Source organism: Cygnus atratus, chromosome Z (genome assembly GCF_013377495.2).
Source record: "Cygnus atratus isolate AKBS03 ecotype Queensland, Australia chromosome Z, CAtr_DNAZoo_HiC_assembly, whole genome shotgun sequence".
NCBI classification, from domain to species: domain Eukaryota; kingdom Metazoa; phylum Chordata; class Aves; order Anseriformes; family Anatidae; genus Cygnus; species Cygnus atratus.
The window spans coordinates 63,328,147-63,400,235 of record NC_066396.1 but is presented as its reverse complement, the minus strand read 5'-3'; the positions used below and the strand labels follow the sequence as shown (position 1 = coordinate 63,400,235).

The 72,089-nt window shown below is 37.1% G+C and overlaps 1 long non-coding RNA gene across 1 annotated transcript; it reads right to left on the bottom strand.

The window, feature by feature from the left end:
- Positions 1-38,823: 38,823 nt before the first annotated feature.
- On the bottom strand, positions 38,824-42,826 carry LOC126913648 (uncharacterized). The gene is made up of 3 exons (XR_007709299.1): positions 42,780-42,826; positions 42,548-42,652; positions 38,824-40,058 (listed from the first exon to the last, which is right to left on the bottom strand). It is a non-coding gene; the product is annotated as an uncharacterized LOC126913648 (long non-coding RNA).
- Between the last annotated feature and the right edge of the window lie 29,263 nt (positions 42,827-72,089).

Genomic DNA, 72,089 nt, shown 5'->3' with positions numbered 1-72,089 from the left:
ATTACAGTCTGATTGTAAACCCGCTCTACCAAGTAACTCGTAAGAAGAATGCTTTTGAATGGGGCCCTGAGCAACGACAAGCCTTTGAACAAATTAAGCAGGAAATAGTTCATGCAGTAGCCCTTGGGCCAGTCCGAACAGGACCAGATGTAAAGAATGTGCTCTACACCGCAGCCGGGGAGAATGGTCCCACCTGGAGCCTCTGGCAGAAAGAACCTGGGGAAACTCGAGGTCGACCCCTGGGGTTTTGGAGTCAGGGATACAGAGGATCTGAGGCCCGCTATACTCCAACCGAAAAGGAGATATTGGCAGCATATGAAGGAGTTCGATCTGCTTCGGAAGTGGTCAGTACTGAAGCGCAGCTCCTCCTGGCACCCCGACTGCCGGTACTGGGCTGGATGTTCAAAGGAAGGGTCCCCTCTACACATCATGCAACTGATGCTACATGGAGCAAGTGGGTTGCACTGATTACTCAGCGGGCTCGAATAGGAAACCCCAGTCGCCCAGGAATCTTGGAAGTGATTATGGACTGGCCAGAAGGCAAATACTTTGGGATATCATCAGAGGAGGAGGTGGTCCGTGCTGAAGAAGCCCCACTGTACAACAAGCTACCAGAAAATGAGAAGAAATATGCCCTGTTCACTGATGGGTCCTGTCGTATTGTGGGAAAGCATCGGAGATGGAAAGCTGCTGTATGGAGTCCTACACGACGAGTTGCAGAAGCTGCTGAGGGAGAAGGTGAATCGAGTCAGTTTGCAGAAGTGAAAGCCATTCAGCTGGCCTTAGATTTTGCTGAACGAGAAAAGTGGCCAGTTCTCTATCTCCATACTGATTCATGGATGGTAGCAAATGCCCTGTGGGGGTGGCTACAGCAATGGAAGCAGAACAACTGGGAGCGCAGGGGCAAACCCATCTGGGCTGCTGCATTGTGGCAAGATATTGCTGCCCGGGTAGAGAACCTGGTTGTAAAAGTTAGGCCATGTAGATGCTCATGTGCCCAAGAATCGGGCTACTGAAGAACATCAAAACAACCAGCAGGTGGATCAGGCTGATAAGATTGAAGTGGCTCAGGTGGACCTGGACTGGCAACAAAAAGGTGAATTATTTATAGCCTGATGGGCCCATGACACCTCAGGCCATCAAGGTAGAGATGCAACATACAGATGGGCTCGTGACCGAGGGGTGGACCTGACCATGGACACTATAGCACAGGTTATTCATGATTGTGAAACATGTGCTGCAATTAAGCAAGCCAAACGGTCAAAGCCTCTTTGGTATGGAGGACGATGGCTAAAATACAAATATGGAGAGGCCTGGCAGATTGATTACATCACACTCCCTCAAACCCGCAACAGCAAGCGCCACGTACTTACAATGGTGGAAGCAACCACCGGATGGCTGGAAACATATCCTGTGCCCCATGCCACCACTTGGAACACTATCCTGGGCCTTGAAAAGCAAGTCCTATGGCGACATGGCACCCCAGAAAGAATTGAGTCAGACACCGGGACTCATTTCCGAAACAACCTTATAGACACTTGGGCCAAGGAACATGGTATTGAGTGGGTGTGTCACATCCCCTATCATGCACCAGCCTCCGGGAAAGTTGAACGATACAATGGACTGTTAAAGACTACACTGAAAGCAATGGGTGCTGGGACATTCAAAAATTGGGAAACACATTTGGCAAAGGCCACCTGGTTAGTCAATACTAGAGGATCTGACAACCGAGCTGGACCTGCCCAATCAAACCTGTTACGCACTGTAGAAGGGGATAAAGTTCCTGTAGTGCATGTAAGAAACATGCTGGGTAAGACAGTCTGGGCTACTCCTGCCTCAGGAAAAGGCAAGCCCATTCGTGGGATTGCTTTTGCTCAGGGACCTGGATGCACTTGGTGGGTAATGCAAAAGAATGGGGAGGTCCGGTGTGTACCTCAAGGGGACCTAATACTGGGTGAGAATAGCCCATGAGTTGAATTGTAGTATGTTAATTATCATATAATACTGTATGTCATCACTACCATGATTGCTATATATCATAGATGAAAATGGTGATTAATTAGAAGGTATTGGAAAGAGTGTAACCTGAGCATGACATAAATGGTATGGAATAAGGGGTGGATATCTGTCCTGGTTTCAGGTAGGACAGAGTTAATTTTCCTCCTAGTAGCTGGCAGGGTGCTATGTTTTGGATTAGGACGAGAAGAGCGCTGATAACATGCTGATGTTTTAATTGTTGTAGAGCAGTGCTTACACCAAGCCAAGGACTTTTCAGCTTCTCGCTCTGTCCTGCTAGCGAGCAGGCTGGGGGTGCAGCAGGAGCTGGGAGGGGACAGACCCAGGACAGCTGACCCAAACTGGCCAAAGGGGTATTCCATACCATCTGACGTCATGCTGAACAATATATAGGGGTGGCTAGCCGGGGTGGAGGGGGGGCCGGCTGCTCGGGGATAGGCTGGGCATCGGTCAACGGGTGGTGAGCAATTGCATTGTGCATCACTTGCTTCGTATACATTATTATTATTAATACTATTATTATTATTATTATTATTGTTGTTGTTGTTGTTGTTGTTGTTATTATTTTCCTGTCTTAGTAAACTGTCTTTATCTCAACTCACAGGCTTCACTTTCCCGTTTCTCTCCCCCACCCCAGAGAGGGAGGGGGGAGGGTGAGCGAACGGCTGTGTGGTGTTTAGCTGCCAGCCGGGCTAAACCACAACAATACAGAAACTGCAATAGCTTTAAATTAATATTTCAGCACAATAACTTTTCTTTTTTCCATATAACTTTTACCTTATGTAAAAAAAAACAGCTGTTATTATATATATAAAATGTTGTTATTAACTTGTTTCACTGTAATTGTTTAGAATATATCTAAACATTTTCACACACAATTGAATCAGATTAGGCAATGTGAGCTAAACAAGAAAAAAAAAAAAACACTAAAAAAAATGGGAAGTGGATCTGTGATATTTAAGTGTAGAACAACGTTATTTCTCCTAAAACATAGAGGAGAAATGATTTTGTTTTATGTACAAGACATGAGAAGGAGAGGTGGAGGCTTTTGTTGCTGCATCTGTTACTTCTGCTACGTACCAAAGCAATAATTAGGGTCTGTGCATTTTAAAAGCCTTTTTAATTCACTTTGCATTATACATACAGGGTACTACACTTCCACTTGGCTAATGGTCATAGCAATACAGTTAGGTGTGAACTTGCAAACAGAACTGTTGACCTCAAACTCCCAATGAAATCAACAAAACTGCATGGACAGGATCGTGCATTGAAACGAAACCTTTTTTCAAAGCTAACGCCAGAATTAACATGCAGATGTTAGAAAATAAATATACATGAATGTGTATTTATTGAGTGTGGCTGTTGTTAATGGAGCTCTAAGTGTAACAAGCTATTATAGATTATTTTGCTTGAATTGCAAAAGGAGAATGAAAAGGTTATCTCCAGGCAACACAAAATATTGTTTTTTCCAGCTCTACTTCAATGAAATGAAATGTTCTGTACTCAAAAAATGCCTTGTTTGATCTGAAAAGCAATTCATTTTGTTGGTAGTACTTTGAAATGAAACATCTCTTCAAAAATATTCACCTGAATTGGACACAATTTGCATACAGTTTTGTCTGCCCCTTTCAACTCATGAAGTCTCATATGAAGGGTTTTACTCAATTTTTCCAATCACAATTTTAGTAACACAGTTAAAATAGAATCTTATTTCTATAGTACTGGGGATACATGTGAGGTTTCCTTAGTCTTCCCCTGCCCCCCTTCCCCATTCGCCCCCAATTATCTATATGCAACAGCAGAAAGATTCTCTGAAAACTGCCCAGTTTTTGACCTGTCTTGAATCTGTCTCATTTGGCTACAGTTGGTCTATCAAATCCATCAAGTCCTGATTGGAATAGATTACTAAATTGATGGAGCACTGAGATTAGTCCCATCTGTCTGCAGGAAGCTCTGTAATCATGATGGGACGTTATTGTTGCCTTGGAGCTGAAAAGCAGAAAACCACGCTGTGCTAAAGGATCAGCTTTCCATAAAGTAAAGGAGATGGCAAACCAATACTGTTCTAGTGAATCTAGTGAACATCAGCAAGGTTTTGTAAGTGCAGTGGGACTATTATTTCATTAAACATACATCTTTTCAGTATGATTTTCTGAGAGAAGATGTTTGAAAATAAAGACCAATCCAAATTTTTCCCTTCTTGCCAAGTCAAATGTAACTATATCACATAGAAATTCAGTAAGGGATTTTAGTTTTGATTAACTATATAACTGATTAACTATTTTTCCTACTTTGAAATCTTCTCGCTTCTTACTAAGGCCTCTGAATATACGCAAGACATCATTACAGGTAATGCTGAGAAGAAACTGAATTTATTCCATGACATTTAAAATATTTTCATCACTTGTTTCATTTGTGCTTTGAAACAAACGTGAGACCTTTGAAATGTTTTCACTGAAAAATGGGACTGAAATGAACTGTCCTGAGGCTTTCAAGCCAAGGAGGTATTGGAATGACTTTAACAATTTGTCTGCATGGAGTACGGGAAACTCTAATTCATGTTTCTGCTGTGCCTCCTCCACCAGAGAGATCTGTACAGAAAAGCCATGCCCATACACTCATTAGGCATTCAGACCTAGGAGACATTCTAGGTCTAAATTCACAGGAATGGGAAACAATTCAGAATGTGATGCCAACACCACTCATTTGCTGCCTTGCTTTCTGTTTCTACTTCAACCCCCACACCAGCAAGAGTTCCAACAATATTTCCAAGTCAGCTTTGCCAAAACAACCTGATTAGTTGCACAGGAATCAAAAATATTTGTAGAAACCATGGACAAAAATCTTATATAATTAAGTCTACGACAATTTACCTCTCAGATACAAACAGTTGACTTAGCTGCTCAACATAAAAATTGGTGCTTTTTTCATTTTATAAATTTTATTTTATTTTATTAGTGTAGTTAGCTTAGTTTCATTTCATAATTTAGCAACAGTTAATGGGTATCTTTTCCACAGGAAGAGGACTTTGTTTCTAGGAGATCAGATAGTGTGTTATTCTATTTATGCATTAAGTTTAAAATTTCTTTACATTTATATATAATGATATGATTTGTATAGATAGCAGTATAAACATGTATCCATTTTGGACTGAATGATACAACACAGGGGAAAAAGAACCTATGATCAATCACTGATGTTTTAGGTATAAGATTGAGCAAAAACAACCCGTACAATCATATAAATAAAAAGAACATGTGGACAAAAATATTGTGTTTAAATACTAATGGAGTGTCTGGAAGTGGTGTCGTAAATTGCATAAAGAAATACTTAATTTTTCTCTCTTTTATAATTGGCTGTCTTCTCATATATCATTTGTACAAGCTTTTTTTACTGGACAGAGAAAGAAGGTTGTCAAGTTGTACAGTCTTTCAAGAGAAACACTACAAACTTTGGTAAACACAGCAGTCTTATTCTTTCCTCTGAATTTTCCTGTAGTATTCTGGATCTCTTTACTGTTTCATTGTACAGATAGGCTAGGGAGAAGTCTCCTGAAAATCAAAACAAGTCAAACCAACAAACAAAAGCAGTGCAATTGTGAAATTTAGAGAACTAGGCTCTAGGCAATACTCTACACTTTGGCACAGAGAGGCTGGAGCAAGAAGAAGGCAGGGGATAATTACAGAATTAAATGAAAAGCTTGAAGTTTAAAAAATAAAAAAAAAAAGAGTTCCAGTGATTAGCCATTCAAACATCACATTCTGTCAAGTTTTTTAGCCCAATGTTTCACAAATATTTATTGGAAGATAAAACGTGCAATACTTTTTTTCTTCATCTGAAAATAGGAGTAATAAAAATTTTCTCCATCAAAGATGATCAAAAGATGATCAAAATTTTGACATGTTTAAATGTAATGTTGTCATTACAGAACTTAAACTGGCAACTTTTTAAGGATGTTTTCCTTAGAGCAAAAAACCTTTCCATTTTGCTATGTGAGAAAGTGGGCAGGGAAGGCAGAAAACCAGGATGGCTGAGCAAGAGCCTGTTTGTCAAAATGGGGCTCAAGAAGGTAATGCACAGGCAGTGGAAGCAGACACATGTGGCCTGAGAAGAGCACAGGGATGCTATCTAGAAGTGCAGTGATGAGGTCAGGAAAGCCAAAGCATGGATGCAACTGAGCTTGCAAGAGATGCAAAGAATAATAAGAAGGGATTCTATAAGTACATTGGACAGAAAAGAAAGGTCAAGGACTGTTCGTCCTCTGATGGATGAGAAAGGTGAACTGGTAACAAGTGACATGGAGAAGACTGAGGTACTCAACAACTTCTTTGACTCAGTCTTCATGGTCTGTCAGGCTTCCCAAGTCTTTCGTTTCCCTGAACCCGTAGATGAGGGCTGGGGGAGCAAAGTCCCTCCCACTGTAAGTAAAGAGCAGGTTCAAGATCAGCTGATGAAAACAAACAGGTACAAGTCTATGGGGCCTGGAGATGTGCATCCCTGAGTCCTAAAGAAATTGTCTGATGTACTTGCTAAGCCTCTCTCCATCATATGTGAAAAAAAAAATTGGCAGTCAGGGGAAGTCCCTGGTGAGTGGAAAAAGGCAAACATCACTCTCATTTTTAAAAAGGTTCAAAAGGAGGACCTGAGGAACTACAGACTGGTGAGCCTCAGTTCTGTGCCTGGGAAGATCATGAAACAGATCCTCCGGGAAGCAATGACAAGCAAGGCACATGCAAGACAAAGAGGTGATCTGAGACAGCTAGCAAGGCTTCACCAAAGGTAAATCATGCCTGACCAATCTGATCAGTTGACAAAGGAAGACCGATCAGTGTCATCTATGTGGACTTGTGTAAGGCATTTGACTCGGTCCCACATGGCATCCTGATCTCCAAAATGGATAGAGATGGATTTGATGGACGGACCATTCAGTGGATAAGCAATTGGCTTGAAGGTCTCACCCACAGAAAGGTAATCAAAGGCTATATGTCCAGGTGGAGGCCGGTGAAAAGTAAAGTGTTAATATCTTTATCTATGACATAGACAGTGGGATCGAGCGCACCCTCAGCAAGTTTGCAGATGACACCAAGCTGAGTGGTGCAGTCAATACAACAGAAGAAAGGGATGCCATCCCAAGAGACCTGGACAAGCTTGAGAAGTAGGCCTATGTGAATATAATGAGGTTCAACATATCCAAGTGCAAGGTGCCGCACCTGGGTTGGGGCAATCTCAGACATGAGTACAGACTGGGAGAAGAACTCATTGAGAGGAGCCCTGCAGAGAAGGACCTAGGGGTTCTGGTGGATGTAAAGCCCAACATGAGCCATCAGTGTGCTCTTGCAGCCCAGAAAGCCAACTGCATCCAGGGCTGCATCAACAGTGGAGGGAGGGGCTGTCTCCCTCTGCTCTGCCCTTGTGAGGTCTTGGAGTTCTGTGTCCAGGTCTGGGTCCTCCAGCACAAGAAGGATGCTGATCTGTTAGAACAGGTCCAGAGGAGGGCCATGAAGGTGGTCAGAGGGATGGAACACCTCTGCTATGAAGAAAGGCTGAGAGAGCTGGGGCTGTTCAGCCTAAAGAGAAAGCTCCAGGGTAACTTCATTGCTGTTTTTCAATACTTAAAGGGGGCTTATAAAATAGACGGAGAGCAGCCTTTTGCTCAATCAGATAATGATAGTACAAGTGCGAATGGTTTTAAACTAAAAGAGGGGAGAATTAAATTAGATGTTAAGAGGAAGTTCTCCACTCAGAGGGTGCTGAGGCACTGGAACAGATTGCCCAGAGAAGCTGTGGATGCCCCATCCCTGAAGGTGCTCAAGACCAGGTTGGATGAGGCCCTGGGTAACCTGTTCTAGTGGGTGACATCTCTGCCCATGGCAAGGAGTTTGGGACTAGCTGATTTTTAAGGTCCCTTCCAACCTGAGCCGTTCTATGATTCTATGATTCTGTGAATGCAAATTGGTTCATACAAAATATCAGTGTTTGCTGTACAATGACAGTAACATTAGGTCACGGTACTGAAGCCACAGTCTTCATCCAATCCCCAAATCATAGAATCATAGAATTATCTACTGCTGAAATTGAAATTATGGTGGGATATAGAAAAATATGTGATATAGAAATTGTAGATATAGAAATTTCTGCGTAGAAATCCCACTGCTGCACTCTGCAGATCTATCCCTAGTGTCCTTTTCAGCTGTAAGGCAATGTCTGTGGACTTCTCCTCATTTACTTCAAATATTGGTTTCCAGCAATGATGGTGGTGATGATAAAAGACAAATGAGAATTTTGGCAGCTTTCTGCAGCACCAAAATCCCAGTGAGAAATCTAGAGAGAGAACACCAACAGCCCAACCAGTGCACTGTACTCCAGTAAATTTTGCTCCTTGTTAACTGAGGCTGTTGAACAATGATCAAGTAAACTCAGCAACTTTTAGTTCCTGTGGGGCTGACAACAGTCAAGCAAGGAGATGTTAAACAATGCCAATTTTTGCAGTTCATAAATATCTCTGTAATTACATCAGGGCTTTATTGATTAAAAAAAAAATGTCTACAAGAAGTGAAAAAGGAAAAAGGTGTAAGGTTGTAGTCTAATCTCGGTTAGCCCTGGATGAGTTACTTAAAATGACAGATTAATCAAGCCCCTCCTCTCCACTGTTACTTTTAACCATGCAGGACATGATGCAGAAGTGATACCAATCACACCATGTCCTGTCCTTCCTAGTTCTATGAAAGCTGCCCAAGTATTTAAAGAAATCCACCTACCAGTTTTCCAGATGAAATTGTACAAATATGTTCTCATTGTCTAATTTACATGAATTTTGTCTCACTGTTGTGTTTGGTCTGGCTCTAGACTATTCTGGGAAACTGAGAGCTGAGTTAGCTAATGAACAGAACTCATAGCTCAATTTCTTGCTGGGGATATGATAATTAATGGCATGGTTTAACTTCCAGATTTCAAACTCTACTGATACTGCTGGTAAAAAACATGGACTACATTCCTTCTACATTATGAGAGCTTTCTACCATGTAAGAAATCATATATATATACACACACCATATATATATATACCACATATATCTTAAGAAGGCATTATTTTCCCTTTTTGTTTTTAATTTTTTTATTCAGACATAATTTCCCAATATTATGTACTGTATACATTATATGACCCTTTTATAAATGGGATCCTGCAAGTGTTTGTTAAAAGAAGAAAAATGAAAGCAAAATGTCACATGCTAAATGTTTTGCAGATATCCTTAAATAATTCTTTAATGCTTGTGGAAAAAAAATAAATAAAATCAAATATTGGTATAACCCTACCTCCTACATCTAGTTCTCTAGAAATCTAATAATGTGTATTATACTTTGCCTGCTGTGTGTACCTTTCATTTCAGTCAAAGCCTTTAATCCTTCACTTTTTAGATAAAAGGCCATAACCATACTGTAGTAGGTTAAGATTGATTGGCAAGTGCATATAATTTTGGCTTCAATAGTGGAGTATGTTTTACAGTTGGAAAAAATGCACAACCTTGAAAATAAAGAAGTTGTGCCCTTTCTTTGTGATAAAAAGATCATATCAAATTGGTTCGTTTCCCTGGTAGAGTGAAATAAAAGACTTCCTTTAACAAAGAACGCTTCCCAAAAGGCTGCTGGAGGAAGTCTTTTTGACTAGATAATACCACACCGATGGGAAAATCAAATGAGGTAGAAGTAGAATTTTAGGAAATGTTCCCCATTTTAACCTCATTTTTTATTCAACAATGTAAGGAAATTATAAAATAGGGGAAAGAAACAGCTACATATTAATGTTAACATTAAATATATATATATATAATGAAAAAAGCAAGTTGGTAAACAGGAAATACATGTTGAATCTTCCTAACCAAATATTCTCTACATCAGCTTTTGCTATTTTAATTCCAATAATTTTTATTGGCAATATAATTTAAATTTAGTCTTGACTTCCTTAATCCGGATCAGTGGCAGATTCAGCCTTATTCAAATGCATTACAGTAGGTGAGGAGTCATGAAGAGAAGAGTATTTGAAAGACACAGTGTTAATTCAAGTTTCCATTGCAGAGAATACACTCTGGTTTAAAAATCTGATTTAACATTGCCACAGCCATTTGCCATAGCAGCCTTTATGCTTTTTGTTGTATAATGGGTATTTCTGGCAGGCAGAGATGTTCTGGTTCAGAATATAACTGTGTGAGGAAAACCGTGTGCTGGGTATAGTGTTTGGCATAGCCACACACACTGGCTCCTTGGGAGTCCCAGAAACCACATTCCCTATCCCCAAACATGCAAACATGGACTTTATGAAGAAACCTACCTGGGAATGGAAGCCAAGCATATGTCAATCTCCAGACAGGAGAGGGAACAGCAATAAGGAGGTAACAACTCGTATTCTCCCACAACTACTGATACTTCTTACTGCTTCATCTCCTCTGATATTGATCCTCAGGTTTCCTTCTCTTCTTCAGGAACTTTTGTTACTGAGAAGGATTACTTCTGTATAGAGAATTGCTGCAGTCTTTTACCTAATCATAGAATCATAGAATCATAGAATATCCCGAGTTGGAAGGGACCCGTAAGGATCATCAAGTCCAACTCCTGGCACCGCACAGGTCCGCTCAAAAGTTTAGACCATGTGACTAGGTGCACAGTCCAATCTCTTCTAAAATTCAGACAGGCTTGGTGCAGTGACTGCTTCACTGGGGAGCCTGTTCCAGTGTGCGACCACCCTCTCGGTGAAGAACCTCTTCCTGATGTCCAGCCTAAACTTCCCCTGCCTCAGCTTCACACCGTTCCCATGGGTCATGTCACTGGTGATAACAGAGAATAAGTCATCTGCCTCTCTACTCCCTCTCGCGAGGAAGTTGTAGACTGCAATGAGGTCCCCCCTCAGCCTCCTCTTCTCCAGGCTGAACAGGCCCAGTGACCTCAGCCGCTCCTCATGCGTCTTACCCTCTAGGCCCTTCACCATCTTTGTCGCCCTCCTCTGGACACTCTCCAACAGTTTGTCCTTTTTGTACTGTGGTGCCAGAACTGCACACAGTACTCGAGGTGAGGCCGCACCAGCACAGAGTAAAGCGGGACAATCACTTCCCTCGACCGATTAGCAATGCCGTGCTTGATGCATCCCAGGATACAGTTGGCCTTCCTGGCTGCCAGGGCACACTGCTGGCTCATATTCAACTAATAATAAATGTCAACTTATTTGTAAATCACTTAATTGCAGAAGTCATGTTTGGAATAATATAATTGTGGTTACTCTAAATTAAAAACAAGTTTTGGTCTAGAGTTGGCATTTAACCTGAAGGACTGCAAAATTCATTAAATATGAATATTTTCAGAAGTCTGAGACAATTACAATGCTATTGATTGCCGGTGGGCCTGCTCTACTCTGAAGCAGAACTTCTGGGGTTGAGCCAACACATTGGTCAAGAGATATTCACATGTCCTACAGTCTTTCTCCCCAGTTATCCAAATCTGAGCACTTTCTGGCGTACATCACCGCTCCTTCATAGCATCTTCAACATAACAAGAAGTTGGATTGATGAAAAGGGTCCTTTGCAGTGTATCAGCCCTTTGGGCTAGTCATTACCAATCACCTCAAAGGAATATATCTATAAAGACAAACTGAACCAACTGCTGGACCAGCAACTGTAAGAGAATACATTTTCCTTGCTATCAAGTCCTATCACATGCATTTTAATACCATTTTTTCAGTAGCAGTTTTAGTATTATCTTTAAGTAAGATAATATTTTCAAAATAGCTTTAATGAAGTATACATGTGTAGTTAAATGTGTGTGCTTTTTTATTTTCTTTATTTTATTTTTTTCTAAAAGAGTTGAATAAATGTTTACCTTCACGTTTTTCTATAGAGCCAACAACATATCAGGCAGGAGAAACAAGACATATTAACTTTGTAGTGTTCTCTCAGCCCCAGTGGCTGGAATGAAAAGAACATTTTGTCAGACCAGGACATAAATTTGGAGCATAAAATTTGTTAAGAGAGTCAATATATAGTAAGTGCTGTTCAATTGATTATTAAAAGTATATTCATTAATATTTAATAATACTTTGGCTTGTTTCTCTTCTACAGCTTTACTGAAGCTGAACAGGTATGTTTTTGTATAATCCACACATGTAATTAACACAAATAATTGTCTTAATAGATTTAATTTAAATGTCAATTTAAGACTTAATTTAAAATGCTGTTCTCCAAACAATGTTACCTGAAAATTCCAAACATTCTTGTGAAGATGATTTGTTCTTCCAAATGTTCATTGGGAAAACAGATAAAAAGGAAAATAGATCAGCCCATCTTGGGAAGCTAAATCTGTATTTAGTTTTCAGGCGCTTTACTGTATGTAGGCGATATTATAATCATGTTAGCATTTTTCATACACAACAAATCAAATATACATAATTCCATCAAAATAACACTTAAAAAAATATAACTCTTGCACTTAATCCTATGATTTTAATCCCATGATTAAAAGGCAGAAAAAATAAATACTCTTAGTGATGTCACAGAAGAAAAAAAAAAAAAAAAAAAAAAAGATGGGAAGGGCAGAACCTTTGTTCTGTAAACTCGGGTTTTTACAAACTTGTCTTTTGCAGTTCTTCCAGTTTCTATGAGAAACCATTTAAGTTTACATTCTGATGTCTAATCATTGTGATTAAAAGTTGGAATAAGTTATGAGTAATAAAAGGAGTAAATTATATCCAGTCTGAAAGTAGAACTAATTATAAAGCTGTTGCTTGATTAAGGTGTTTATATTGAAGAGTATTAAAGGGATTAGTCTAAAGCTTTACATCCTGCAGCACAGAATTAATATGCAGGATTTAAACTATCAAATTAATTCAGGTGCACCAAACAATTATATGGAATAGGAACACTCGACCCAGCTAATGACCACACTAGTCCAAGTCCACCAAGCTAATTTATATTCATGTACTTATCAACCTCTCTGTTCACAAAAGGACTGTTCTAATGGTAATGCATGCTTCCAAGTCAGTCTCCATCATACTGCATCTAATCACAGCAGACCCTAGTGAGAAGACTGCAGTGTACCTTGCTGTTAATATTTTGCACCAATGAAATATTTCCTGAAGGACAGATACAGCTGTCGTAGGCCTTTCTGAACACAGTGGTCTAAAGTATGATCTCAGATATACCAATGAATCACTGCTGGTGTGAGAATCCTCAGAATAAGCAATTGAGATAAGGATTTATTACAGAGAATTCAAGCATAATACAAAGGAGAGAGAGAGAGAGGGAGGGAGAGCAAGGAACTAGAATACACAGGGTAGAGTATATGGGAAGGTACAGACAGAAGACAAGAAAGAGGAGGAGTGTGTGTAAGAGACATCTCTCTAGTGAGTAACTGCACTACCTGTACAACTGAAGCAAACTGAAACATTCAACTTAAAAATATAGTCTCTTTAAAAGTCATATTAAACGATGGGATCAGGTTACTTTAATTACATTCTTCAGATGGATGTATGACCTTGTGGGAAGTTGTGTTCTGCAATGAACTCATAAGTAAATTTCAGGAAGAACAAAGGTAGATTGCAGCATTTAGCTCCCCAGCACCCTCAGGTAAGCTTTACCAAAACAAGCAAAGAAACAAACAACAAAAAAAAAACTTCCTGAGATTGTTTTTATACAACTATCAAATTGCAAATATAGCAATTGGAAGAGACAAATACAAATCACATCCACTTTACAAGTAATGCCTAAGTGAAGGAACAAAAGTTTAAAGCTACAGAACTAATAAATTATAGGCAATACTGTTGATGCTACTTAGAGAGGTCACTTGGAGATGAACCTAGAGCTCTTTCAGAGCAAAGCTGACATACTCCAGTGACAAAACACCAGAGGAGACCCCTTCCCAGAATCTGACCATGCCTGGAGAAGCCAGGCAAAGCAAGAATACCACGCTCAAACTCTGAAGATGTGGTGAGAACATCTCAGACAATAAGACCCTCAGCATGATTTGGCTAGCATAGACCATGTGTCATCTTAACCTCTTGACAGTCTGACAGTAGAGAGAGAGAAATATCCAAAGAATTCAAAATCTTTTACCTTGTATGCAAAAAATATTTTAATTCTGATGTTGAGCCTAACCATCTTGCGTCTCTGCAATGAAATTTTGTGCTTTTCAACAGCACAACCTAAAGCAACCTAAAGAATCAAATTTCAGCATTCCTCAGTCTGTTCTATGATGAAAAATACCTTGACTATCACCTCTTTGCCCAACAGTTTTAGGTCATCTTCATGTCTAATGTTTCTAATGACAACTTACGGGACAGCTGAGTCTCTGTCACTCTAGTCTGTGTTCTTCTGAAAGTTTCCTTATTCTGGAAAGCGTCTTCAAGTTTCTCCCTAGATACTTTCCTCTATCTGACATTCTCCCTTCCTTACAAAGAAAGACAAGATCCATTATGATAACACCAGGGGGGCTGACATTTGTTTTAAGCTTGATAGTAACAAACTCACATTCTAGCTCACTTGCAGAGTAGTGAACATTTTTGCTCCTTTCAAAAATGTTTTCCTTTGTGTTTGGGCTGTTTGAATTCTCAGTTACCTCCAGAAGACAGTCTGAGCACTGTCTAACAAGCATTTGGTCTTTAGGCTTTCCCTGCAGAAAATATCTTGGTTGTTTTGCAAAAGGTTGTCAAAAATTTTCCTGCTTCACTCTAAGGTAGTAAATTTTTTTTTTAATTTTTTATTTTTTTTAATCAGATACTCAACCACTTGCCCTCTGAAAAATCTGGCTTCTTTAACTCTCAACAGCAATGCTTTTCAGTCCCTAAATCCATATGATACTGTTATACAGCATTTAATAACCCTCCCTGTCAGCTGAATAACTGTGTTGTATTCAACCTTCTCTGTTTAACTGAAAACTGTTGAATACATCCAGTGATGCACAGAACCAAATAAGGCAAGGAGCCAAAGGTGGTAACCTTTGGATTATCTCCATTTTACTAGCTCTTGTTGCTTGCAGATATAGGACAAGCAGTGTAGGAAATTCCCTCCAGGAGTCTTCTTTCAATTGTCTTTGCATTCCCAGAGAGTACCATCTCTGACAGAGTTTGTAATTGCTCTATTCTTCTGCCTGCGGTACTTTTTAAAATTACTTTTCATTCCTAGTACCATGCAACCAGAAACTGTTCCTTTTCCTTGTTTAAGTATGCAAGGAAAGGTGTTAAAACACAAGGTCACAGAGCATAATTATCAAAAGTACCCAGTTACCTCTTGCCCAGACAAATCTGAAGAGATTTTTTTTATGTCTACAGTGTTTTAAGGAGCAAGCACACTTATCATCACTCCACCAAGTTTCACACAAGGAGTAGAGAGAGATGAATTTGCTTATCCTGAAGAAGAATGATGACAGTGGTGACAATCTGCAACAACAGGACTAAATCGTTAACCAAATACAAATATATATATATATATATATTATTTTTTTTTCCTTGAGAGACATGAAGAACTAAAGATGTGGACTCTGTCTTTTAAGATGTTCAAATTCAGGTAGACAAGGCCCTAGGCAACCTGATCGAACTTTAAAGCAGGTGTTTGGGCCAGACAACTTCCAGTAGTACTTTCCAACTTAAATTATCCTATAAGTCTAATTAGTCTAATAATTATACCTCTTCTGGATTAAATATCAATAACCCTGCTAAATCTTCTGTAATGTGATCATTATACAAGTACAGTGCTGTCAGAAAGAACCTCAAAAGGCCATCTTGTCTATTTTCCTACCATAGTTCAGGACCTGTTATATCTTTTTATTTTCAGATACTTACCAGATTTGTCCTTAAATACTAAAGGGAAGAAACTTTTCCCTATTTTCATATTCTTCTCTAACCATACAACTTTCCACACTCATTTCGGATAAAGTTCTCCTCAGTTTCTATTGTTAAAAATATTTTCCTGAAATTTAAACCACATCTCTTTTCTGTAATTAATCTGTGTCCTTATTGGCTAGAAATTTTTAGAATTTTAGACTTAGAATTTTAAGCAAGGAAACTGCATTCAGGATGCTCTTTCTGCATTTCTGCATGCACTGACACAGGACTTTGAAGATCTAGAAATTAAAAATAGATATTAATATATAAAAATAGAAATAAAAAATTTAAAAATAGAGATATTAAAAAGAATTAAAATCCCAAATCCACTACTTCAAAAAAAAAAATAAAAGGCACCTCAATACTGATATATATATTAAAAAATAATAAAATAAATAAATAAAAAACAAGCAAACAACAAAAAAATCTCTTACTGAAATTCCATCCTTTTTTTTTTTTTTCCCCTTTTCATGGACCCACCTGCTTAACACAGCTATGGTAATTGTTGCCACAATCATAGCATGGGATTCATATTTTTCTCACGTAGATGACTAACTTTTAGACACTTAATTCAGAACTAAATATTACAAGATAAACAAGTAATATATGTTAGATGATTCCTCTCATCCTCTGAAGCTACATTTAGCATTAAATGAGTATATCATAACTTGCTGTTTTACTCTGAAGAGACTTCTTTCTTTCCTAGTAGGACAGAGAGGAAATAGGAACTTTACCCACTAAGTATGTTACACGTGGGTATGCTGCAATAGTAAGGAATTTCTGGGTGTCTTCCTCTGCTAAAAAGGATGTGCTTCAGCAAACAAAAACATCTGCTAAATCTATGATGTAGTTTTGAGCAAAGAAAATAGCTTCCTCCCCAATTTCAATTATCTAACCTGTATGAAATACTCTCAGATGGTAAATTGCTAAAAAAATCCAAACAGTACTGCCACAGTCACAGACCTCAGTACTTCTCACTTAACGGAATTTTCATTGTGTGCCTCAAACACCAGCTACACCTTACAGATTCAGTAAAGATCTGGTAAAAATGAGATTATCTTTTTCTGATGGTAGACCTCTTGCAAAAGACACATATAATTGAGTCCCCCCATCAGTGAAGAGCCCAGCTCTTTGTTTGGGAAGACAGGGTTTAGATTTGCAGGCAGGAATTTAATATCAATATTTTTCCTTGTGTGGCTGTCATCCAATGCATCCAAGCAATTCTTAAGATGACTTTGTAACATCTGCAAATGAAGACACTTTATTCGGATGACAAATGTTGGAGTTCAGTTTATTGCAACAACTTCTGATAGGCAGCTATAGACTAAAGACCTGTCACTAATGTCACAGCCCTGATTCTATCACTGGAACAAAAGGATTCAGCCAACACCCAAATTTCCCAGCACAAACAGGTAGGAGCATGGATGAGCCATATTCTCCAGGAAATATGCAAAATTCATCCACTTAAATTGACAGTTGGAAGTTACATGGTACCTGACAGCTGAGAGTGTTTGGAATCTGAGACTGTTTTTAGAAAGCTCCAACAGGGTCAACCTGAGTAGCGAACCTCCCCTGTGACTCACCCAACTCTTTCTGTCTAGCCAGAAACTACATACCCCATCTCTTAATTATTTGGGGTACATTTACAAGAGAACTCCTGAATCTGGCTTTTCAAGCAAAGAGCATCGGCCTACATATGTTTGGAAAATGCAGAGAAAATACTGTTACTTAACTGCTTTTAAAAAATGAAATGTCATCTGAAAACAGTGTCTTATGTATTTTATGCTAAATGTTTTTTTTTTCTTTTATAGTCTCTATTTTTTCAAGTATTTAAAAAATAAAAATAAAATAAAATCTGTATAATGTACACACATAAAATCTGTATAATGTATACACATGTGTATATACAACTAGAATCCTCTTACTCATTAACACACTATTGTCAGTGAGCGGAATTAGTAAAACATTTACAAGACCAAATTTATTCCTGCTAAATTGAATTCTTAGGGGGATTAATTTATTGATACTATTGAATTTTCTTTTTACATATTGTTTTGTTCAAAATTGGAGGGGAGGGCACTTTCTAAGAGATATTCCATGTTCATTTCACACTTGCTCTAAAAAAACTTGGGTCATAAAAAACAGAAAGGGTCATCATTCTGGTTTCCCTTTCTCCCTCCAAAAGCCAAAAATATTAATTGTTTAAGCTTCTCTGTGTTTATTTCTATATGCATGTTCAATCTTACTGGACACATAGAGCTTTGTCTGACTTCACAGGCTTTATGCATCTCTTGTGCTAGTGCAACTTTTTGTACTGAACTTTCAGTTTTAATTTCAAATCACTGATAGATCCACTGAGGTAAGGAGAAAGCCTTGCTATATTTTTAAATAGTGAAATGATGATATACCTATAAATGATGGACATTTCAACGCCTGTGTCTACTGTGCTCCAGACAATTGTTGACACATTGTTTAAAAATTCTTATAAAAATATTTTTATTAACTATTCTACAAAGCAATAACATAGCACTGTATTAAAGGATTTATTTTTTCAAAATATTTTTATTCCTATTACTGTTATTTTTAGTAGTATATTTAGTAGTATGTTTTAGTAGTATAATTAGTAGTGCTGTTATTTTTTTAGTATATTTTTAGAAGTTTCTTTGAAGACAATAAGACCTGAAAAAACCTGTGGAGTGCAGTCTAATGTTCACTGCTAGGAAGACAGAAGAATATAGAACATGCTGCAAGCAGAAGGGTTTTGAATATTTAAAATTTTAGATATCCAGACTAGAGATTGTTCACAAATAACATACGATTTTTACTCATTTATACATTTATTTCTTAAGAGAAAAATTCCAATGCAGAAAGATATTTTTAACATGCAGTATACAAAGCCTTCCAAGCCTGGGAAAATTAAATAAGTGGAAGAAAGGAAAATAATTAATTAATTAATTAATTAAAGAATATATACTGCAGATATATTATTTTTTTCTTAAACAAAAGACTGCAAAAAATGAGGGTTGTTTTCCCTACAGATTTATTTAACATTTCTGGTAAAACGTAGTTGGATCTTACTTGGAAAATTGGCATTCTCAACGTACACTTGAACCAGACTCATCATTATCTGTGGTAATATAAGCCTCTCCCGTGTGCACCTACACCTTTACACTGACCTATAACAACACTGCAACAAGGTAGACTACCTACAATAATTTTTGAGCTGTGAATTTAATGGAAAATTGACTTAAGATCATTAAGTCTAACTGCCTTCTGTTGGCACTGCCATTTAACCCTAAGCTTTTACAAACACATTCAAGTATTCTTGATTGAAAAGAAACCAAATCCTACAAGTACAATTTTTTCTTTTTTTTTGAGTGTACTAATCATCACAATTTCAATCACATTTTTCTCAAGCCAGAGCGAGTGACTAATGTAAGGGGAAGCCAATTCAGACTCAGTCCTAAGTCCTAAGATGAGGTCTTCTGACCTCATCTATATAAACATGCTGTGCTCCTAGGAGTTTTCACCCACACCAGCTTATAAGACCTGTCATATGAAACGTTCACAGATTTGCCATGCATGAGCTGCTAGAAAATGCCCAGTTCATTCCAAACTTCCAAACTGAAAGTAGGCTATAACATTAACTTCTCTTTTGTAGGAAAAGAAACAGATGTAAATCATGTTATGATTAGGTTTTGCACAAGTTTTGTTTTGTAGATGTTGCAGACAGGACACAGGAAATTGCATCCAATATTTCTATGTCTATAAGTGAAGAAACTCTAAGTTTTCCATTAAACTTCCCAGTATTTTTATAGAAGATTCCATTCTGGACTTTATAGATGTAGAGATCAAAACCACCAGTACAAACTCTTGGAGAAATGCACATACAGATGTTCATTCAGTTGATAAGTTAGGTGCTTCCAAGAGATGCATACTTCTTTTTAAAAAAACTTCAAAATATTTTTCTTCGTTTTTCTTCTGTTCTTCAGGTTTTGTTATGAAAAAAAAAAAAAATCTTACAAGGCTACATCTATCTATCATGTCTATCTATCTATCTGTCATATCTATCATGTCTTGTAACCCTTCTATGAGAGTGGCCAGTGGGGAACACCTATTGAGCCTGAGTATAAGAAACAGAAATATTACAAAATGAAAATTCTCCAAAATGTCTTCCAGCCTCCATCATTTTTAAACACCAGGACCTCCTGTCACCAAAGGTCACATCTTCGTGTTTAACCACAGGAACTAGATTTTTCAGATTTATTGCTCAACTGCTTTTTGAACCATTATAAACTTCAAGCATTCATGTAGTCTGTGGAAAGGACTTTACTCACTTACTGAAAAACTGGCTCTTTATTTATGTACTGTCAGCTATTTTTCATTCACTTTCTCCATGTCACTCCTGACATTTTGTTGTAATCACCACTGCCTTTCCCCCACCCTCAGAGCAAGGATTTTTTTAAGCCCAAGAATCATAACTCTCAAGTGGAAGCCATTTCATATATTTAATGATGCAACAAAAAATTACCACATAGTGTTCAAAATCCATGTCAGACACTTTGTCTGATTGTGGCATATTTAACTACAATCAATACTGCATGTCATGACTTCACAAATAATATAAATAAATTAGAAACAGATTTTCAAATGTTTTTCTTTCCAATTTATATATACAAAAATAATGCAGATGGTGAGATTAAGAAGGAAGCAGTACAACCACATCAGCTTGCAATCCAAATGATCTTTCTCTTAGAAAAAGTGAACACCATCACTTGAGGCTGCAGAGCTCTCTAAAGGCTTAGTTTTCATCATAGTCAAGTCTTTCTCTAAAATTAATAAAGTGATAAAGGGAGACAATTTATTTTAAAGGACGTTTTGCACCCACCTGTCCCATAGGTAAATGAAAAGCACTTGTGTCTATTATTGATTAAGAAATAGTTTATCATTATATTAATGAATCTTTTTCTTGTCACTGTTGAATCAGAATTACTTAAAATAGGCACATAAGGGACATCTGTTGAAAAAGTCTGAGAGCATAACATATTAACTCACACAGGAAAAAATGTGGGTATACTGAGAAGCTTTCCAATTCATTCTGAAAGCAGACAGTCCAAGAGAAGAGAAAAAAGAAAAAACCTACCCTATTGTTTTAATTTTAGTAAATTATTCTAAGCAGCGTGAATCAAAAACTTGATATTTACGTTTGATTTTCCTTTCAAAGGGCATGAATAGCACAGTCTGGACTTATTACACTTTGATTATATAGTTGCCATGGCAACATATGTAAATTATTAATCTTTGTATGTGAAATATTTCCAAAGGACAGATTACCTTTGTGTTAAAAATGCACATAGTTTTAAATATTTCCCTGTGATGAAAAACAGTGCTTATAAATCAGCAAATGTAGTGAGGAAAATCAGGTCTCCTGAAATGTCTAGAAAATACCTTAGAACTGAAAATTAATCTAAAGCTAAAAATGAAATTAATTCTAAAAACCTAACAAATTCTATATGATATTTTCAATGTTTAATTATTTTAACTTTATGTTGCCTAAAATGGAGCCACGGTTTCAAGTCTGGAAATGTCTCTGTTTTACTCTCGTAAGTAACACAAATGCATATAAAGTAATGGACTGCAGGACTCAAGAGGGACACACAGTTGTGTATCAAGAATGGAGAAGACCATGCTCACCCACACCACAGAACAATAAACTCCCTGAAAATACTTTGTCTTCAGAGGAAGAAACAATTTCTTAAATCATGATGGTAGCCCATTGTAATTTATGTCATTTCAGCATTTTGCTAGGAGATCACTTGTAAGAGCTTCTCGCTTATTTAAGTGCTGGGTATCCTTTTTCCGTTAGAAGACATTAAATTTTCTACAGAGAACACAATGTTGAAGTGCTTTAATAACACACCAAGTTCACTGGGAGACCTTCAAGGGCATTAGTTCAGTTTGAGCCATTTGAAAAATTTCCAACACATATTGTTGTAAAATCACCCAAAGGAGAGATTAGCATCAGGAAAGAAAGAAAAAAATAATAATAATAAGGAGGAGACTGATTCCATCTTTGGATACATTCTATTCTTTTGAATTCTGCTGAGTGACAAAGGTGAAAGAAGCTGTATTGAGGCATTTCCAAGACTGATACATCGAAAAAATAAAATAAAATCAGGCCACCTGTGCACATAGTTTTGGGTACATTGTAAATTAACTGTTGTTAACAACATTGGTAGATTTGTTTTAATAGTAAAGGTATTGTCTGCGAAAAACAAAGAAACTTGACAGACTACTCCAATTATGTTCGGCTATAGCTATAAAGTTTGTTCCTACTCAGTAACTTAGGAAATTAAAAATACTAAATCTAGGATTTTCTCCACTGGGACTTAATCCAGTCCAATTTACAATTTCAGGATTTATAAAGGCTCTTCTGAAAGAAATGGGGAAATGTCAGCTACAATTTCTTGCTAGAGTTACACTGAATCTATTAACCTTGCCCACAGAATATAATGTTACAGTTATCTCATTTGCAATGTTATTGTATATGATTTATGGCCATGACGTCAAATCTTAAACCAGATTTCATATTTTTAGTAAAATGTACATCTATAATATAAATGATTTTCCCCTCATTCAGGAAAAAAATAAAATAAAATAAAATAAAGTAAAATAAAATAAAATAAAATAAAATAAAATAAAATAAAATAAAATAAAATAAAAATTAAAAATTAAAAATGATTTAAAGTATTTCAACTTTATGGAAAATATAACATGTAAGGAGACCAGAGATGGGAGGGGATGGGGAAGGGGAGGAGATCACAAAAACCTCCATCAATGAGTATCTGCAACTAGGCTAATGTTTCTCCTCTCTTCTTGTCTAACAAACTTAATTTCCTTCTAAGACAAGATCACACATCTAGTTGACCAAAAGAAGCCAGTTGATGTAATCTTTCTGTATTTCAGTAAAGTTTTCCATACTGACTCTCACAGCAACCTTTTGGACAAAATGACCAGAATACAGTTAGATAAAAGCATAAAAAGATGGGTGAACAATTGGCTTATAGGTCAGGCACAGAGGGTTCTTGTAAATGGGGTTACATCTGGTTGGTGACCTGTCACTAGTGGAGTTCTGCAGGGCTCCATTTTAGGACCAGTCCTCTTCAATATTTTCATAAACAATTTTGATGAAGGACTTGAAGGTTTTTGAGCAAGTTCTTGGACAATGCCCAATTAGGCGGAGCTGTTGACTCTGTTGAGGGTGATGAGGCCTTACAGAGAGGCCTTACAGAGAGATCTGGAAAAATCAAGAAATCTGGACGAAAAAAAAAAAAAAAGAGATCTGGGCTATCACCAACAATATGAAGTTTAACAAGAGCGAGTGTTGGATTCTGCACCTGGGAAAGGAACCCTGGTTATACGTATAGACTGGGGGATGAGATGCTGGAGGGCAGCCCCACAGAATGGGATATGGGGGTTTTGATAAACAGCAAGCTGAACATGAACCAGCAGTGTGCCTTAGCTGCCAGGAGGGCCAGCCGTATCCTGGGATGCATCAAAAACAGCACTGCTAACCAGTCAAGGGAAGGGATTGTCCCTCTCTGCTCTCTGCTGGTACAGCCTCACCTAGACTGCTGTGTGCAGTTTTGGGTGCCACACTATAAAATATAAAACTGTTAAGAGAATGTCCAAAGGAGGGCAACAGTGATGGTAAAGGATCTAGAGGGAAAAACATATGAGGAGCGGCTGATGTCACTTGGATTGTTCGGCTTGGAGAAGAGGAGACTGAGGGTAGGCCTCATTGCTGTTTACAGCTTCCTCATGAGGGGAAGGGAACAGGCAGGTGCTGAGCTCTTCTCTCTATTGACCAACATTAGGACCCGAGGGAATGGCTTGAAACTGCCACAGGGGAGGTTTAGATCGAATATTAGGAAAAAGTTTTTCACTGAGAGGGTGGTTGGGCACTGGGACAGGGTCACCAGTGCTGTGGTCATGACATCAAGCCTGCCGGAGTTCAAGAATCATTTGAACAATGCTCTCAGACAAATGGTTTGATCTTTTGGGTGGTCCTTTGGCGACTCAGGAGTTGAATTCGATGATCTTTGTGGGTCCCTTCCAACTTGGATATTCTACTTAATTGTTCCAATTAAGTAATATGAAGCAGGAAGCCTATTTAAACTGGACAGTACTGAGAGTACCCATTAAAAATTAACATACAGGGAGATTTTTGTGCAAAATAGGCCAAAACACCTTGATTAGGAACCATTACCACCCCAAGCTTTCATCAAACAAGAAATTCAGAATGAGTTTATGAATTTATTAAATGTATACAAACTGGGGAAAAAAAGGCAAAGAGTATATCTTTTATATTTCTTGTATGACATACAAAATATTTTGAAGTTCCTCTTATTTTTTGTAAGCTTCAAAAACTTGAAATCCCAACTACAAGTTTTAATTTTAAATGATACTGATTTTGAACTTTTTAACTATTTTGATTTACCAAATTTGCACTTGCATTTTGGTCTACATCAACCCGTGCTCACATGCAAAAATGCAGTGAATCAGAACTGCTTCTTAACAGATATCACTGTTCCCATGCTATTCCCTGGCATAGAGGGGCATTCAGAAACATGTACAGGATGCTCCCCAGCACTGTCAGGGGTGAATATGTCAGGCACCTACATAATTCAAACCTATGGACAATGCAAAAGATAGCTTTTGAAGTCATATGTGAGAAATATCACTATGTCTGAATTCCTCAGTCCCAAAATGCACCTCAATTCTGTTTTTCTGTCAAAGAGATACATCTGTAAAAAGCACACTGTCCACTCTCAATTTACAGTCAGCATAGGTGACACTGGACTCAAAATATTAATACTTCAGGTTTGTGAAAATAATTTGGTTTTGTATCTCTGCTTCTCTGAGAACTAGCAATGTGCAGCCAATGTTTGCATCAGTAGAGTATTGACATACTCCAGCTAGTTTGTGTTTCAAATCAAAGTTGAAATTATATTTTATAATTCTACTAATAGGAATCCCAGAAAAAAAAAAAAAAAAAAAAAAAAAGAAAAAGAAAAAAAAACTGAGGTCTTGATATAAATGGAGTCATTTGTTTTAAATATGAAATTAACATGTCTGTTACATAGTGTGAACAAACACTCTGATATGATATTTTGGCCAACACTTAATAAAATACAAGCATTCCTTTATTTTAATGATTATCCCACATTTCTTCAGGCAAAAAATATTACATTTTTTCATATTAAAGTTCTTGAATTATGATTAGTTTAGCTTCCACTGGGTGCGTCATATAGCATTATAAAGTACAGTAATTTGATTTATGGCAGTCAGGACCATCTTTGATTCATTTATGTCATTTTCCCTTGCAAGACTAAAGCACTTAAAATTTGGATTATATTAGTTAAGATTTTCTAGCTACCTCTATACAAACAATTGTTTGTCCACCACTTACGATATCATGAAGGATAAAGGAGGTTATTTTGTTTTATTCTCTTTTAAATGTATCGAATTCAAGGAGATTATAACAGAGCTTGTTCGATCTCTCTTACTGAACACATATGTACATGCAAAACCACAAACTACTCAAATGCATTGGAGATAGCTGATCACTTCCTTGAGTTTCACCATCTCTTCCTTGGGTTTCACCATCAAACAGATGATGAGTGTGGTGAATGACTGTGGTGACCCTACTGATTTAACAAGTTAATATCCACCATATTGTCACTCTCTTCTTAGCAATACAATTCCTCCTTTGCAGTCAGGTGAGCTTTGATTTTGATCATCCTTTGAACAAACACGTACCGAATGTAGAAGTTGACAGACATTCTAAGTATCATTTATTCATAAAATGAGAAATCAATGAGGATATGAAAAAGTCACATTTCTGATACCTTTTGAGCAATAAATAGAAGAGATCTTCAGTCATTGAGTGCCGGTCCTTGAGGCCAGTAGTCTATGCAATAACTCCAAACTATTCAAGAACATAGCAGTCCACTCTCAAGATACACAGCCTCTGCTAGAAAGCATATTTGAAAATAATGGTATGCAAGAACTGAGCCACAATTTTCGAAGCTAACATTTGCCTGAGTGGCTCATTCATAGTGACTAGGGGGTAATGGGAGATCTACAGAATCTCTCCCTGCACAGGTCTGTAGTGTTTTGTTTTCATCTAGTCCTGATCAACACCTATAAGGAGTGAACACCTATAAGCAGTGACTTTGAGATCAGACGGACTTAAGTGTGAGGGCTCTAGAAATATCACATACTCTTCACAGGTTATTTTCTACTTGTCAGCCTATTGTTATCAATGTTAGGAAATCAGCATATTTATGAACATTTGGATGAAGACAAACACAAGCAAGATGGGAATGGTGCTGATAAACAAAGAACACTGTCTTTCCTCCTTCCCAGGAAAACAAACAAAACAAAACAAAATAACTAAGAAAATTTTCCTAGCACTTAGGTCTCCCTTCCCTGAAGGATTACATTCAAAGGTGGAAAATCCAGCTCAAAATCTAAGAATAATTGTAGAGTCATTTCATCACTAGACTTGTGCTTAACAGAATCTGTTTCACACTTCATGCTGTCTCTGATTGGTTGTATAGAAAATTCAACTCTTCCTGATACCATAGATCACTGTACTCAAGACTGCTAGTCTTTGCTAGTCTTTGCAGTGGGCTGAGTGGAAAGATTTAGCTGGAGGAGAAGATTGTTCTTTGGCTCCTTCTCTTTTGCTGAGGATCAAAAGAATAGAGTTATGAGACTCAGGCCTGTAACTATTTTTATTCAGTCAAGACTTATCACCACCATCAGCCTCTTCCAGCCTGTTATTTCATCTGCAATTTTACTGAGTGATGATCATTTAAAATACTCATTTTTATATACATTTATAATTCTTAAAAGCCACAAGTTATAAGGATTAGCACATGCAATATGGAGTTATGATGACCCTGATTAAATGTTGTGAAATATGACTGAGCAATATCTGGGGGATGAAGGATGAATTACTAGTCAGATGCACTCAATAAGTAAATTTTAATTTTCCACTGTTGTGAACATTGAAATAAAATGTGAAAAACAATAAAGTCAGGTAATACTTTTGATAGCTTTTATTAACTGGACATTTTTGACTTGAAGCATTTATCCAAGAGGTTTTTTGATACTGAAAAGTACCCTGATCTTTAATATGTCTAATATATCAAGAGAAAAGATTTTGAATCCAAGTACTTATCTTACTAGGCAACAAACAATCTATAGAAAGGAATATAGTTCACCAGAAAATATTGATACTAGGCTGTCAAATGGCCTACCTTGAATGCTTGAATGTAACAAAAAAAGTTAACCATGTAAAATCAGAAAATCCAATTGTTTCAGAATAAATAAATAAATAAATAAATGCTGTATTTCACCAAGTTAGCCCAATAAAAATATTACAGTGTGACAGCAACATCCACAGAGCAACTAGCAACTATGGTACAAATGTTCAGGCCTCCTTGTTTTTAAGATCAACATTGTGTTATGGAATAGGAGTGGGAGCAAACTGGTCAATAACACCTCTGCCATTGTCTCCTGATGATAATAATAAAAATAATAACAAGAACTATAATAATAACAATAATAATAACAACAATGGCAACAGTAACAACTAGAACAACATCCCATTTCAAATAATAAATTACGATTAAAATTCTTAAAGACCAATGCTCACTAATACCCAGAGATCGGCTTTTGGTTTTGCCCATTAGATATATATCAGTCAGCTAGGAAACTCAAACCCCAATTGTATAGAAAATTCAAATCTTCCTAATTTTGTTGCCTTGCTCATTCACACTTTCCAGTCTAATGTTTTGTGTAGAAGCAAAGACAGAATTCCAATTAACATTTAAATTATTATGACCAAAATAATTTAATTGTATCCCGACATTTTTTTTCTTCTTCTTCTTCAAGCAAAGGAACAAGACAGTGTTTATAACAGGCTTGCCCTGCACTTCTGCAGAAATGAATCCTGCAAAAAACATCATCAAAATGAAGCTGCACTTTCACATATTCCTGTTATAATTTCATTCTTATTATTATTGTTATTATTATTATTGTTCTCACTATTTTTGTTGTTGTTGTTGTTATTACTAGTGATAGTAGTAGTAGTAATGCAAAATGCATATTTGTTCTTTTGAAACTCTTTCTCTCTTCATTTTACCAATCAACACTCAATAATACACAGTGGGCATTCGTATCCCACAGCTCTGGTGACCTGAAAACCAGCCCAGTAAGCACAAGGTCAGAGGTTTCTGCTCTGGTTAATGGTGGAAATAAGTAAATAAATAAATAAATAAATAAATAAATCTTTAACAGGGGATAGTAAAGTACCTTGGTTTTTGCTCCAAACATTGACAAGACAGTGACCTAGGTAACTAGTCCTAAAGCTAGATGGTCTCCCTCAAAACAGAGGTTTCTCCTGTTCAGATTGCATCCACACTCAGGAACTAGTATCATACAATTATTAACAACTAAAAGCAAACACATATATGCATTTGATATTACAATTATATATATATATATATATACATTTGATATTAGCTTGAATATTTTACGTTTGCCATAGTAAGGAAAAGTTTAGAATCATAGAATCGTTTAGGTTGGAAAAGACCTCTAATATCATTAAGTCCAACCATTAATCTAGCACTGACAATTCTACCACTAGACCATGTCCCTGAGCACCACGTCCACACATCTTTTGAATACCTCCAGGGGTGGTGACTCAACTACTTCCCTGGACAGCCTGTTCCAATGCCTCAAAACCTTTCCAGTGATGAAATTTTTCTAATATCCAAACTAAATCTCTACTGGTGCAGCTTGGGACCACTTCCTCTTTTCCTATCACTTGTTGCTTGGTAGAAGAGACTGACCCCACCTCACTACAACCTCCTTTAAGGTAGTTGTAGAGAGAGATGAGGTCTTCCCTAAACCTCCTTTTCTTTAGGCTAAATAACTCCAGTTCCTTTGACCATTCCTCATAAGACTTGTACTCTAGACCCTTTACCAGTTTCATTGCCATTCTTTGGATATGCTCCAGGACCTTAATGTCTTCCTTGTAGCAAGAGGCCTGAAATTGAACACAGTATTCGAGGTGTGTCCTCACCAGAGATGAGTACAGAGGGACAATCACTTCCCTAGTCTTCGCTGGCCACGCTATTTCTGTTATAAGACAGGATTCTGTTAGTGATCTTTTCTGCTAAACACTTGACTTTATTAATTTGCATAAGGTTGTGGAAAAAAATATAAAAATCTCTCAGAAGTGGAAGAGATTTGAAGGAGAAATGATGCTGATGAACTGCAATACTCGTAATACCTCTATTTTTTGTAACAATGACGTATCTTTCTAGAGCTGACATTAAGAACAGCTGCTTTAGAAATCTTTCTTTCATTTTATAATGAAGTTTCAGAATACCCATTGTAATGAATGAGACTATTGGGGGTATTTTTTATGAATCTATATTTCAGTACTTATTATCATTATGCATTTTGAGGTACATCAGTTAGACAGAATTCTGAGAATCTGAATTCTGAATTCTGATTCAAAAGTCTCACACGTTTTTCAGAGTTTTCTATCCAACATGGTCAAAAAAAATGCATTTAATCATAGATAAAATAGTTGAAATAGTGCTGTAGTTTATCTGGTTTTGGAGACTGTCTCTATCGAATTTCCTCAAATACTTTCTCTGTCTAACATATTTTTTCAGTATCAGCAGCTAGGATGTTTCCACACTGACCTCGGAAGATTACAAAATATCTTGGCTTGCTTTCTCACTCTTTGTCTGATGGAAACAACATTTCCAGTGCTGATTTTCACATTCTGGCACTGTGTTTAAGAATTCCTTCCCTTCTCACCAGCAGCCTTGTGACACTCCTTAATCTGTTTCTCCAATAAGCATCACGTTTTTTGTTCTGTTCTTCTTTCTTTGAATGTCACGTCTCCAAGTTCTTTCACATCATGCCCTCCTGCCTTCCAGTTACCTCCAGTTTATCTTTTAAATACTGTCTTTATATGAGATGCATAAAATACAGTGTAGAAACAAATTAAAAGAAAAGGATGAATAGGAACTACCAATAACCATTAGTGCTTGCTCCTTCTCTTTATTCTAATGTCCTTGTTCAGGACAGAAAACTCTGTAAAAACTGCAGATTATAAAGCTAGTAGCCACATTCGCACATTTCAACAAATAAAGTGAGCTTTGAATTTATGTTCTCTTGAAGTCATACTTAGAAAGATTATCAGGTGAGAGGAGGGGATGCTGATATCCCCTTTGCTCCTGCTCCTCACCACCAGTCACCATGTCAGGGATGCTGCAATATCCAGGAGCATGAGTTTTCCCTAAATTATTGTTCCAGGCTGCATACTCTGACCAAGAATGTTCACACCATCATGTGGCCTTGAGTCTCTTGCCAGTGCTTTGTCCTCAACAAGCATTTTCGTTTGTGGGGGCCCCTTCTCTCGTCTCCTCCAGAAAAGGCTATTTCAGCTACAATTAAACAGATATTTTCAGCTTTTTTTTTTTTCTTATTTTTTTTCTCCTTCCTATTCACTGTCATTTTGGACTCAGAAATTACGTGTCCCTGTGCTTAAGAGCACTACAAAGCATACTTTCCCCTCACAGACAGTCAAGTTCACCCCAAACCACAGCTGTCACTGCCAGCTTTTTGCAAAACTAAAAATTGCTACCTCCCACACTCACTTCTTCTGTAATTGCTGAAAACATTGGATTCTCACACAACAAAGTGAAGACAAAACTTGTAACTTTAAAGATCATCTAATCCCAAACTCTTGCCATGGGCAGGGATGCCACCCACTTGATCAGGTTGCCCAGAGCCTCATCCAACCTAGTCTTGAACACCTTCAGAAATGGGACATCCACAGCTTCTCTGGGCAACCTGGTCCAGTGCCTCACCACCCTCAGCGTGAAGAATTTCCTTCTAACATTTAATATAAATCTCCCTTCTTTTAGTTTAAAACCATTCCCCCTAATCCTGTCATTATCTGATTGAGGAAAAAGTCACTCTATCTTTTTTATAAGCCCCCTTTAAGTACTGAAAAACTGCAATGAAGTCACCCTGGAGCCTTCTTTTCTCCAGGATGAACATACCCAGCTCTCTCAGCTTTTCTTCATAGGAAAGGTGCTCCAGCCCCTTGATCACCTTTGTGGCCCTCTTCTGGACCCATTCTAAGAGAACAACGCTCTAGCTGTCTCGGATCACCTCTTTGTCTTGCATGTGCCTTGCTTGTCATTGCTTCCAGGAGGATCTGTTTCATGATCTTCCCAGGCACAGAACTGAGGCTCACCAGTCTGTAGTTCCTCAGGTCCTCCTTTTGAACCTTTTTAAAAATGAGAGTGATGTTTGCCTTTTTCCACTCACCAGGGACTTCCCCTGACTGCCAATTTTTTTTTTCACATATGATGGAGAGAGGCTTAGCAGGTACATCAGACAATTTCTTTAGGACTCAGGGATGCACATCTCCAGGCCCCATAGACTTGTACCTGTTTGTTCATCAGCTGATCTTGTTTGATCATCAGCTGATCTTGAACCTGCTCTTCACTTACAGTGGGAGGGACTTTGCTCCCCCAGCCCTCATCTACAGGTTCAGGGAAACGAAAGACTTGGGAAGCCTGACAGACCATGAAGACTGAGTCAAAGAAGTTGTTGAGTACCTCAGTCTTCTCCATGTCACTTGTTACCAGTTCACCTTTCTCATCCATCAGAAGAGGTACCCTCTCCTTGGCCCTTCTTTTCTGTCCAATGAATCTATAGGATACCTTCTTATTATTCTTTGCATCTCTTGCCAAATTCAGTTCCATATGCCCAGATGACTGTCATAATAACTTAATCTTTTTTTTTTTTTTTTTTTTTTTTAATGCGGAAAATGATGCAAGATTTATGAAATCAGAGAAAGGAACTACAACAAGATACTTTATGATGCAAAGATAAAGTCAGTTTGTGGGTTGGGAATCCTAAATTCTTATCTCTTTTCCAGAAACAGCTCAACACTGTGCATTAAAGAACATCCTGTCAGTGTGCTGCTTCCTCGTCCTGAAAAATCCTTTACCCTCTTCCTTCAAAGAAGCTATGAGAGAGAAATCCACATGGACTGTGTTGTTGCTGACTGTCTGTAAGCAAAAGTTGATTTCTAGAGCCAATTCCTCCTGAAAATTCTCACCCCAGACCAAGCCCAGCATGAACTGTTGTATTTCAAATGAGGTCCATATACACATACAGGCAGAGTGAAAACTGAATCAAGAACATCCTTGGTATTTAGAAAGACTTTAAGCTTTTGATTACATCAATGTATTAACAGAATAACCTCAATGTTGACAATATCTCTTACACCTACTAACAACAAACACTTAAAATCAGTCCTTAGTCCTTAGACCTCAGACAATTTTCCTTAAAAAATTAAAAAAAAAAAAAAAGAACATGGCAAATATACGTTTATGCATTTAGAAGCAAAGGATGCAACCCCGTATTCTAGAGCATAGAGCTGACTACAAATGAATAAATAAATAAAGCAAGTACCCACAGAGCACATGCTGACTTTTGTTCTTTGCTTTAAGTACACTAGTACTAATCTTAAAATGTAACAGGACAAAATAAATGTTTTGTTATAATAGGCTTAGGTAAGTAAACTCAATGTAAGGCATCTGAGGTGCATAAACTAAAATTAACAACAGAAGGAAAAAATTACACTCTTGTGTGTCCTCATATGTCTAACCAATAGGGAGCTGTCTGACTGCGTTAACTTTTACACTTGTTTTAGCTAAATTCAAGATGTTGATGCAAAAGCTAGTACTAAAGAATATGTAGCTGTGACATTCCCTGGAGGACTCAAAATCTCATAAGAAAGAGATGATCACTTTGGTCTGTACATACGAGACAGAAAGAAACAAAGCTGCTCGTCACAGTGTTGCAGAACATTTATCAGAAATAGTATTTTGTTTAAAGGTTCCTATGCTTTAAGAGAAAACATATAATTTGATGTGAACTTCAAAGATGAAACGGGGGATGGGTTAGAGAATGCCATGACATATACAAGCAGCTTCATATCATGTCAGAGTGTTTTAGCGGATTATTTTGTTAATTCCTTCATTGTCCTGAAAAGGACAACACTGAATAAAAGACACATTACAACCAACAATTAAGCATCTTTACTGATAATCCTTCTAGTTTAGTTTTTTTACTGATCACATGTTTTTCAGGGAAAAGTCTCTTGACAAACACCAAGCTGCTAACAGAACACTATGGCCTACCACACATACTAAGTAAATAAATAAATACATAAAAATAAATCTGTTCAATTTTGTCAGTATCAGGGTTTCAAGAAACACTTTTTCAATTTCCCAAATTCCAAGGTATTTTAGATAAGAATCAGAAATGTTTTGCAGAATTACTTTTATAAAATGATGAACATCTCTTCTGATTTTTTTCCACAGAACCTATTCAACCAAAAAATAAATAAAATAAGTTAAAATAATGAGATATTTTAGAAAGTTTCCATTTATCTTATTTTTCCTTTTTAAACAGCAGTTCTAACCTAGAACACTAATAAATCTGCATAATATATATCATTCATGAAAATATGCTCTTGAAGCAAGAATTTGTTTTATTGTATATGTTTTAAGTTACGTTTCATCAAAAAACTATCAAGAATTTGTAAATGAAATCCTCATAAGGGAGTTTTCAACCAGACTCTCTTTTCATCTTTTCTTTTTGTGGAAAGAAAATAGAGTGGATATAAATGCATATGTACATATGTATCTATCCATCTATCTAACGGCCTACCTTGTCTGCATGTGTGTATTTGTCTGTATATGTATATACATTATACTGAGCATATATATTTGTTTTCCCTTCCCAATATAGCTTTCTCTGACAAACAGCTGGAAATTTCTGACTGCTTCTTATTTTGAAATGTCATTCTTCAAGCTTCTTTTATCTGAGGTACAAACTGCCATGCTTTCCCAAAGCCTATACAAATATTAATATTAGGATGTCATATAATAAACTAATGAACAAAAATTCATTTCCTGTTTTAACCAGAACTTCTTGAGGTTGACATCAAAAAACGTACTGTAACTTTTAAACTTATGAGTGTGAGCATTGACACTTTCTGCAACTTGACTTGTTTTTGAAGTATTCTATTCCACTTCATTATAAAAGAAAAAATGGGAAAAAAATTCTTGTGTCAAGTAGCACTAAGGTACAGATCATTTAAAAAATTTGGCTCTATAAATCATAGTACAGGGTGATACGGAAAAAAAAAAAAAAAACAGATATTGGTTTAGACATCTTAAATAGCAGACGTCATTACAATAATACTGAATGGTGATGCATGTCATTAAAAGAAGATGTTGCATGACATGTCTTTCAATTATTTGGATGCACAGAATATAATTCAGGAATTCCTTTTAAATAGTGTAAAACTAATGGCATGCCAATCAAATTCAATAAAATGTCACAGAAATGTAGATGACAAGGAAAAAAAAAAAACTGCATTTGGTTTACTGTGTCTCCTCCCCCTGCTACAGGAGGACCATCTATTACAAGAAACACAGAAACAAAGCGAGCTGGCACTTGCATCCTGCTCACATCTCCACATTTGTCTAAATGCAGAAGAAGATGCATAAACCTTATTGTAACAGTTTACAGAGAAGCAATTATCCTTTAAGGTGCACTTCCAGCTTAGAGCTCACACACTCCCAGACTGATTGGAGTAACACAAAATTAACTGAACAACATGAAGACCAAAAGCAAATATACAAAGGGACCAAAACAGGTATCAATGACTTAATACTGAAAATATGTGAAATTAGGTAAATATTGAATGGAAATGTTTTATAAATATTTAAATTTATAACAATAGTGGAACCCACACAGGGTATGTCAAAAGGCTTGCTGTCCAACTGGGGTGAATGGTTCTTGGCTACACTTCAAAACATTATCATCTTTCCAATGGCCATTAATCCTTCTTAAACGCCTTCAATATAAAAATATTTTTAACTGGAATATTCTGTTCACAGTGATATAAATTTCAGTTAAGAACAACTAATCAGAGCACTAAATGAGAAAACCAGAGTAAGTAAGAGTAAGTATTATAAGTAAAATAAATGCATGCACTAGTCATGCTGAAACTTGGAAGGAGCAAATAAAGAGAAAGAGAAAGAGAAAGAGAGAGAGAGAGAGAGGGAGAGGGAGAGAAATAGAGAAAGAGAGAAAGAGTGAAAGAGAGAGAGAAAGAGAGAAAGAAAGACAGAGAGAGAAAGAGAAAGAAAGAAGGAAAGAGGGAAAGAGAGAAAAAGGGAAAGAGGGAAAGAGGGAAAGAAAGAGAGAAAGAAAGAGAGAACGAGAGAAAGAGTGAAAGGGAGAGAAAGAGAGAAAGAAAGAGACAAAGAGTGAAAGAGAGAAAGAAAGAGAGAAAGAGAGAAAGAGAAAGAGAGAAAGAGAGAAAGAAAAAGAAAAAGAAAGAAAGAAAGAAAGAAAGAAGAAAGAAAAAGAAAAAGAAAAAGAAAATATGTAGTATGCAATTAGCACTTCATTTACAGTAAGAAAGCAAAAAGAAAAAAAAATGTCAGGATGGGAACACTGAAGGGTCAATAGAAGAATTATTTCTGCAGGAGTCCTTGTGATATTTTCAAGCAAACTATACAGACACTTAATAGGAAATGAACAAGTGTTTCAGGAAGATTCAAAGAACACAAAAATGGAAAACTACAACTTCACTGTTCCTTTTTTGTTTGTTCATTATTTGTTTCTTGTTTTTTTGTTTGTTTGTTAGTTAGTTTGTTTGATTTTTAGTGCCAAGGTGAACAGTTTTCCCAACAGCTGAGTTCTTAATTCTGATTAGCTGTTTTCGTTTGTGGAGGTAAAAGTGAGTTAAGTGTCTGCATTTTCATCAGAATGAATTTTCTTCACAGGAAGTACTGGTCCTTTGAAAGTTTTATCATTTTCTAATGAGGAATGAAGCTATACAATAGAAATGTTACAGGGTGAGCCATCTTTTGACAACTTACACAGTAAGGATGGTGTTTGTTACACCACATGTACATCCCTTCTCTACTACAAATGTAACATATATATTTAAATTCTTCAAATTAAATCTCATCATATTTTAATTAATATTCATGTTCAATATCAGATACTTGGACTGATAAGCAAAATCTTTCCGCGTTTATAGAATGGATGTGGAAGAGGGAAAGATGCAAACAGGTTTTCTTTATGCCTCTTTTGTTGGTTGAGTGGAAGGTAAGCTACCGAAAAATACTTGACATAAATTTGCATATTCTTTATACTTCCTCAAGAGTCTTAGCAATACCACATGGCTGTAATGTATCCTGCAGACCCATCTTATAGCAAATGGGTTGAAATAGCAGCAGCAAAATACTTATTGCTTACTCTGACAACCCAGTAGAAACTCTGTACCTCCATGGCTGTCACACACCCATATTTCATACAGCTATTTATTGCAAATCCTGCCTTCTTGTGCATCAAGAATGAAAAATAAAGTAAAATAAAGTAAAATAAAGTAAAATAAAATAAAATAAAAAATAAAATAAAATAAAATAAAATAAAATAAAATAAAATAAAATAATAAAATAAATTTTCCTGTTCTATGTAGAGGAAGCTTGCCCATCATAAGTAATACATTTTTTTACATGCATGCATACTTGTTAAATATCAGCAATAATCATGATTACATGAGGGATTATACTGTTGGTAAAACTGTATTCCAATATTTACTTGGCTATTATATAAGCAATTGCAAGACTTATTCACATACTACTACTATTACTACTAGTAATAATTATAGTAATAAAGTATTAAGATGATCGTTCAGAGCACAGTCAGGAAAAAAATGTATAAAAAATGAACTGCCTGTGACCCAGAAAATTACCATGTTGGCCTCTGTCACAGTTATACTTAGCTTGTATCAGGGAAGAATTCTGTACCATGGCTTTACAAAATCAAAATTATTAAGCTATGTTTTATTTTTTATTTATTGAACATGATTGTTATTGTAGATCTAGATGATGTAGATAAGCAAGAGACTGGAAATGACAGAATCCTGCCAGTTTGTTTTTTTTTTTTGGTGTTGTTTTTTGGAAGGGTTGGTTGTTTTTGTTTGTTTGTTTGTTTGTTTTGTCTTTAGAGTACTGTGAAGGTAACTCATTTGCCCAGAAAGCATCATCTTCACTTCCTGATTAAATGCAATCACAGTCTTTCGGCTGGTAATCTGGTCTAATTTAAAAACTATCATACCGAATGATCACTGTTAATAGCTACCAATATTATACAGGTTTGAGGTGAAGGTCAAACAGTGTTGCTTGAAAACCAAGACAGAATCACAGTTCTACTGTCTACACATGAAAAGAGCCCTTTCCTTTAACCTAAATAGTCCCTACAACAAATGCCTGAAGTGGATGGTTTACTCACCCCTCACATACATAAGATTAGCAAAAATTCTGTGGCGTGACATGATGTTATCAGCCTTTTTATTTGGAGAGTCTTGGATTATACTGTTTATGGAAGCTAACTATATTCCTTATTGTAGCTATGTACAATATTTCCTTCTACATCAAGATTTAGCAAAGAGTATAAGAGAAGTAGTGCACATACTGGGAAGAAAAGCATTGGTACCATCAAGTCCATTACAGGCAAGAAAATAGAATCACTGAAGTGATGACCAGAGTTAGGCTTAAAATGTGAAGAATTAGCCCCCAGAACACAAAACAACATGGTCAAGACAGATGCCCCACAGTTCATCCATTCAGACCTCTTAGTCTTTGGTGATGGACTAATTTGGTGTCACAGCAGAGACAGGCAGGTTCCACACTGTCAGTATGTCAGCTGTTTTCATCCTTTTGTGGTCCATAACACAAAGGAAAATTGGGGGGGTTGGGGGGGGGGGGGGCGCGTTGGAGAAGGGTGAGAGAAAATTCAGAACAACTTTTCTTCATTTTGTCATCAGCTGCAGCTACCTTAATTATGAAAGCAGGAGCAATGCGGTATGATAGAAAAATGGCCCTGTCTTTCATGCACAAGACCCTTCACATATCACCTACAGTCTCAGAGTGCGGTACCTTGACAGCTCTACCTCCTATGCTACGCACTTTTCACCAACTTCATATACTTCCTGTGCAGAGGTCCAAGTACTCTCTTAATCTCAGCTCAGACTTCTGATGATGTGAGTGGATGAGGCCCTCAACACAGCTTCTTAACGTCGTTGTTCTGCTTCTGTCAATGATGGGACCAACAGTTGACCTTTCTGTGTGAAATAATGATTGCCATTAGCACCACTATGCAGGCAGCAGTAGGGAGGATATACTTTCAGCTTGGGTTTCCCTATTGCCCATATGCAGTGCTGTCTCTGTTTTTTCAAAAGGTGCTCACCTTCAAGTAACATGTCATCCAAGAATGACAGAGGAGACAGGGAGAGGCACATACAAACACGTTGTCTAACTATAACAATAAAAGAGGCCTAGACGCAAAGGCCATTTCTAAGCAACCATAGTTCATGCCAATTGGATATGCTATTTCACAGAAAAGGTGTTCTGTACTTATAAAGACTGGTCATAGTAAGCTTGGAGAGGATGCACAAAACCACATTCTTTTATTCACATATAACAAATAGCTTTAACACCCACCTCAGTTTCAAATCTCTATGCAACTATAACAATGGCACTGTTGTGGCACATCCATTATTCTTAGTGCATTTGGAGATTCTCAGATGAAAGGCCCTATATAAATGGAAACTATTATTATCTGTATAGCAGAGAGATCTCTGCTCTACTGTAATATGCTGTGCTCCTCAGGGGGCTCAGGCATGTGAGCAGCTAAGTACTCTCCATTTCCATTACATCTTCTTGGAGCTGAGAGCACTCAGCACCTAGGAGGATCAGGCATAGAAGTGAGTTTGAGCTTCAAAACCACTACCTTCGCATATGCAAAACCTCCTTCAGGGCTTTTAATTTGTGCTTTAGGCTGTGAAAAAAATAGTGGCAGAGAGAGGAAGTGTAACAGAAGCATTAACGATAAAGCAAAATACAATACGAACTGTAAAGATGTAAATTAGCTAAACCATTAAAATGGTTATTGCTGTTTGAAGACTGGATTACTGAAATTACTGTCCTCCCACCAGATGACTAAATAATGCACTACATAAAGCAAGAGACGTTGTATCTGCCATAAAACTCACATAACATCACCAAGAAATGCACATTTATTAAATGATACATAAACTGAAATAATAATTACACAAGCATTAAATGTAAAAAACAAGGGAAAAAATCAAAATGTGCATGTGCAAAGACTGAAACACTTCCTTTGTTTTACCCAGCACACACACACAAAGCAGCAAATTTCTCACAGAGTTTTTGTGCCTTTTTTTCCTCCCCTCCCCCACTGGGAACAGCACAATTTCAAATCCTAGCATTTCCACCTCTAATTGCTAGAAGGGTTCATTATCAGCTGTCTAAAGTGCAATACATCAACCTTGCAAAGCTGATATACAAAAGACTTTCACACATCTGATGGGCTGCTGTGCTAAATACATCTTAATTTGTGCTGCATCTGCTGTTTTCTAATTTGTTTGTCATGCTGTGAATGTTACAGACTTTGCTACAGCAGCTCCCTGATTTTTTATTTTTAAAAACACAGCAGCTACCCAGAAAGGAAATGGCTGAGTGCCACCATTGTTCCTCTGATCCATGGAATGACATCAGTTCTCTTATATCAAGCATTAAATACTTGATGATATACATTTAATATATTACATGCACATGATAACATATATCTCAATATACAAACTACATGTATGCATGTACTATCTATATCTTCTATGTTAAAGTACGCTAGATCATAAATGTATTCAATTCAGTTTCTTTGCATTTAAATGGGTGCTTGATTTAAGTTGCTTCATGTTTTTTGTGCCCTCGATTTTTACAGACAATCCATTTTTTTTACAATATCCTGTAACAGGAGTGTTGCCAAACCCCTAATTCTCAATGATCCTTACAGCAACTAAATGCTGGTGGCTTTTCACTTATCGGAGAATATTTGTGAACCCGCATATAGTCCTTAATGAAATGAGTTCAGCGTCCTCTGTTCAGTCCCTGCTGAGCTGAAAAGCAAATGATAGAACAACATGTGTAATTCAGCATGATTCAGAACAGATCAAAGTCTCTATACAGAAGAAGCCTCAGCTTGAGCTGGCAAAGAAATTAAATTTCTACACTTCCCTTCTTCAAGTGAAGAGCTTTCCCAGGTACAGAGAGCACTAACGCTGTGGACAAAGCAATGAATTCTTTGTGAAGAAGCCTGTGCTGTCATTAACCTTCATGATCACGGGAATCCCACACACAGTTCTTCTCCCAGAATAAGAAAGAAATATCCAGGTGGTATCTTGTGTTTGCCTTCCTGTAGCATTATGGGTTTTGAGGGTAGGAAGGTAGCCACTGGGCGCAATGCACACAACTTCCCAACAATCATGATCTCTCAGAGCCCCTTCTTTTTGGAAGGCCAACCCACAGCCTGTAGCAACCACCACCAAAATCATCTTTCAAAGATAGTTAGAAACTCTTGTCCCTGTAAATCAGAATCCCACTATTGCCAAATACTCTTGTGGTGTACATAAAAGAAAATGTTCTAACCTAAGTCATTACAGTTGTTACAAATAATGTCCCTTGTCTTTTTATGTTTAGCTGCCAGTCTTCCCAGACAGACAAGAAAACGTATCTTGTGCACAGTAGGTGAGGTATAATAAAGAGGAAAACTCTCTTTGTTTAGGCACGACCCAGGATTTAGAGGAGCAGCTGGAACACAGATTTGCTTCTCCTGTTTCTGCAGCTTTGCTCCCAAAGCTCCAGACAAGGAGAGCTATTTACATAACGCCAGTCAGTCTCCAGCATCACATCCTCACAAGAACATGAAGCAGCTATTATGGAGCCAGGTTTTATGAGGGGGGAAGTCATAGACAAATCAGCACTACCGTAAAGGAGTATGTTTAATCAATAAGGCATATTGTTCAACTAGTGTGTTGGAATAAAACCTCATAGAGTAACAACATTTGTAAAGGTTAATCAATTCAGCTAACTGTAAATGCTCTCAGTTGTCAGTCCCTAAACAGTTCCTTCTCTTTGTAGCTAGCAATTCACTGTGGGATGCAGCAAGATTAAGTGGGAAGGGAAGGGAAGGGAAGGGAAGGGAAGGGAAGGGAAGGGAAGGGAAGGGAAGGGAAGGGAAGGGAAGGGAAGGGAAGGGAAGGGAAGGGAAGGGAAGGGAAGGGAAGGGAAGGGAAGGGAAGGGAAGGGAAGGCAAGGCAAGGCAAGGCAAGGCAAGGCAAGGCAAGGCAAGGCAAGGCAAGGCAAGGCAAGGCAAGGCAAGGCAAGGCAAGGCAAGGCAACAGTCATATTTCTCATTACTCTCCTTTTTCTCTGCCTCTGTCTGTACTATCAATATATTTACCACAGGGAGATCATATTTTCTTACTGCTGACACTGCCTTGCCTCTTACATTACACACGAAACAAAGCAAGAGGTCCAGACAGATGAAAAGGAAATCAAGGCACTGATCTTTTCGTTCAGTTCTTTAAAGGCCATATGTATGACTAATCAGTGAGGTACTTATTGCAGTGCTGTTTATTCCACAGCCATTAGAAAAACAAAACAAAACAAAATAAAATAAATGTGTTTCCTGCAGAAAAATTAAAAAAAAAAAAAAGAAAAGGACAATCAACATGTTTCTGTGTGTCTGAGAACTAAAGACAAGCTTCACAACGATGAAGAGAGGGATCCTGATTTCAAAATTTGTCTCTAGCCCAATTTAAATTCAGCCTGTGAAGGTAGGTTGATGGTCTCTTGACACTCTTGAGATGCATAGATGCTCATTATTTCTGAAAAAAATTTGGAGTTCTCTAAGGTGATGGCTGCTCCCTTTCCACTAGTATATGCTCATTCCACTTTAGTATCATGAATCTGAAACACAAAATGCTGTCCTTATGGCATCCACCTCAGTGCGTCTTTCAAAGAACACAAAAGTTATCACATGAGCTTGAAAGCACTGTTTGATTTTGTCTCCCATGTACTTCTGGTGTTTCCAACAACTGAAAGTCATTAGCATCTTTTAATTTTACTTTTGTAAAGCCAGCCAAAGGTCAGAGACTTCAGGCCTTCACAGAATCAATCTATATTGATTAAAGGTCAAAGCAAGTACTGAAAATACAGCGTGCACTCCCACCAAACAAAGCACCATCTTTCCAGTAGCAAAAAGAAAAAGAGAACAGAGGGAGAAATAGCGGATTCTCTCATTCTTTTCTGCCTTCTGAGCCCCATCTGCCAACACATTCCTTGTCCTGTCTGTGCCCCCAGCTCCTGGCTCATTGCAATCAACTGAGCTCACCTTTTGCCTGGATATTCCTCAAGAAGAAAGACCTGGATACTTTTTTTCTTGTGGGTATTTCAAAATCTCAAGACAGGGCTACAATTGTCAAAAGTCTGCCTGGACCAGGCTCTGAGGATCGGTAACAAGGATATATCCAGGAAAAATAAGTATTCAGACAAGGTAATTCAGCTAAGGCTATCACTTCAGTGCCACAGAAGTACTTCTACTTACATAATGTTGTGGTTTAGCCCGGCTGGCAGCCAAACACCACACAGCCATTCGCTCACCCTCCCCCCTCCCTCTCCGGGATGGGGGAGAGAAACGGGAAAGTGAAGTCTGTGAGTTGAGATAAAGACAGTTTATTAAGACAGGGAAAAGAATAACAATAATAATAATGATAATAATAATAGTATTAATAGTAATAATGTGTACGAAATAAGTGATGCACAATGCAATTGCTCACCACCCGTTGACCGATGCCCAGCCTATCCCCGAGCAGCCGGCACCCCCTCCACCCCGGCTAGCCACCCCTATATATTGTTCAGCATGACGTCAGATGGTATGGAATACCCCTTTGGCCAGTTTGGGTCAGCTGTCCTGGGTCCGTCCCCTCCCAGCTCCTGCTGCATCCCTAGCCTGCTCGCTAGCAGGACAGAGCGAGAAGCTGAAAAGTCCTTGGCTTGGTGTAAGCTCTGCTCTACAACAATTAAAACATCAGCATGTTATCAGCGCTCTTCTCATTCTAATCCAAAACATAGCACCCTGCCAGCTACTAGGAGGAAAATTAACTCTGTCCTACCTGAAACCAGGACACATAAGTATATCATACAAAACTAACGGATATATGATTAGTTTGGTTGCTTACAAGTGGATGGTGTAATATTTTGCTTTCTTGTTCTTTTGTAACGTATAGGAAGGTCTGTTCCTATCAAGTATATCTTTAATACGTAAAAATTCATGACAAATATTTAAGAACAAAAGGTGTTACATCAACAGAGGAAACATCTGAAGTACATATTTCATTACCACAATAGTACATACATTTAATATGCTGAGTTCAATGAATTTCCTCCCAATTTCTAGCAGAAAAGTGTGATATAATGATTGATTTAGGTTTACCATAACTAAGAAACGCAGATAGGGAAAATGTGTTTTTTTAGAAAGAAATTCTCGCCTTCTTAGAACTGTTGTTTTATAAAGAAGTTAAGGCACCATTTGTTTATTTAACAAAAATAATTACAACTTAAGAATGCTACACAGCTTTACACCACAAAGAACATCAAGGAAGACACATGTATCTGCATACCAGCTCAGCATTACCGTAGATGTTGAGTAGCCTATGAGATCTTGGGTCTGTCAATTCTGCTTTTCCTAAACCATACGGATTTCTTTTCTCTGTCACTGTCATCTTGTCATAACCTTAAGAGTGGTGCTACCACAACTTTAAGGAGGGGCGCCTGGCTAGATTTAGGTGGCTGCTGTAAGGTTAGGAGTCCTATTAACCCATCTCTCACACTGCAAATTAAAAAGGGGACCCTATTATCCTGTGAGGTTTGAGGGAGGGTATATTTCTTCTTCACCTCATCCTCATATCTCTACCACTGCCATATCACTTCCTATTATACATTCTCCTCTCCCCTATCATTTTTTTTTTTTTTTAGCAGCTTAATTTTCTTTCCAGATGGTAAATTTTTACATCAGTTTAATAATCTCTTGAAGGTATACTGGAGTATTGCTCAACTCACTTCTAAATTAAACTACTTATTAAAAAACTTTTAAGCACTTTAACTATTTTAAATCACTCTGCACATAGCAATTTAAAATTATTGGAGCAGTTTTATAAGCACTTGAATTTGGAGGTGATCAGAGACCTGAAAATTTGCAATATAGAGTAATTTAAAATTATTAGAGTACTTCACATTTTTTATAAGCTCTTCAGTTTGGAAGTGATCTGGTTCTGACTTGTGAGCTTGCGCAACGTAATGTGAGTGCTCCTCATTCTTGGAGAGATACAGTCTATTAAATCAAACCACTTCAATAATTGTAACTTGCCATATAAAGCATGCTCAGAAAACTAACTTCACTTCTTAAATTAAAAATATTTTTCACTCCAAATCTATAAAATGTCTCTTAAGTGACACAACAGCAATTTACTCTTTTGAAGAAGATTGTCTGAAGTTTTCCAAGGATAAAAACAAACTAAAAAGTCTATGTAAAAAAAATACTTCAGAAAGTTACATAAGAAAATTTTATATAAGCCTATATTATGAGTTTTCAACAACATTCAAAATCAGACTTTCCTAGGTAAGCACATATTGTTCTACACATTGTGACTGCATGAATAAAATTTATATCAGCCACAATATACAAAACCAAGAGTCATATGGGAAGAGTGTTGCATATTTCCATGTTGTTCCTACTAGTGATTACATGCAATTCCACTAGAGAATTTTACATCTCCTAGTCTTTTAAATGAAAAAAAAGCAGATTTTACTTGTGTAGAATAGCATTTCCTGGTCTCCTGTATCAATAACAGAAACATCCTGTTTGGAGAACAAAAGCCCCACAAGAATTCAGACTACTTATAAGGGAGGATCACTGTGTAGACATTGTTGCATACTGGTAACAGACATAATAATATACTCTATACCAAAAAAAAGGGGGTTGGGGTACTTCAGAGAAGGCAATAATTCAGCTTTTTTTTCTTTTTTTTTAACTAGTGGTACCAGTGGGGGAAAACTTCAAACAATAGACATAACTACAGCGAAGAAAATGACAGAAAACCTGGGCTTGCTAACACAACTGGAAACAATGAAAAGCTAACCCTATTTGTGAAAGAGCTGAGCTGCTTTTACTTCAAAGTGCTGCAAGCCATAAAGTGCATCTATCAGGAAAAAAAAAAAAAAAAAAGAAAAGAAAAAAAGAATAGAAGCACATTGCAGCAAGTAGTGCCAAGTGGCTTTCCATAAAATAAAACATCCCTAAGAGTTCAGCAGAAGGGCAACAACAGCAAGACTACAGTGCTCTCTGGTAGATGAAAGAATTAGACTTGAAAGTCTAATCTAAGTGTGCATATATTCGCGTTTAACTTTGTGACTTATGTTCCTCTCCATATTAAAATTTTAAAAATAAAATTCTGGCATTGGTTGTTCCCGAGAACAAGATATTAGGCAGGCAGATGAAATTAAGTACTAATCCCAAAAAAGCACCTTGATTAATTGTCATGTATCACTAATAAATGCTGTATCTATGGCAATTCTCAGTGATTCAATATTTATAAAATTTGACATGATTATTTAACATATTAGTATCAGGGCTAGAAAACACGAAAATCACTTGCAATCTTTTAAAAAATCTCTTTTAAGTATTAAATAATTAGAAAACACAAAGGGATAAGCTAATCTGCTGGGCAAATGTTTCTCAGAGAAGGCTGTTCAGCTAGAAAGGGTGAATTTAACACAGCTATCAATTTGTTTCCTAGCTCCTTGAAACAGGAGCTGCCTGATAGTATAACCTAAAGCAAAGCTGTCAGTGAGTACGAATCCACAGTAAACACCTAAAGAAAAGTGTTATACACAATACTAGGGAATAAGTTGTCTGTTTGGGAAGTTTCTTTCTTTAGTATATTCCCACAATAGTTATTTCATGTCCCAAATTTTGGGAAATTATCTTCATTCCTATGAAAATCTTCATGCCACCATATATGTATTTGTTTGTATAGTACAGTCCTCTAAAAGCCCTGCAGAGCCTTTAGTTTTCTTGGTTTTAAGTACTAAAGAATTTTGCACATTGATGCACTATAATGCACTAAAGCTTTATATGAAGGTGTTTCTATTTATAAGCTTAAAATTCCAGTCTCGTTCACAATCATTGAAACAGCAGCTATTCCTTTTACACAGGGTCAAGCTCCTTAACATTTCTCTTCTATTAAAAATGTCAATCCTCTTTTCAACTTCATTTCTTCTATACTTCAAGTCTGGACTAAATGATGCTTTCTTCTGTTGGTCCTACAGACAAAACTTCAAGAAGCACTTCAGAAAAAGCTTTGGCAGGGTCTGTATTTTTGTAAATCCGTTTTTTTGGACTTTCCTTTTATTCTGCACATCTTTGATAACAATACACACAACTCTCCACCAAAAGAGATTATTAGTTTATTTGGAGGTTTCATATGTTGTTAATCCAATAAGTATATCACTGTTCATTTCTTTCAGACACTACATTAGCAGCAACCAGCTTCTGTAAGCATATAGACTCAACCGCCTATATCTTTTGCAATACACAAGCCTATGACCCAACACTATACTGTAACTCCTGGAGTCACCTATGGAAAATGTACTTCTTCAGAATCACTCAGAAATAAGTCCCAGCTACCATACATTGCTCATCTGTTCTATTTTTTAAGCTTGTACTTCGTTTTAATCCTTTTCACAGTAAATCAGAGATTTTCCTCTCCTCTCCTCTCCTCTCCTCTCCTCTCCTCTCCTCTCCTCTCCTCTCCTCTCCTCTCCTCTCCTCTCCTCTCCTCTCCTCTCCTCTCCTCTCCTCTCCTCTCCTCTCCTCTCCTCTCCTCTCCTCTCCTCATCATGTTCCTACACAATCAAAGCCATCTCTTTTTGGATCTTAATTTAGGCATTCAGTGTATACGCATACACATATACCATTTGAATATCAACATGCCAAATACTAAACTGGATGTAATCTAGCTCCGGTCTTCGAGCTAAAATTAAACAGATGATTTTACTCTCATTGAGTTTATGTTTTGCCAGTTTATGCTCTGCTGTTCAGCTCAAAACTAAGGCTATTCTAGTTTCTTTAACACATTTTATTGACTGCAGTCGACTAAAAATTCTTCCCTTTATCAGCAAACAAAACTAAGTTCCCTTGTGGTTATGTGTAATGTTGTCAGAGGTTTCTCTCAGCTGTTTCATTTTACAAGATCACTTGTCCCTAGTAATACATATATAATTCACGTATGAACTGGAATAGTTCCACAAAAGCCATTTATCCCCAGAGGAAACTGCTCTTTAATTGTTTGTTATGCCCTCTCAGCATGGAGTCTGACTTACACCATACATGCACATCGCTTTATTTAAATTACATCCTACCTTGCTACGAAAGCTGCCAGAGCTACTTGATCTTGTTCTGCTGAGGCTGCCAACTACAGAAAGTCCCTTGAGAACAAAGAAGCAGATGAAAAGGCAGTGCTCTAGGTTCAGGCAAGTCCCTTTTGCTGAAGTGGTATCAGCAACAGCAAAAATACATGCTTCTACAGAAAATGCAATGGGCTGTTTCTACCTATCTTTACCTAAACTTCATATTTTGTGATCAATTCCCTTGACCAGGGGAACTGCACAAACAGCACCAGCCTAAACCACCAGGCTTGAACAACAGCCCAGAAGCGTCAGCCTCTCCCCACTCTCTGCAATCCATCCCGCACAGATTATGCCATGTGGTGAACACTGCAAGGCTGATGTCCTGCAGCCGCATACCTCCCAGATGCTCCAGCAGCATCAGCCCCTCCTGGCCAGCTTCTGCAGGCTCTGTCCCCTCACCATGTCACTCACAGCACACCCTGAGGTGCGCAGGGACTAGCCCAAGGCGGGACGAGGCTTAGCATTACCAGTAAGAACTCACCTGGAAATGCAATGCCAAAGCACAGGCTGAACAAAATTAGCCATTTTGCTTGACAGATGTTTACATGAACCCTCTCAATGCTTTTAATATTTGGGAAATTGTTGCCTGAGGTTTGCTTTGATTTCCAAGTTCAAATGAAGCATTAAAAAATATACACATGAAACAAAGCAGAATTGCTGAATTTCACTAGGTTTTGAATCCTCAGCTTCAAAATTACCCTTAGGTTTCTCAAAAAGTTTTATTAAAAAAAAAAAAAGGAAGGGAAAAAAAAAAAAAAAAACACAGAAAAATACCCTTTCCTTGTACCTGTGCTGAGTTTCAGATCTTTAATGAAAAAAAAACTAGGCAATCTTCAGGTTGTTTTAGGTTTCATAATAAGTTATAATCAGAAGGTTAGGTTTAAATCCAAGAAAGATAATGCGCAAACAAATTGGTTTACATTATGAGCCTATATTGCTTATCAAAGCTTATCATTATGATAAAGATGACAGAATTTTTATTTGTTTTTTTTTGTTTGTTTGTTTTCCTTATTTTCCCAAACTAACATGTATTGCGTATGTTATGGAATTTGAAAACAAATATACATGGTGGCTTTGACAAGAGGTATAAACCCTGAAGATTGTTAACAGTGTTACTGAGCAAGTAAAGTACTCCCCTTCAGAGCCTAAACCAGGTCTTAATGACTAGAGGAAACACCACAATGCAGATTTGGAAGTGTAGTTTTGTGTTTCCTCCTTGCAGCACAGATGTTGTCAGTAAAGATCAGAACTACTTCTCTTTTCAGCATTGGTTGGAGGAACTCCCTGCAGTCACCCAGCAGAATTGCAGAGTCCTGTTCAGGAGAAAGCTGGCAAGGGCACCAGATTTTATGTGGCTGTTACCATCCTGCTCTGTTAGTGCCTGCTGCCACTGCCACTGGTCCAAGGGCAGTGTGGGCTCAACGGTGTTCCTTCATTCCAGCTGGAAAGGCCAGCAACAATGGTCTGGACAAACACCTTGTCAGAGGCTGGTAAAGACCTCAGAAGAGGATCTGGACACCCCTGGTTCATCCAATCAGGGCAACCAATTTAGACAGCTGAAAAGCAATCCCTGAGAGGCATAGGAATGCCTGCATACATCTGGCAACTCTTTCTTACATCCCTTCCAGTTTTATACAAGTATCAGATATGTTTTTTGCATTTATACATCAGTATCTCTTTATTCAGACTAGTAGCAGCCTACAGAGCTCTTTGCAGATTTGCCAAAAATAATTACTCTGGTCACTTAGCAAAGCTGAGCAGCCACCCTCCAGACAGCTATTGCCTAGCAACAATTCACATACTCTTCTTCCCGTGCTCTGAATCATTGCCACAGCACAGATGCCACAGCATAACCAGTCCTCCCAGCTCTGCTTTTGTTTTCACTGGCTTCCTGGCTGCTGGCAGAAACAACCAGTCCCCTGGGCAGAGTTCAGCCCCACCAAGCAGGAGGCCCCTATGGGCACTGATGGGAGGATGTTCTTTGTTGCTTGGGTCCAAGTACGTGTGAAAAGACATGTAACACAGCTCAGGAAAATACTAGCTGCCAAGATGAAGTGACATCTCTGTCTGATACAATATTCCTGCACTCCACCTAGATCAATCTAGCTTCAAGTAAGATTACCAATGTGTTTGTTCTGGGCACATTCTGTTGTGGAGAGGTGGGGAGAAGAAAAAAAAAAAAAACAGTTAAATTGGACTCACGCACTGCCATAGGGCACCTAATTCTACTGCAAGGTTTTTGATTACTGGATTTTTTTATTATTACCATAATGTCATAGAATTGTAAACCTTTCTATTTTTCCTTTCATAGGGAATTATTTAGGTAGCAATTTATTTAAGTAGCAGTTTAAATTTTGTTTAAGGACTGCACTTCTCCTTCCTCCTCTGTGGCAGCTGTCCTGCTCTTTTTTTTTTTCCACAGGCAGCAGGATTTGCATTTTAACTGATGATTGTCAGCAGTACAGGTTTTTTTCTTTCTTTCTTTCTTTCTTTCTTTCTTTCTTTCTTTCTTTCTTTCTTTCTTTCTTTTTTTTTTTTCCCTTCAAAGTATTTTTTACAGTTGCAAGATTGCTAACAGCCTTGTGCAACATTCTGGGAATGTTCTGGCCATCTAAAAGCTACACCCAGAGATTAATTTAGCATGACGCAGCTTTTGGCCTGTGCTGTACCACCCACCTCTCCACACCATGCTGCACTAGGGGAGCCTCAGACCTGACAGCTGTCCTTGCTTTCAGTAGCAGCACAGCTGTTAAGTACCAGTTCTTCCAAAGCTGTACCTACATAAGTGACAATTATCTAAGATGATATACATACCCTATATTCTCCCTATGGCAGATCTGTGCTTTTTCACAGCATAAAACACATATAGGCTGCAGATATATTTACAACTCTTTTATACAACATATGAAAATAGACACATTCCAAAAGTTATTTAGGGTTTTAAAATGTCAGAAAGTCCTAATTCTAAGCATTTTTCCAAGGTAGACAGAAATAACTTAAGAAACAGAAACAAAATCAACACACATACACACAAAAACACATAAAGACATAGAGACTGATCCATGTCTTTTGAGATGTGCTAGTGCTCAACACATACTGTGCAATCACCAAAACACTAGATATCAATATACACCAGAAATCAATATTTGTTTAAAGAACTGCCAGATGCCAATCTTGGAATATACAGCTTTGAGATGAGATTTTAAATTGAGTTGCTTTTGAGTAAGTTCAAACTTAACACCCAGATCATCCAGTAAATAAGGAAGATAAAGACAAAAAAAAAATAGTAACACCCTACACATTAATATTTGCATACTATGATTAACAGCATGATGCTCTTCAAACCATTAGCTACCATGTTTATCCATGTGCCAATTTTTTTGAAATTGTTTCAAATTTTAGGGGAGATAATATACTGATTTCAGTTTACTTTTTAGATTATTGTTTGCCATAAAGTGCTTCAAAAATGCTTCAATATGAAATAAATTATCTCTCCCTAGCACTCCTGTTCCTGGCCATTTGGCAGTGATTTTATCTTTTGTTTTTAACACTGCAAAAACTAACACAGTGTCTTTGTTCATGTGCCAGCATCTTTGACTATTTCAGCTGGAGTATGAAGAGCTTGGGGAATAATGTTTGATAGTTAGCTACTGCTGAAGAACCTGGAAATGAAAAAGAGTGCAAATACTTGCTCTGTCACTATATGGCTTCTGAAGAGTGGGTTGTTTTTTGTTTTGTTTTGTGTGTGTGTGATTGGTTTGGTTTGGTTTGGATTCTGTTTTTTGTTTGTTTGCTTGCTTGCTTGCTTGCTTTTTACTCCATCCTCAACAAGAAAATCACAGTTGATTAACTGAAGAGATACAGAAAATTCCTAGAATAGACTCTTGTTAGATTATAATCATTTTAATGGGTACTAATTTCAGGTCCTAAAATCTCACTTTCTTTGTTTCTAAGCTATTTGGCACATGTGCTGAAGACATGTTAAAAAAGTAAAATTAAAATAAAATAAAATAAAATAAAATAAAATAAAATAGTAAAATTCTGAAAGCAAATATTGATAAGATTATTTATAAGGTTTTTTTCTCTATGCTTTTCAGTTGAATTATTTATTTATGAAAGAGTATTTTAGATAATAGGCATCAATTTACAGATTTAAAGATACCCTCTTACATGTATTTTGACTGCTTACATTTTTACAAATACAAATGCACATTATAATGCATTCATTACCCTAGTTGTTAGTAATACTGGGCTTGATCCAGCACCACTTAAACATATGGGAGCTTTATTGTTGATCCCTACAGAAGCAGGAGCATATTAATACTAAACAATTGAGCCTATGTCCAGGCAGGAGGTCTGAAACACATTTTGAATATAATGTCAAACAGGAAAAAGAATAATAATAAAATAATAATAATAATAAAGAAATAAAAAAGATGTATATTCAGAATAAAAAATGAAGAGAAAAACTGAGGACATAGACAAAAATCAGGGTAAGGATGGGGCAAGCAAAGAATGACTATTGGCAGAGGCCACTCATGTTTTCCAAGGTTCTACTTTATGGGGCAATCTGATGTATGTGGCTCTAGGATGCCTGCTGGCAAAAGCAAGCAAAACACAGATTATGCAATACTTCAGAAAAACTCTTTTGCTAGCACAAGAAAGATGCATGAAAAAAAGCATAGAGGTGTTCCTTTCTGTGCTTCATTTCCCTCTCTAATCTCATATATCCTCTAGACTGAAGTCAAAGACCTTCAAGGAATTCAGCATACTTTCTCTTCCACTAGCATAGTTTCCCCTGCAAAACTTTCAGTCTCTTCTCTCTTTTGCTGCCAGTTGTTTGCTGCTGTGTCATACTCTATTTCATTTTCTCCTGGTTTTCCAGGCTGAAAGAGTCTCTTTCACCGATAATCTTCAAATTCATTGAATCACCAGTAAACTTCATCATTAGCAAGAGATCAAAGTCTCCATTTGACTGATTTCCAATTGTGTTGTCATTTACAGAGTTCAAACCTGGACAAAAAATAAAAATAAAATAAAAATAAAATAAAGATAAAATAAAATAAAATAAATATAAAATAAAATAAAATAAAATAAACAAAATAAATTAAATCTTGACACCCTGCTAAGGATCATCTTACTGCGCATTCAAATATTTTCCTTATTAACCTACATTGACCTTATCTTTGACACAAAAGTTTTGGCTTCAGAGCCGAGACTTTGTTGTACTTAAATGCAGTGCCAGAAGTGCCGCAGCCTGTTACACAGCTCCACAGCAACATGTATAGCAAGCATTGAAAGAAACTGGCCTGTTCATACTAATGGGAAGGAGTAATTTGTACCTAAGATGATGGAGTGTATGTGGACCTCTTTGGTCCACCTGAGGACTACCAGCATACCGATCTGGTGCTACACAACAGTGGAAACATACCTGAAAATTTTCAGTGTAAGCAAAGCTTATCAAAGCTGAGCATATCCATATCCATACTGATACTCAGCGAATTGTACAGCGGCTTGTTCTTGCTCTTTGTTCCATTTGCAGACTGTACAAGAACAGCTGCTGATTTTGATTTTTGCAAATTTTTATAACACAAACAGTTTTCAGCTCATTGTATTAAGTAAACTTTTCTTCTGAGCATCAGACTTGCTTTTAATAGCAATCATTTCACAAAGTGAACAAGAAGCAGCAGTGAAGAGAGAAAAGAGCATGCCAAAAACAAGAGGCTTGGGCCATATGGTGACATGGAGAGAGGTCTCTGACGTGAATGCTGCCAGCATAGCTGCTTCCTCACTGCCTGGCGTTTCTGCAAGCCACCTCACTCTTCTGAAACTCTCCCAGGCTTTGCTGAGGAGAGACACAAGAGACTATTCTTCAGTAAATGAGACATCACTGAGCTCCATCTTTCCCAAAATGCCTGGAAAGCCTGGTGAAAAATAAAAAGCAGACCTAGGGTACTCCCACAACTATGAAACAGCCAATGCTAATGGAAGGCACAGAAGCCTGCATAGATTCTCTGAAATCAATGGGACAAGAGGGAGGGGGACTATATGAGTCAGGGGTAAGTGGTTACAGCAGGAATGTGAAATCAGGTAATAATTATGACTGTGGCAAGGTCTTCCTGCAAGAAAGTCAGTGTTTTTGTCATGTTTAGACTGGGCACTTAAATCCTTGCTCATTTGGCATCCATAATGTAATTAAAAGTTATGACCAACCTGTGAACAGCCATAATGCTATACCAACAAATGGATATGGCTCAGAGACTGAGAAATTGTGTATGGAAGAGAACTGAGTAGAAGAGTTCCAAATAGAAATGTCCAGACAAGTATCCATTCCCATCTGATTTCCTGTGGGTAAAGAAACATGCCACTGCTAATCCAGGTCTTGGAAACACTAGCTCAGAAACGTAAAATAGTGTCCACAGCTGCAAGGCTCTTTTTGTTCTTGGTGAGTTGAGCAGACGGGTGTGGGAAACACCTCCCACACTAATTTTACGTCTGAGTGCTAGTCTCCCACAGAATTGAACAATACAAAGTTATGTGCCCCAGATGGCTTTTGGTTTAATTACCTGGCAGAGAATTGTACAAATTCTGTGTTATTATGTGTTCATGATGGGCACAACATTTTGCTTGAATTTTGACAACTGATTAAATGCCAAAAGATCAAAAGTTCATTTTCCAAAGTATTATATTTACTTAAAGTAGATAAATAAATAAAATAACCAGGTGCTTGCTATATAGTACTAACTCCCGCAGAGCCTGTAAATGCTCACACATATCCCTGCTTACATATTTGCTACTGTGTGCATTATTACTTACCACAATGCTACTTATATCATTATTTAATATCCACATTAAAGCACTATTGCTAGGATTGGATTCCTATCGCTAAGTGTTGTACAAATGAACTCGAATGACCTATATTCCCTTTGGGAATGGAGCACAGAAAGGGGGAGCTGGGAGATACAGTTTCTACTGAATTTACCATACAAGATTTAGTAGCCCAGAACCTTTGCATAATTAGATACAACATGGCTGATAGTTATTCAAGTAGTAATTCACAAACATCTTGGAATAAAATGAAGAAAAAACGTCAGGGTCTTTCAAGAACATTTTATTTCAGTAGAAATATGTATTTGTAGCCCAACAGTTGGAAATTATTCCAGAACACAAATGCTCTTATTTTCAGTATTGTTGGTATACACCTACATAGAGCAGCAAGTCCAGAACTATCTCTGATATAAATGATTCCCACAGTACAGAGGAAGTGAAATTCAAGGAATTAAGAATAGCCTTTCACATGCAAAGTAAAATTTTGCTCTTACATTTAAATATTGAAATTAACGTTGCCATAAAAATGGCATACACCTCATCCCCTATACTGAGGAGTATAGAAATCTACCTGAAACTATGGAGTTTCTCACATGTCTAACAGAAATCTAGCTACTGGGTAAACAAATCACAAACCTGAAACGCTGCTTTTCTTTAGCTTCTCAAAAGTACTTGCCTATTTACTGTAATATTTTTAACTCAAACATGGTCGAAGTATGCCAAGCATGACTTAGTATCTCTTTGTCTGGAATGCAACAATTACATAGATAGATACATGGAAAGACAAACACCATGGAAAGTCTAGCAGTTATCTTATGTCTCCACTAGCCACAGAACAGCAGCTCTAAACACTATATTGGCAAACAAAAATGTAAATCCTGACTGCAAGAAAGTGATTTAATACTTCTTCTATTTAATTATTTATTCTTTCAAATTCAGTAATTTCAGCTCTTTTAAGGATTTACTTTTTCTTAAGGTGATCGGCAAGCTTTTTTTTTTTTTTTTTTGGTGTTCTGCATGGATACTCATCAGATCTTCACACTATCAAAGGGCCCCTAGGCTTGGGAATGGAGGGAGGTTGGAAGGCTTTACTGATTTTTGCTGCTTGTCTTTTAGGTTAAGTTGTTGTTTCTTTCATAAACCAACAAGTTATGGAGAAAAACTTGAACAAGTCATCAATTCCTGGGCAGAAGTCTGAAGAAATCCAGAAAAGAGTCTGTTGAACTATAGCCTGGTTGAAATTTTTATATATTCAGGAAACATTAGTCTTCAGATGTACACTGCAGGGTCTGTGCAGATGCTTTCTTTGGCAGCGGAGTGTAGCATGTTGTAATTTCTCATTAGCAGCAAAGTTCTCAACTACAGTCTAGCTCAAGAAAACTGTAAATAAATTTTGTATGAGGCATTTTGTTCCTCAATTATTTTCATATGTTGCTAATAAAGCTTCCTGATGTGAAGACTGTTGGACAGGAATATGTCCAAGAAAACAGAATGTGCTCTAGTCTGATTTTCCGCACAAAATGAATGACCATAAATAAACTGTGACTATTGGTTTTTAATGCGATCTGATGGTGGTTTTAAATGAAGCAATGATGGTTTTAAGAAGAATATTGTGACGTAATTTGAATGATAGTTTGTAGTTATGAATGAGGCAGTTAAATATACTCTTTGACATGTCAGTGCAGATGAAACTAGATTTTTAAAGAACAGTTTTATATATCTACAGTTTTTAGTACACTAACAATGACAAATAATGTTGATGACTGTTAACATTCACACTGCTATTTATTTCAGAGCTGCATTTCTAACAGCCACTTGGGGATTATGGATGGATTGAAGAAATGTGGACAGAGTTTAAATTCCTACCATTTCCCACATTCCAGTGCTAACCCATGCTTCTGACCACTTCTAACCTTTACCAAGTTGGTGATCTAATTGTCCTGGACTCTGCTTAGTATTGCAACTTTTCTTAGAAACAGATGTTTACATTAAGAAAAAAAAAATGTCTATGAGGAAATATTGAAATAGGGTTAACTTCCTCATTTTTTTCTTGATCAAAGAAAATATATAAAATAGAATATTCCACAGTATGGCATCTTTTCCAAAACAATTTTCCTAACATATTGGATATGCAGAGATAAAAATAACAATTATTAATACATTAGCATAGCCTTACTGCTATGATTTTCAGCACGTATTTTTACTACCATCAATCCAAGTCCTCCAAGACCCACCCTATTTTCAGATGGTGTCCTCTCCCCAAGAAAGAAAGAAAGAGAGAGAGAGAGAAAAAGAAAAAATAGAAAAGAGAGAAAGAGAGAGAGAGAGAGAGAGAGAGAGAGAGAGAGAGAGAGAGAAAGAAAGAAAGAAAGAAAGAAAGAAAGAAAGAAAGAAAGAAAGAAAGAAAGAAAGGAAGGAAGGAAGAAAAAGAAAGAAAGAAAGAAAGAAAGAGAGAGAGAAAGAAAGAGAGAAAGAGAGAAAGAGAGAAAGAGAGAGAGAAAGAAAGAAAGAAAGAAAGAAAGAAAGAAAGAAAGAAAGAAAGAAAGAAAGAAAAAGAAAGAAAAAGAAAGAAAGAAAGGAAGAAAGAAAGAAAAAACCTTTTAACACTCACCTTTACACTCTTAAATGCCTCTATGCAACCTGCTTCTGCCAATAACACTACCATTCACTCCTGTCTGGCAATGGATGTTAAGAAAAGATTTGACGCTTCGACTTGTATGCTGACGTATCTTTGGTGGTTACTTGATTAAATTCATTTTATTTTCTGTATCAGTTGCCTCTTCTATAAATTTTGGGTGAAGAGTACATATAATAAGCTCAGAATCTCTTGGTACTGCTATAATTGAAACTAACATTGAGGTTTTATATAAATCTATACAACTGGAATTTCTTGTGTCTCAGCAAATATTATCAGTAGATCTGAAATTCTTACTTATCATAATTCCTGTCAAGTAACACCACTATTTCAGCAGTCAAAACAATAGCTCTATTTTGTGTAGTTGAGAGGGCAGGCTTCATAAGCAATGTCATTTTATCAGGTTTGTTTTTAAATATTAATGTGGAAATTAAGCAAATTTTAAGCAGTGGGTTTTAAGATTTATTTTTCATTACATCTTTTATAACAAACCTTTATTAATATACCATAAAATGAGAAATCTACAGCATCACTAATAAAACCTTTCAAGTGGTAATCCTTCAGAATCCTTCCTTGTAATGGTTGAGCATTTGCAGTACTAAACCAATGAAATTCACACATAATACAGTGGAGTAGTGGAGCGATTATTACAACATTTTTTCCAAAGTACCTTAGGCTTTAGATGATTAGGGAATAGTCTTATGTTTTAAACTTTCTGCCAACAATAAGGCTTTAACTTGAGTTGGATTGTGGATAAATTGTAGTATAATGTATATTGATAGTTTAATAACATGGGTTACTATCCTTAGTTTGCTTTATGATGTAATACATCTTTATAGGAGTCTCTGGAGGTTTCTACTATGATTTTCAAGGCAGAGAGAACTCAATAAAGTAAAATACTCTGAGCAAGGTTTCTATTTCCTGTATTCTTTGGAAATTTTCCTGAAAAATAAATAGGTGCTACAACTTTTTAAAGTTTTTCTGACATGACTTTTTGTTTTTCTTGTCATGTAATAGATTTTAAAGTTACATTTCATATAAAGTTATTCATTTTTTCAAGTGCCTTCCTATAACAAATAGTCTTGTTTTTCAGATCTCCAGGGGAATTTCCTTTTCTATAAAACACTGTAATTGGTTTTCTTTTCCCCTCTTTCAATTCTCATTATACATGCATTTAGATCATGCAGTTTGCAAATGTTTGCTGGTAAAGTTCACATACATTTGAACTAATTATTTCTCATATATTCAGAAGTACATACAAGGCAGTGGTTAAGTATTAAGCAGCATAAATCCAAATAAGAAAATCAAATATAAAAATTATTTAATTCTTCAACTGACTTAATTTAATTTTTACTGGTAATCAGGAAAAGAAACTAATTAGAATGCAAGGAAAATAGCAGTTTTGATTAAATATGAATCTACGTGAAAATAGCTTAAAAGGATTTCTATCCACTTTTTTATTAGACCAATTTGATTGCCAGTTTTGTCGGTCTTTCTGAAATACTAGGATTCAGAAACTACTGAAACCACCTTATTCATTTAGTATATTTCTGTTCGGCTTATATACAAAGAGATGTTAATTTTTTGAAGTGAAATGACTTTTCAGAATCAAGGTTATAGATGATGTGTCCAAATGCATTCCAGCCTATTTCACATGTACGGTTTGCTGTGTTCAAGTGTCCTCAAGTATTTGTCTAAAAAATATGGTAATCTTCACTTTTCCAAACTGGCTGCCCACACAAAAACTTTTTCAAAGCAGTTTTACACTTTCAGTATGAATGATTTGTATGCTAGGCTGCTATACCCACATGGATATTTGTGGCATATTCTTCCCAATCATATTGTGTAAACAAAAATTTGCTCATTGGAATGGTTGCAGGAAGCATGCATGTGTAGGCATAGAAAATGACTGAAATAAATCTGCACTGTGTCACATAAACATTAGCAAATACGTTCTTAAAATATACACAAGCTCTACTTTCCTGTTAAAATAAACCTATTGTAAAATAGGCCTCATTAGGAAATTCCTGAAGGACATGGTGTAAGACCACCAGTACAGCGAAGGTCGGATGTTGTAATTACAGCCACTCAGTAAAAACAAAAAGCAGAAGGTGGTGTATGTGTCCTTAAAGGTCTTTTCACCATCATTTAACCCCTTCTGTCTTCATCATCCTTTTGCTGAGTAAGGATAAGTACTGCAAACAGCGAGCTCCCTGAAAACTCCAAAACCAAAACCACTTTCATAGTCCCTGCAGGAAGAATACTCATATTTTCATAATTGGTGGTCACATTGGACTTTTTCCAAGAGCCTGAAGGCCATGCCTAATTGACATTCATATCTACACACAGTTTTATCCTTGGAAAATATGAGCACACACAGAGCCATGACATTTGCTTAGGCTAGTTATGCTAACAAAAGATAATCTTGACTTTTTGAGTTCACTTGGAAACCAGTTGTTTGTGTTAGTTGCTAGGTTCACGTTTGCCCTGCTGTCAAAGAACACACACATAGGCAGTGTCTGGTCATCCTGCGAGCCATACATTGAGCAACAAACCTCCAAAGTGCCAGAAACATCTGGGGAGAGACATGTAAAGGTGTGCAGGAAACCACACATCCAGGTGGGTTCAACACCAAATGGGGTTGAAAAAACAGACCATTCAATTCCACTAACTGCTGTTAATACACAATATCATCAAAAAATTCGTCCAGTAACAGTAAACCTGGAAGCCCCTTGCAACTTCTTAGATTTTCTCCTTTTCGCTTTCACTTACTATGAAAATGCAGCTACTATCTTGCTCCCTGTTAAATAAGTAAAGTGACTCCTGATTGTAATGATGGGTTCGCCGAGTGACCAGAAGACATCATTATTATTTCTGTGACTGTTCATATTTCTTACTCTGCCTGAGGATCCTGAAGGGAACGCTAAAAGAGAATGCAATGTTGAAGCCAAATTTAGCTAGGGCAGTAAACTGGCTTTCGTAGTGAAAATTGTTATTATTAAAAATTTCATTTTTCCTTAAAATCAGTTTGTGCATAGGCATGCACGCACAGGTGTGCGCATGCACACACACACTTTTTATTGATCCCTTAGACATATGCTTTTTATATGTAATACACATGATCAGCTCCCTCTTGATCGACACACAGTCAATAGCACTGGGACTCTGGTGTGAAGACCACAACTCATTACAGCCTTGCCTATGAGGTTGTCAAGGAAGAAGCAGTAACACTTCACACCTTCTATGAATCATGACTGGAGAAACTGCAATGCTCAGCTGATTGGTCATCGCTCTGCTGTGGAGTGCAAATAGTATTTGCCCTCTACATGACTATGAATACAAATTCCAGGATCAGCTCTCAATTTCCAGAAAAGGTAAAGAAAAAGTCTTATATTCAGTATCTGTAGAAACTGGAAAGAAAAAAAAAAAAAAAAAAAAAAAAAGAGAGACAGCCAATTAAAAATCAGTCTTGGGAAAAAGAGCTGTTGTAACTGTTTATTCTATTCCATAATTTTTATGAAGATGTTAAAGAAAAATAGGTGTGTGCTACTACTCAGTATCTACTACTTCTACAGAGGTTTTTTTAGATGATTTCAAAGTGCTGTATAAGCTTCAGCCTTGCAACAGTCCATTTTAAACCTGACGCATATAGAGGTTAAATGTTCAGAACTACAGACTAATACAGTTCAAAAGCAAAGAAAAATCTTGGGTCCACAGCTTCTTACTCTCCCCTGCCATAAGTACTGTCTCTATAGTTGAAATCATACAGCCACCAATGTCAGTATTTGAGCTTGTTTAGTATTTTAATAATAATTTTTTTAAAAGCTTAAAATGTGTTTACAATTCAGCTTTACATTAATAATAATAATAATAATAATAATAAAGCAACAAAAAATGACTGAAGGAAGGAAAACTGTTACATTTCAAATTTTAAAGTAGATGTAGATGTAAATACATTTTTTAATCATGAATGTCATTAAAATAATTTGGGAAATGAGAAATTTTTAAGGGTTTATTTTTTTCTGATTCTTATTCTTGGGGGACAACAAAGCTTTTCTTTCTTTGCTTTTAAATAGTTTACTGCACAGACAGCATACAAGAACTTTTTATATATAAAGACAGGATCAAACAAAGCAAAAACAACAAAAAAAACAGCATTTTCGAAGTATATTCACTTGATTTAAAATGCTTCTACAAAAAAAATGAAGATAAAAAATGTGTTTTTTTTAATAATATCATAATAAATAAATATATGTATAAAATACAAGAATTCTGCCAGTAAAATTACTCTATCACCAAGACGTAATTTTATTACAAATGTTACAATACAGGAGAGAATATCATTCAAAGCTATAGTCAGGGTAGGATATTTCAGATTTATGTATATCCATCTATATTCTATGGCTTGCTTTTTTATCTTTTTGGGGAAGCATTAATAGTGAGAGCATTTATTTTTTTAGTGATACCTTATGGTCTGTTTTTTTCAATACTACTGTTACTGTAAGGCGAACTACCTTTAATAGAGTTCTGATATACTTGAGCCTTGACGCATGAGCATCAAGCACTTCAGTGTGCAATTTCTCTTGGTAAATATTCTCAACCTTGTCCCTGGAGTTAAGACAGTGACTGTTCTGCAGACGTGTGTATTTTGCAGATGTGGTGAATCAATGCCAGACACCTGACCCTCCGATCTTTACTCTCCATTTTCCACTACTAATAATAGCTGATAAATCTGCCTTGTTGAGACGAAGTGAAAAGCAATCAGAGCAGGACTACTTCATTTAAATATTTATTTGGGCAGCAGAAGCTAACACGGTCACTGAAACTGAATCACAGCAAACCAGGGTCCTATTTTGGCCAACATATTGAATAAGTACAGCAGCTAAGGGTTATTTTCACAATACTTAAAAATTCAATCAATTCCATTGTAAACTGAATCCCCCAAAGAGACATAAATGGGACCCTAGGGGGGAGCTGTTTGGGCTTCCAAATATTTCTGTCTCTGCTTTTCTATGCTACTTGAAGAAAATACATAGATATCAAAGAAATGAGGAGCATGGCTACAGGGAAGAGGTTGTCCATAAATATCCAGATCACATAAACAGTACTGTTTAGAACAAAATGTTGATGCATCAAATATGTAAATGATTAGATTACAATTATAAAAGCCATTGCAAAGCATTAAAGGCATAATTGGCAGAGTTTCTGCCAGTTAAATCTAATCTCCAGTACACATCAACTGTAGCTTGGCTTGTCTTGTTAGGTAAACAAAATGTGTCTTGACTGTCATTGCCATAAAATATTAATGCACTGGAAGTCTCTAAACCTTGCTAAGCATAAGGCTTATTATCACACTTAAGAGCAAAGCAATCTAATAAATCGCTGGCTGTATAAAAACTAAGTCAGCTGGCAGAGACAGTAATCTCCCTAAGGGATAGTAAGAGCCTAATCTTCAACTAAAGCAGCTGCAGTTCCAGAGAAATTATGTTTCCACTGCTCAGTAGAAATACGTTTGTGCTGAATTCTGTTATTTAAACTCTAATGGAATCATTAGGAGTATCCATACATTATCAGCAATATGAAATGAACTAACAAAACCATCTACGACATAGGCTTACTAGAGGCATTATTTTTTATTATTATGCTTCATCTTTGTTGTTTTCAGTTAGGTCCAAACAAAAGCTGAATTAGATGCTCCTAATACGCATATTCTAACAACATCAAGCTCATGCATAAATAATCTTGTGTGTTTACTGAGCACTGAGATGATGCCCTTAATTGAAAACAACATACTTATTTGGCACTGGTATGAGGTCCTTGAGGCTGTATTTAACCATAAACACAATATTGTCATACACTTTGTAACAGAACAGATAACATCATGATTATGTTGTTTTTATGGTGTACTTAGGGAACATACTGTGTGATTCAAGAGAAACAAATCACCAGAGATGTACAAAATCGTACATACTAAGTCCTTAACAGACAAAATACTTTAGTTCAGAATTATCAAAACACAAATTTATTTGTTACCTCTGGGATTAATAGAAAATTAGTCTGTCCCCTAAATGGAGTAGAACAACACGTAAATGGCATGATTTACATCTTTAGATGGTATTAAAAGATTTCATAGAAAAAAAAAAAACATGTTGCAGAAAGAATCTTAAAATATGCTACAAGCAAATCAGGTTATTCTTGAAGAAGGTTTTGATTTTTGGTTATATGACAGAATAAATTACTTTGTATTCTGTTTGATTGCACTCTGTAGTGGGTTTACATGGCAAGGTTTTGGTAGCAGGGGGCTGCAGGGGTGGCTTCTGTGAGAAGAATCCAGAAGCTGCCCCTTGTTAGACAAGGGCCCCGCCGCTGGCCAGAGACAAGCCAATAAGCGATGTTGTTTGCTCCACTGTGAGAGCAGATTTAAGAAAGGAAAAAAACCAAACAAACCTGCTGCACAACAGCAGCTGGGAGAGCGAGGAGTGAGAACCAACCCTGCAGCCCCAAGGTCAGTGCAGCAGGAGGGCAGGAGGTGCTCCAGGCATGCAGCAGCAGTTGCCCTGCGGCCTGTGGAGAGGCCCCTGGTGGAGCAGGCTGTCCCCCTGCAGCCCATGGGTCCCACATGGAGCAGATCTCCACGCTGCAGCCCGTGGAGGAGCCCCCGGTGGAGCAGGTGGATGTGGCCTGGAGGAGGCTGCGGCCCATGGAGAGCCCCCGCAGGAGCAGGCCCTGGGCCTGAGCTGCAGCCCGTGGAGAGGAGCCCACGCAGGAGCAGGGGGTCTGGGGGGAGCTGCCGCCCACCCGTGGGGGACCCGTGCTGGAGCAGTTTGCTCCTGGAGGAAGGATGGACCCTGTGGTACGGAGCCATGTGGGAGCAGTTCTTGAAGAGCTGCTGCCTGTGGGCAGCCCCCGCAGGCTCAGTTCAGGATGGACGGCATCCCGTGGGACGGATCCCACGTGGAGCAGGGGCAGGGAGTGACCATGAAAGAGCAGCGGCGATGAAGTGCTATAGACTAACCGCAGCCCCCATTCCCATGAGCTGCTCAGGGGAAGGAGATGGGAGAGGGTGGAAGTGTGGGGGGGATGGTGTTTTTAGTTTCTTTCATTTCTTTCTCACTTCTCTACCTTGTTAGCAATAGGTAATAAATTTCTTTAATCTCCCTATACTGAGTCTTTTTTGCCCACTACAATAATTGTAGAGTGATCTCTCTGTCCTTATCTCAAACCCTGAACCCTTTTCTTCATATTTTCTCCCCTTTCTGTTTGAGGAGGGGGAGTGGGAGAGACCGGTTGTAGGTTCAGCTGCCTACCTGAGTAAAACCACCATACATGTTTTTCATTAAATTCTATCTGAAATGAACTTTAGTAAGCTTTAGTAAACCTTAACTGGTAAGCAGGTTAGATTTTTTAGCATAAATCTTATGAAAACAAAAACTTTTTCCTTATCTCTGGAGTCTGCATGTTTGTTCCTACACAAACTCATGGTATGGTTGAGTTTGAAAAGAAGGCATGGAGTTCACTATTCCAAGCCCTGCTCAAAGTGCTGGCAAATAGGTCAGGCTACTCAAAGCTACAATCAATCAAATTTTTAATATCTTCAAGGGCACGTATCCCACAACTGCACCAGACAATCTGTTCCAGTATTCTCTTGCCTACACAGTGAATATTTTCCTCATATGTAACTAGAATTTCCTGTTTTCCAGCTTCTGACTCTTCTTATCATTGCACTTCCACATTGTGTCAGTCCATCTTGCCTATTTCCTCATGTTTGGTAGGTGTGAGCAGCAATAAGGTCTCACCTCAAGCTAAGGCTGAACAAACACAGGTTCCACAGCCTTTTGCCATACATGACATGCTGCAGATCCACAAGCAATAGCTGAAGTCATCCAGCAACCGTGAGTTTGGAAGACCTGCAAGATTGTGCTAGTATGGGGTCCTACATTAAAGGCAACTGTATGTATCATTAATAATGACCTACACGATTAAGTGGGAAAGACAGGTGGAAGAACAGAAACGTGGAGGTGCAGTGAGAACTATGTACAATAATGAAAACAACATTCATGTAGCTAAATATTTAGCATTTTGTGGCACAGTTCTATTACATTTTTAAGTTAGAAACATAGAATCATACAATCATTAAGGTTGGAAGAAACCTTCCAGATCATCTGGTCCAACCATCACCCTACTACAAATGTCACTCACTCCCCCCAGCTTTGCAAAAACACAGAAAAGGGTCCTCCCTTTACTTCCTTTGTCTTTTCCCTTTTCTTAGATCTGTAGTGATTTTTTTTTTCTGTGAAATCTTGACCAGTTACCAATTTTCTATCTTGAATTTAGTTTTAAGTTTCCTGGAAGGACTCAGAAGTTGTAAAAAGGTGTTACTTATCTGCTTGCAGATGTCATTTCATAAAACCATATGAGAGATTGAGAAAGTTGGAACTGCAGATTCAAAATAAGATTGATGCATATAAAAATATATTTGGAACAGAAAACATACATCAAGCAGCTCCTGCATGGCATTCTTCATAAGAACAAAGAGGTATGAAAAGACAGTGAAAGACAGCAAATTTTGAACTGATAAAAGGAAACATTTATTTTACAAAGCTCCACCTGTAGAAATTGTTGGCATAACATATCACGGGGAATGAGATCTTAGCAGGATGCCAAGATCAGACATTACAGTAATATTAGTTATGATTACCTACATTTAAATATCCTTAAGGTTTCAAAACCCATTCCTCTACTCTTATGAAAAAAAAAATAAAAAAATAAAATTAAAAAAAAAGCAAGGTTGTTTAAGCAACCTTAATTGGCTCCCTCATGCATATGCATTATGATACAATCTTCGTGATTACCTACCTACGTGATTACTTGCTATTGCCTCAAATACTGGTAATTCCTAGCTTTGAAGTGTTTGACTTTTCACCCCTAATAATGTTGGTAATTTGTTTCCTTTCTTTTAAGTCGAAAAATAGGTTTTCAATATGGAAACCTACATGAGCTTCAGGATGCTGGAACAGTAAATTCCACCAGATGAGCAGCCAGTACCTGAACTAATGACATAACTGGCTGCAATTGTAGTTTCTTATGCTACTAAATCAACTAGTAAAGGTGGAGCAGAAAGGACCATACTTTCTGACACCGAGCATTGCAACTCTCTATAACGTCATGCCTGGTTAAAAAGCTCTGGTTCTAGAGGGAATGGCACAACCAGAGACCACCCACTTCTCTCAGCTGTAGAGTCCGTGCTTCCTGTCTCATGGTTCTATATCAAGCACTGGCCAGCCTCTCTATTCTGTTTCTCTCCCTGGCTCATGAGTATACTTCTGCTTGCTCTGGCTGTTGTTAAATTTTAGATTAATTTCTCCCACTTTCTTCTGACACCTTGCCCTTCTACCAATAAAAAAATGTTGTTGTCTAGTTTAAAGATTTTCAAGAAGGTCTCAATACCATTTTCTGAATCTTTGGGGGTTTTCTCATGCTGTGAACTGGTCAGAGAAAAAAGTAGCTCCCTGAGCTTGGTAAAATGTGGCAAATTCTGGTCTCATGGGAGAGGCAAAGGGTTGTGCTCACATGGGAACAGCTGCTGGGATCATCACGCAGATCTGGTGTGCTGCCTAGCATTACCCTCACTGCAGCTGGAACGGGTGCAATGAAGACTGATTCAGTGTACTCCCTTCTGCCACAACAGCTGTGCTTTTCTTAGGTATCTAGTTACATATATGGGCCAGACAAAGGCAATATAATAGAGGTGAGGCAGAAGAACGATTTGTAACAGCACTGTGGATCCATGAAGAGCCTCCTCTATTACAGTCCTTCCACAAGTCTTCATATCTATCCTATGAAGTCAGACCTGTGATTTGCAAGTGATGTTCATTTATTCATATAGTCGTTTAGAGAGTCAAAAGTGTCAAGTTATCAGGAACCTTTCTACTGAAGAACCTGGAAACAAATAGGACTTCTGTGCTTTAATCAATGACCAGTTTTACCAAGGTTGAGACACATCAGGCTAGATCCTGATCTTTTTAAAAGGGACAACATAAGCTTAGCAGCTCAGCAGATTCAGCCCAGAGAAAGATGAGAATCTGGCCCATGAAGTCAAGTCACTGAACCATTGCTTAATTATGTTTGTTTAAAGTAATAGGAAAATGTTTCCTCCACAGGGAAACAGGGACACCGGAAGGAGAGATTATTAGTGTAACACTCTGCTAAAGTGTTATTCATGTTAGGTCAGCTACATGGAATTGTCAGAGGCTCTGTCCTACCCTTTAGTATTTCTTTTCCATGGGTAGGGAGAAACAACTACCAGATATGCTTTATTTCCCAGGGTATGATGGAAATAATCCTATAACACATCATGCTTATTCTCCAATTCAGGCTGTATTTTAGAAACCAAGATACTGGTACAGACTTCAGTGTTCTGATATTGCACTTTGTTGGGTAGTAGGTGTTGATACATCGTTGTCTTCTTTAGGAGTTACTTATTGATGTTTACATAACTTGTACATGGATATGCTTAGTAAACTAAAGAAATGTTTAAAAGTGGTTATTATGGTACTTGCCATATTGTCTTGTTGATCACACTCTTGAGTTTGTTGTAGTTCAGAGAAGACAAAGTAGAACTTCCAAGTTTTTGATTTCTGACATTTTCTGTAAACAACTAAGCACAGATCAAAAGGCCTTCTGTACTTGTCTAAGATTCAATCATTAGCTAACTTAACCAATCATTTAAAAAAAAGGTTCCTAAAGAACACATTCAACACATGATTTTGCCCATCTTTGTTGTAGGCAAGTAACATCAACTTATCATCAGATATTTTTGTGAGTCATAGTCTTAACATCTTTCACATAGCTTTGTATGAACAACTGAAAGACTTTATGGAATAGTTTATGATACTGACTCTTCTTTAAAATTGGTGACTCAGTTTAGAGAAGGTAGTCACTGCAACTGTTAAGATCATCAATTTTCCTTCCAAGTGCTTTAGGTCCTCAAAAGTCATTGCTAATTTTAGATGATTTTATTGATTTCGTCTCACCCATATTAGATTTTCTGTAAAGATTCATCTAGATTATGTCTATATTATGATTTAGATTAGATTATCTAAAGATTATGTCAACAATGTTAACCCAGGATAATCTAAGTACAATGATTTCCAGTCAAATTCAGATCCTAAAGTGATATATATCCCTCTTGTGGTGGTATTGTCAAAGTTAAGTACAGGCAAGTGAAGCTATCCCCTTTCTAATTTGAACCAGTCTTAATCACTTCTTACTCAAGAAGTGAAATTACCTTCATTGCATTTACTACTGTAACAACATGCTTTGCTTCTGGAATTCCTCATTGTCTGCCAGATTCTGTGATATCTCAGCTGTTAATACAGAAGGTAACTTGACGAAACAACCAACAGTGTTCAGCCCCTTGGCATGACAGACAGCCACTAACAATTCAATAGTAATGGTGTCCTGTTCAAAGATTTCAGCTAGCACTCCTGAAGAAAAAAAAATTAATAATAATAATAATAATAAACACCTGTACATTTAGATAAGTATTAGATCTCACTCCCTCACCATTACAGACAGGCAGGGATCTTGCCAGAAGCACTCACCTGTATTTCTGCATTCTCGATCCAATATTCCTCGTTTTTGGAAATGAAACTGAAAATGTATTTGTCTTATTGGAGTTATCTACCCCAAGATCTGGGTCACAACTCCAAAATCACCTTTTGAACCAGTGACTGCAGAAGGGAGAGGTAAACTATTTGAAAGTGCAAATACATAAAAAATAACATAAGAATTCACGTCAGCCCACACTTGCTTTCATCCAATATGAAACATGTACAGAACAGATGTAAAGGGCCTGTCTGAGCATTCTTATGTGTTCACGTCAGCCATTTCCTGGACCCCATTAATGAGAGTAAAACAAAAATATAGTCTCTGAAATATTTCATAGATGGTATGGACATTTGAAGACATGTTTTGGTTCTTAGTAAAGGCCCTTAATATTGTAGCTAAATATGTTCCTCATAAACACACTGCATCTAAAAGGTCTGCTCTGGATATCTCATCTCATCACACTTTTATGAGAAAGTACTCTTCTGTGAGCTATTTTAACAACTTGAAATAATTTTCCAATTCAGAAAGGCTGGCATACTTGGAGTAGTTCATCTGATTTAAAGTGTCTTTAAAGAAGTAACAGCTTTCCACCATGAGCTATGTAAGTCTGTTTCATTTGGTATTGCCACAGTAGAGACCTGATATGGGAGGATATCCCCCCTCACTTCCCTTGCCATGCAACAGAGTGATCCCCATCCTTTTCCCCTGATTCTTTCCATCTGCTGTTGCTGACATCTCCTGCTTTCCAAACTGCCATGGATGTTCCCCATTTAGCTGTGCCAGTTACGTATAGCTCATCTGTCTAGGAAATCAGGACAGTGTTATTAGCCCCAGTCAATACTTAGGAATTGAAAGAGCACAAGTGTTTTTTTAAGTCCAAAACATATTATTAATTTTCTACCTTTTGATCAGTTTCCTTCTTCCAGGATCTTCAAGAAGATGCTCATTCCCACTGGTAAAATCTTTTATGTTGAACAAGAATAGCTCTTCTGTAAAAAAACTTTTCACTTTGCTCACTGAAATGTAGGCTTCCTTATGAGTTGACTGCCAGTTCTGCCACATGTTGAAAGTTTTAGAATCAAACATTTTTCTGCAGAAGACCTGGTTGCTTTTAAAACTTTATTTAAAAGTGAATTTCTTTATCTTTATTGGTAAGTTTTCCAGAGCTTAGTTATAAGGGTAAAGAACTATTGCTAGTGCCCAAAGCATGTTCAGTCAATAGTGCACTGGATGCACTCTGGTAACATTATCACTGCATCATCTGTTTGAGTAAATAATTACAGTATATACCTATGGTTCAATGCACTGGAATGACTTACAACATAAAACAAGAAATACATCTGTCTGTTTCACCTGCTCTGAAGCTTTCCATAGGATTCTGGGGAGTATTTCGGTCTATCTAGCTACTTCTACTTTTAGGAAATACAGATCTCTTAAAACAAAAAATTAAAAATAAATAAATCCACAGGATAAGTATTTTTATACTTATATCTTGGAAAATTAGGACAAATTCCAGTGTCACAAGAGAGATACTTTGCTTCAAGACAGAGGATTAGACTTGCAGCAAAACCACTGGACATTCTGGACACTTGTGGATTGAGACCAGCAGATAAAAATGAAGAAAAATATATATTTTACAGAAAGGACAGCAAGCAGCACTTGGTAATGTTGTGATTTCAATGGCAGTTTATACTCCCAATTGATTAAGCAGTTGGTGTAAATCATGCTATGGTAGAGACAACTGTGTAGCAGTAAATAAAAAAGTAGATAAACTGACCTGTTAGGTGTATACCACAGTAAGTTAACCTGTACACTGACCACATTAGAAGCAAGTAAATTCCTTTTTTCTTTTGGCATTTACTTCCCTCTACATCATTATTTAGAGCTAGATATTTTGAACATAGTGTTAAGACCGCACTATTTGGCAAAGCCAGTGACTTGTCCTGGTGAAATTAAGCTTGCTCACCTTTTTATAATGCAGACTCTGCATATACCATGACTTTGATACTTTATTCTTTTATTGAAATGCTTTATTTTATAAAAAGATAAATAGTTCAAGTAATGTTTACTAGATTATTAATATTTGTTAGATTACTAGATTTACTAGATTACTTGCTTACTTTTATTTTCCTTGTTATTTTCTCAGTTTAATCAAACGGAGGTGACTGACTTCAGCCATTTTTCTTGAAACGTATTCAGGAACATATATAAATCTCAGAAATAGGAAAGGAGTGTAAATAGTAAGTGATTTCAGACAAAAAAACAGGAAAACAGTGTAGGTAAAGAATTCTGCCTATAGTTACTAAAATTGGTTAAAGGTGATGAGCCCTTTCCAGACTAAGAAACGTTTAATACACTCTTTACAAAGAGCTGTAATCCTGAGTAATTTAATTCTGGTGAGACAGGGCCTAATTACAAGAAATATTGAGATATTGCATGTGCTCTGACAAATGAAGCAATTATTTCACAGCTCTGAAGGTCTGGCTGGAAAGAAAAAAGCGTTGCATCAAAACATCAACACTGAAATTTCAGTTCAGTAATTTAAAGTTTCTAATGTAATCATGTTAAATGCATACCTGTTTTACTGACAAAGGGATTTCCACATAAAACTGGAAAGGGAAACAGTAGTAAGTCATTAGATGACAATTAGAATCATTTTTTAAGTCATTACTCTTGACACAAAAATTAAAGAAAAAGGTTCACCTGAGAATTTACATGCTTTCTGCAAATCATGCAGAATTTAATCATGCAGAATTTTAAAAATTACCATTTCCTGATTAAATAAAATTTGTTGTCAGTTGCCACAGAGTTGTCAGAATATCTCACAGCAACCCAGACATTTTTGTCACATAAGCGAATATTATCACATAAGACTTGGCAAATCATTTTCTCATCTATGAGTCACTGAGAAAATAGCTCAGCACAATGGGACTAAAGCTTAAAGATGTGATGGTTGTAACCCCCTCCTCCCTTATAGAAAGGATCACTTCCTCAAAGTAGTCTGAAGAAAGAATATAACTTCAGGTTTGCTTGTTTTTGTAGCTATTGTGGTGTTTTGCATGGTTAAAATGCATTTGTTCTTCAGAAAATATGAACACAAAGCGACAAATTGTTATAAGAAATTTTTCATCTTATTAAATTATGAAAGGGAATCTGTTAATGAAGCAATTGTTGTCATCACTGAGCAAGGCAAACAGTGGGGTACCAAACAGCCTTAAAAGTGAAGTTTTCTCATTTTAAACCATTGCAAAGAATAAAATTACATTTTGGCAGTGAGGGTATGAGACAACAGGGAACACATTTTATTGACAACTTTTTTTGTTTCATGAACATTTTGTTTCATGAACAAAAGAATTTACTTAATATTCAAGGTGAATACAGCACAAAAGTCTAGAGTTTCCAGACACAGTAAAAAGCACAGCCTGTTAAAATACTTACATATTACTTGCATTACAAAGAGTCATAGCTCACACGGATTTAAATTTGAAGCAGATCATTTGTAGCAGCTCTGAGATTTCCACTTAATAGCCCAAACAATTTTCATTTG